We start from the raw sequence: 72,089 nt of genomic DNA on the forward strand, positions 1-72,089 counted from the left end.
GCCAAAATTGGGCTTTAATTCCTCCTTGTTGGACGGTTTCCTAGTCTAATAAATAATCAGATTTGTCCATCCTGTAGCACACTTTTACTGGGTCAACTTAACATCTTTATGACCCAATTTTACATGGTCTTACCGTCCAAATAGAGTGGGTATGTGCGTGTCCATGCAACTTTTATATTAATCTCATCTTCCATGGTCTTACTGCATAGTGAAAATTCACATATTAATAATTAACATGAAAATAATATAAATTATGCACAAAAATCATGTAATAAAGCATAATTTCACATACTTTATAAATTCATGTCCAATATTAATATTTAAGTAAAATTCACTTAATTAAATAACAATTACTTAATATTAACATATTTATTAAGTCAAAAGGTGGTAAAAATATATAGAAAAATCCTATATAATTTCAAGTTTACAATTTTCAAGTGCACATTGTCAAGGAGTTAATACTTGAAGAGCCGGTTGAATAAACTTTTAGCTTGTCGAGCTAACAACGTTAAACAAAAGCACTTTTTGGAAGGCAACCCATACTTATTTTAATTTATTTAATTTTGAATTTTAGCTTAATTTAGGTTGAAAATAAAATAAATAATAACAAGATTATTATTTAATCCACTTTAATGTGTAATTTTCCAGGAACGTTGGTGGAGGTTGTAATTTTTTCTTCTCGAAGAATGGATTTCAATAAAACCCAAAACCAACCCAAATAAACCCACACTTAGTGCTGCCATCTTTCTTCAAATAAATAAACCCAAAACCAACCCAAATAAAACCAAACCTAAAACCAACCCAAATAAAAAAAAACCCAAATCCAATTCAGCCCAAATTAACTTAAAAAAAGCACAAGCAATGTCCCAAATCAAAAAAAAAAAAACCCCAGCCCCACGAAACCCACCCTAACCTTTCCCTTTCTTTCTTTCTTTTTTTTTTCTTTTTCCCATTTTTATCTTTTTTCTTCTTCCCCAAATATCTTTAAACAAAACCATTCCCTTTCGACGTGCATCGCCACTGCCGATCGCCGCCATCGCCATCGCTAGAGGTGTTCATGGGCCGAGCCGAGTTTGATGCGAGTTCTGGCTAGGTGGCCGGGCCGGGCTGGGCCCAAATAAAAATTTCAGCCCAATAAAAATTTTAGCCCGCTTCCTAGGCCCGAGCCCGGCCCAGCCCAAAATATGGGCCTGAGATTTTTTCCAGGCCCAGCTCAGAGAAAAATACGAAGCCCAAGCCCGGCCCGGCCCCGCCCCTTTTTTTTCTTAAAACTAATTATGTTATCTATAAAAATTATGTTAGAATTGATGTAGTATTACACTCTAAGTTTTGATTCTTAATAAATAATGAACCTGTTGTCCACCATTTACTATTGTTTTTTTAACAACTTCATAGAAAATAAAAGCAAATCGCAAAGAGGAAGCAGCAAAAGAAAGAAAGAAATTAACCTAGAAGTACTTCAAGACAAATTAGAGCTTTTGAGCAGAAGAAGAAGCAAGCAAATTCATCCAAAATTGCATTAACTCAAATTGATTTAATAAAAGCCATAAAAGGGATGAAAACAATATTGCAAACAAGATTTGCAGAAATCAAGCATGGTCGCCAGCTCCAAAACTCAATATCAAATTCAAAAGGTGATCAAAAACGGTCATAAGGTGAACTAGTCCAAATCCTAGTACTTGCACATATCATGATGTCAAGAACTTTACTTGAATTATTTTGAAAAACTCAAACAGAAATAAACTTGCAAAAATTTCAGACTCAGTAAAAGGAATTCCAAAATCCCACAAAGATAGAAGCAATTAATACATCTGAAAGTAACCTACTAAACTCAACGGTAACGACGAAGGGAAAGGGTGTTGTTTCTCTTCCAAGTAGCCCTTCGAGACGGCCGATTCTTGTGGTGCAAGTGACCCTTTCCATGCAGACCCCTGTTTTTCTTACCTGCAGATGTGAGTCCTCAAAGTTCCCTGTGCTTGTGAACGGGATTGCAGATCCAGTTAATTCTCAAGTCGTTGCGGATTCCATTGTGTGCAACATCAACAAGGATAACCTCAAAGTACTTGTAAGTAGAATCCTACAAAGATCAGATCATGCACAAAGCAATGAGGGCAATGGAATCATCCAGTAAATGGAGAAATCAGAACATTTAGAAACTATTACAAACCTCGTTGATCCAGTATGAGTTAACAACTCTGAGACCTCCTAATTGTCGACCAGCTCGCTCCTCTGCAACAGACCGCTTGTTGCGCTGGAACTTCAATTGGGTAACACCCTGGTTTGTGGGCTTACCATAGACAATACCTTTGGGAACAGGCCTCTTTCGACCACCCCTTCTAACTCGAACATGATAAACTACATAACCCTATAAAAATACACATTTACTTTATTTGGGAAAATTTAAGTCAAATTATGTACAGAGAGCCTTACTATTCCCTTATACCATTTAGCTCAAAGCATTCATATCTAACACCCATGTCCGACACTAGACAAGCGCTTAGGGATACCATACTCTAAACATCTTCCAAATACATGAATAAGATTAGACAAACTAAAATACCCAAACCTTTGGCCCAAAATCAAGTATTAAGGTATAGCAAATGGCATTTGCAAACAATTAATTTTTTAATTTAAAGAACATAAGTTGATTAAATTTTGAGAGAAAGCCCTAAGCAAATCAAGATCCAGAGCTATGTTTTTTAGAATGAAACGGAATTTGACATTACCTGCTTAGCCTTGTAACCCAAGCGCCGAGCCTTATCAGGACGAGTAGGGTGGTTGACCCTAACAATGGCTGGATGCTGACGGTATTCCCAGCACCTTACCCTCTGTTAAAACCTCATCACATCCGATTGCTTCTTCCTCCATAGCTCCGACACGTACTTGTAAGCCCCTACATTCAATCATCCCACATAAATCACCAGAACAATTAAAATAATTAAGGCTTTTTTTTACGTAAAGAAATCACTATACACTTCAATGGTCCTGTTTTTAAGCCATAAAAGTCCATATATTTTATGAATCTGCAAAATACTTTCTTTAAAAATCTGAGGAAAAAAACCTATTAAAACGAGCTCAAACAAACATAATAACCAAAGAAAAAATAAAAAATCTCACATGATACTTAACTTATTTGAAACACGTTAAGAATAAAATTGGGATCAACCCCTTAATAGAAATGTGACAAAAAATTAAGAGAAACATAGAAGAAAATGATTCATAGAAAAGGAAAGAAACAATATGTAACTATAAACAGTAAACAGAGAAATAAATTGAGCTGTAGGAGGGGAAACGGGAAATGGGTGGAGCCGTGGAGGACCGGAGGTGGATCGATGGAGGACTGGAGGTGGATTGGTGCCGGAGGTGAAGGTTGAGAAAAAAATGGAGGAGGGCAGTCGGGCACTAGGGATTTGTGGAAGAGGGGAAACGGGGAAATGGGGGAAATGGCCTGGGGAAGAAAAAGAAATGTTTTAAAAAAATAAAAATATATATATTATATTCGGGCCGAGCCCAGCCAAAAAAAATTTGCCCGAGGCCCGGCCCATTTTCTAAACAGACCTCTTTTTTTGCCCAAGCCCATATTTTGGGCCTATATTTTTACCCGAACCCTCCCATATTTCGGGCGGGACGTCGGGCCGAGCCGAGCCCCTCGGCCCATGATCACCTCTAGCCATCGCCAAATGTCAATTAATCTTCTTTCTTCTTTTCTCGCACCACCGCACCAAGCCAACACCAAACGGTGCCGATTCATGAACACCATCGCTCGTTTCTTTTCTCTCCATCGTCGTTTACCTTTCATTTTCTCCATCATAAATACCGCACCTTTGTACCCCACTAAATCGCTACCTTCTTATCACCAAACACCCTCGATTCTTCAAACATAAACTCTGAAAATAGACACCGACCTTCCAAAAACCAAACCCCCACTCCTTTCCTCCATAAACGCCCACCAACATGACCCATATCGCCACTATCCAAAAGCTGTGAGCCACCACCGGCCGTCATTGCCCGCTGTCATGAGTAGACTATAAGGACATTGTCATTTGTTCCTCTAAACCAAATAGTAACCATGGTTCACACTAAGAACCAAGCGGCCAACGGATTCCTGGTTTCTCTTAATCACGATCGAAACTGATTTTTGGTGTCTCTAATCATCGATTTAGATAATAAAGACTCGGAACCATCTCCACCCCCTACAAGGCAAACTGCCACACCTATTAGGAATCGTCACTGATGAAGCCCAACTCTGATCAAGATCAAACGCTCTCACAATAGTCCTGCTACTTCCGAAAGGTTGATTCCTAACTTACAACATATTTTTCCTTTACTACCGTACTATACAGGTTCCTCAAACGTGGCCGGAACTTCTAACGACCATGGCGAATGTCCATCGAATAGAAACGAGCACATTACTGAGCGTCGAACACAATCATCCACCACTTGAACACATCAACCACCACTTGATGAACCAATAACACCTCCACATAGCAGTAGTAAAGCTACAGAATATTCGAGTAACCCACCTAGCTCGCCTGAAGAAAATGTTCGACCACCCTGGGACAGTCAACGTAATAGGCGAGGCCGTACCTACACTATACCGACAGAAGCACAACTTCAAGGGTCCCTAAACATTGCAACTAGAGAGCACTGTGCAAGATTCAACGACATTCGACAACGTCCACTCCAAGTCTATAAGAAAATTTCTCTTTACACCCTTGATATGCTTAATATACATGATGTTGTATTAAACTATTTCGATGTTATTGGGTGGAAATCATTTACAAATATTTCATGTGTGGCATATTATAACAAGTCTATGAGTTCTATGCAACGTTTAGCTTCAATATTAATGCATTTCGAACTGTTGAAACTCGAGATGTTGTCTGTTTTCAATTACTTGGTAATGATTTTAAGATTTCGATTTCAGATTTTAACATCGCCATGGGTTTCATTGACCCTGACAATGTTCAAACTAATTCATACTATATTGCATTATTGGATATATCAAGCAAATTCGATGCTAATGTTGCTTATTCTAGTTTAACTCAATCTAGGAATCATTTTTATAATCCCAAGACCTTTAAGGACTTGTTAGTGCATGAACCAGTTTTAAGATATATTCATCGGTGTTTAGCTTTTAGCTATTTAGGTCGAAATGATTTATCTATTTTAACCAAAACATAATTATTTTTCATGTAGTGTATGCATTCTGGATATAAGGTTAATTTAGGATATTGGTTTGCACGAAATTTTCATGATGTTTTACGCTCTAATCGACCACTCATACTTGGCCCATATATTACAAATTTAATCTCCCAAATTTTTCCCTTTGAAGTCGATTTTTCCTCCTTTACATGTGCATATAATATGGATCATCTAGATGAGTATTGTTTGGATTCTATGGGTTTGCTTGTCGACACCACTACTGTGTATTGTTTTGTTCCTCTAGGTATACGAACTGCTCACAGTAATAGGGTCTTTCTCCAATGTCACAATTTCGCTACTAGGAAGCTAAATGAGCAACCTCCTTCATTTGTAGAGGAACATTTAAGCCGCATCGAAGCTCGTCTTGAAACAATGGAAACCCAAGTCTTGCACAGTAGTTACTTCCCACACCGACAACCACGTTAGATATACATGGGGAGTATAGTTGGCCCTTCTCTCTACTGTACTTTAATTCTTATACAATATGCTTGAGGACAAGTATAGGTTAAGTAGGGGGTGTTGGATTAGTAAATATGCATGATTGTTTCTCTTTAGCTGTCTGATTGTTTGTTTCTCTTTAGCTGCCTGATTGTTTCTCTTTCACATGTGCTAATTCTTATGTTAGGATTATTCGTTAATTTGTTTGACATTGAGCCTCTAATTCCAATGCTTAATCAATTTAGATAGTTGGGTGGTTCTTGAATTAAAGTGTTAATTATCTAGTTTAATCGATGTGTGTGTTATAAAGTTGAAATATTGTAATTAGATTGTTTCATGAAAATTGATTGTTTATAAATTTTTTTGGTAAGTATATCATTCTTAGTTGTTTAATTTTAAATGTATTTGATAATGAAAAAAAATAATTAAAAATAATAATAATCAATTCTACTCCGTTGATGGCTTAAGTTATGAGTGAAGATTTTGAGAATGTGACCAAATTTAGTAACCTGGATGAGGTGTTTGGGTTGTCATCTCATTTCGCGTAAAAAGGTTCGAGTACGAACTGAAAACTTGCAAACACTCCGCTAATCGAGCTACCATGAGTAGGGAAAAATAGTCTATTTAGAGACATGTCAAATTGAGTAACCGGGGTAAGGCACTTAGGTTGTCATTTCACATCGCATAAAAAGGTTTGACTATGTCCCAAATTTACTACACAATTAATTGAGAATAAATACCTTGCAGATTTTGGTTCAATCTAAATTTAGTGAAATGATTGAATTTACATGTTTAAATTTTATGGACACTTGTTAATTAAACTGAGTATTTAAACACTTATTCATTTTTCACCTAAATTGTTTACATTGATCATGGTTGCGGAAGAGAGACTTGATTTCTAATAAATTATTGGATAATTTCTAATGTAGGAAAATATAAAATGCTTGAGGATAATCATAGGCTAAGTAGGGGGATTTGATAGCATATTTATTTTTCATGTTTTACGATTTCAAATCAATTAATTCTTGAATTAATTCCTGCTAATTTGGTGATTTTATGTTTAAATTTTGTCAGAAATGCAATTCAGATGTTTTAAATAAATAAAAAAAAGCAGAAAAGGACTAAATTAGAGCACAAGCAATAAAAGAGGGGTCAAATCGGAAATTTTGAGACATTTAAGGGCTGATTAGATTTTTGAATTTGTAAAAGCCATATTTAGAAAAAAAAAATCTTATATGAATTTGATTTCATGTAATTGGTTGTTAAGTGAGTTAGGCTAATTTTAGTATAAGATATGTATATAAATAAGGTGTGTGATGGCCTTTGAAAAACACACTTGAATACACTAGAAATTGAATGAAATTATTTTTATTCCTTTCTATTTCATGCTTCAGTAGCATACTACCATTTTATTTCATTTTCCCTATTTCTTTACAAATTTGTTCAATTGCTTCCTAAGTCCATTCCCTTTCCACCTTCTATCATTTCCACTAAATCCATCTACATACACCAATTAGCATGATTAATCACATGCTTCACTAAACTTCTACTTAGTTTTAGGTTGGTGTTCTTTCCGATCAAGAATCATGAGAAAATGAATCCTCACTAAAAATTTTCATAACGATATTCACCATCTCTCCTGAATATTGGATAGTACAAATTTGTCCCTTAACATTATTTCAATTTCAACACAAAGTGCACATTGGGTTGGAGTCGTTTTGGAGTACAGTTGGGAAGTTGAGTCGGTCATGCTGTATTCTACTTTCCGTGAACAAATTGACGTACCTTGATGGGGTCGTACTAGTGGGATTTTCATCAAGGGAGATAGTGATCAAATTTAAACAACCCACGCAGTTGAGGCCATTGATTCGAGTTGGATTCTTCAAAACATAAGGTTGCCGGGGTCTTGAATTGTTAATGCAAGTATCACGGTTAGACAATTGGTAAGGGTTGGTTTGCAAGTCGTTCCGGAATCAACTACGAAAGGAAGAATTGGCGGTTGGGACGTTCTTGGTCGCTATAACCAACTTATGGTTTGGAAGAGAAAACTCATTTTCAAGAATCGATTCAGTACTGGAATTCACCAATTCTAAGGCTAAGACTTTATATTATTGCTTACGAAATTCGATTCCATTTTCTTTTTTTTTTATTTTCGATTAATATAATTGTTTATTGCTGCTATTTCATTTTATTTAGTTTCTAAACATTTTCATCTCCCCTTATTTATTTTATTTTTTTTAGCAAGTTCGTCACGAGTCGTGGGCACGGCTATTGCCGCGACAATAATTATGTTCACAAGAAAGGTGAAATTAGATAATCAACCACTATTGATTCGACCATACTGCTCTATACTGCTATTTAGTATTATTTTGTCATAGAAATTTATATTTGGTGGTTTCGATGCCGATCAATTATATAAACCCAATAGACTTGATGGATAATCAATCTTGTTCTTATTTCTTGCTGTTAGTAGTTCAATAACATTGGAGAATCCAAAACTACACTTGAGGTCAAGATCGAGGAACAAGGAAAATGTAAATACTTTAAGAGTTTTCTTTTGACAAAATAAAAAAGAAAGGAATATTTAAGGATGTGAAAGACAAAACGAGATAGAAAGAAATAAGCATAGGAAAGTCTTAAAAAGTAGGCTCAACCTAACCAAAAGTGATGAGGTTCTATTTCAGATGGATTTAGCTAGTAGCAGTAGTGTGTCCCCAGAGGAGATTCTAGAGGGGTCAAAGACCTATATATTTCCATGTGTTCCTATGTTTTTCGCCAAGGGAGGGGTCCTAACCTTAGTTGAGCCTTGGAGAATGGGACAGTCTTAGACATTACTGTTGTTGCTGCAAAGTTTTTAAGCTCTCTTTTTTTGTCCTTTAGGATGGGAAAAATACTATCCTCCTTTGCCATTTCATGAAAATGCTATTTCATTCTTTGTTGTTGCGACCAAGAACATCCCAACAGTGATAACATTGGTTCAAAATGTTATTTCATTCTTGTTGTTGCGAAATGGTCAGCTCCTTTATTTGGTTGTTGCCATTGGAGATGCATCCTTTTTTCCCCATCTCCAAGCACTATTGAAGCGTTAGAAGACTTTAAGCTAGGATCAATAGTGCATTTGGCAAGAAGCGGGTGGTTACTACTCGTAGATCCTTCAGCTAGGAGTCGGTGTTTTGGTTCTTTGGGTCGATGGATCCGACTATGGTCTTCGGCCTATTTTTGTTTTTGAATGGCCCGTTCTGCCTTTTTGTTTTGTTTACCCACATGTAATGTTGTTGGTCTTTGACCCCTTGTTATGAAATGAATCTCTTTTGCATTTCATATGATAGATACGATTTCTAGAGACAAACAACATATTTTTAATTTGATTACTTTTCTTTTTAACTTGTGATTCCGAATGAGTTGATCACCGTCTTCAACGAAAAAGATATCTACAATTCTACGAAATATATTCAAATCCCTTGATAACAGTATCCATTTTTTCTCTTAGGCTTTGAAAATATATAATAACTTCCTTGAAATTTGATGAAAAATACACTAATCTCTTAAATTTTAATTATTAAATGAACTTTATTTATTAATTCATTATTATTTTATTTATTTATTTCTATCTTTAATATTGTTATGCAATGATTTTCAATTGAAATTAATAAAGATATAATTAGTTATCAAATTATTTAAATTAAATTATAAATTACCTTATATTCTAATACAAACATATGTTGAACAGATTCATCATAAATGATATTTACGTTTCTTTTTGTCCTCTCTTTCATTTTTTTTCTTTAATAAATTTTTTAACAGTTTATTTTGATTCAATAGTATATATTAATTTTGATATGAATTTATTTTTACTTGATTTCTTGACTTTTATATTTTGATCAACTTTTTCATTGAATCCTTCTAAATAATAATTAATAATTAATTTTAAATAAAATAGTTAACTCATCTCAAAGTTAATACATAAATATATATATATATATGTATAATTTTAAAATACTTTATTTTACTTGAAGTTGAAGCTTTCCATTAGTCTAATCAAGTCGAGATGTGACCTAACTCAACTCGATGGCTCATTTCACTATTAATTTTATATATTATTAAATTTAAATATATTTAAATTATTGAATTTGAATATGTCAAATCCATTTGAAATGTCCAAAACCATGTTAGGTGATGTGTATCACTCGAATTATGAAGTCTGCTTAAAATTATATATAATTTAAATATTCATTTACTTTTATAGCACTAAAGTAATTAAATTTTCGAATGTGAATAAAACAAACGGATAGAAGGGGAGAATTTGATTTTCTTCAAACATATCTAAGAGGATTTATTTGATTTTCTTGGTAAATAAATCAGTGGAGATTAGTTTGATTTTCTACAAACTTGAGGATTTATTTAATTTTATTCAAACCTCAGAAGAGCTGAGTATATTTGCCAATCTTTTACCCTTTATTTGTTTAATTTGAAAAGAATAACATTTTTTATGAGTATAAATAAATCAAGAATCCGAACTACAAAGTTAAACAATTGTATCAAGTGTAACCGATTTTCTCCAATCAAATATTCTGAGTCCATTTACATTATGTAACATAAAAATCTGTTGTGTTCCCTTATTATTGTATGAAAACTCAAAAATAGAATGTTTCTTCTATTACCTCCAGAGGCTTTCTCAATTCCTATTTTATACCAATAATTATACATTTTAGGGACCATAATTTACATGTTACAAAACTACAAGTAAGATCCCATTGTTAAGGGTACAGAGAATTAGTAAACCTGATGAACCTCGTATTTTAAGTAGATTGCAGCACCGTAAGATAATAGGGATATCCTTGGCACTCTCCCGAAGACTTGTTTGCTTCTCCTTGACTTTCTTCAATGGGTGCTAGATTCCAATTCAAAGCATAGTTTGATAAATCGTATATTCCAGGAGCGAAAACACAGATCTGAAGAGGAACTTCAGCTGTTGCCCTAGGTTGAAGTTTGAGTTTAGTAGAGCTTGAACCTGTCCAAATGAACTGGGGGGCACTTTCCAAGGAAACCGACTTCGTAATACGTTTTGCAAGAGCATCGGTTGTGATGACTTTCGTGTCATTCACTGCTGGAATGCTGAACCACCCTGCTTGATTTTCCAGAGGGAGACCTGACTGAGATGCAGTAGCATCGATTGATTGGCTGTTACTACTGGGGGGATCAAAGGTCTTGACATGGACAGATGAAGCAGCATCGGATGAATTGTTTATAGTCATCTTCAAATTTACTCCACATGGAGAAGCTGAGAAGTTATGTTGTATGGTCCGAGGCCCATCCACGGACCAAGATATTGGACTGAAGCTAGAAAGACTAACAAAATTATATGATACAAACCCATCAGAGAAATTGGTATCTAACAAATTCATCATTAAAAGGTTGCCCGAGTCTCACCTGGAATGACAAACATGATGGGAAAAAAGAAGTGGTCTATGAGGAGCACCAGAATCAATATTACCCCTCCACAGTTGAGTGATGAAAACGAAATCAACATTCCCCTGGTCCATGAAAACATAAAAACTTAATGCATCAGAAGACTAGTGAAATCAAAGAACATCTATCTAGTCTGAAAATGGAGCAACATTATCATCATCAACTATATATGATTTTGAGTCAAGAATGAAATGGTGATATAAATATCAGATAACCTGTGTCAGATTTTGACTGTAACAGTAATGTTTATGTATGGGATAGACAATTCTAGTTAGTTCTTACAGAAATGGCACGATAAGAATATGAAAGTTAACAACCTGACATGACATTCCCTGGTACAATCTCTCATAATCGTGGAAATCAGCCAAAGGTGAAGAACATACATCGAAGAGGGCTTCACTGTTTCCCGGAGGTCCGAGTCTTACATCACTCTGGAGGAAAAGAGGATTACTGTCTTCAGAAGTTGATGACTTCCTGTGATACTGAAATGAAATTAAAGTAGATTACAATTTAAAGTCAACCAGTTAAGCTGAAAAATAAATAAATAAATATTATTTGGCAATACAATAATTCACAACAAACAAATCCAACAAGCTAATATGCAGCCAATATAGCATGCTACCTAGCAATAAAAGATGATAAGATTAATAAATTATGCAGAATTGCAACTTATGCATAATGTACGAGGTTAGAGATCATGCTACTCCAATCTGGATCACAACCAAGACCCCAATCTAACACTTGCCAGATGTTTTTACTGTCTGTAAGGTTTTTACCAATGGCTCTTGCCGTCTTAGATTCAGAAGTACATCACGATTTAAACTACTATTTTGTCCCACAGAACCAATAGGAAGGTGTTTGATCAAACGCTCTCCAAACCCCTGGCCGAAGCCCAATATAAAAAGATAGAAGTTGCCCAATAGTATCTAGCACAAGGAATTATCCCACTAACAGTATAACTTTTATCGTAATTAACAGAAGACACAATAGTTTTGCTTCCAGTAGAAAATTACACAAAATATTTTACCAGATGAATAATCCAAGGTGCAAGTTCTTCTATGGTTGTACCAACCTTAAGCATGAAGAAGCATGACAATACTTGACCAGCAAATAAGGATTGAGACGGTAAAATGCTATCAACAGGTTGGAGCAATGAGACATCCCACTGCTGCCCAACAGAAGACAATTGATGAATCTGGAAACATTCAGAACTGGTCTTGTTGACAACATCCATACGCAAGAGGAACTCTTCCAATCTTGATGGACAAGGACTAAGTTCAAATGATACATCCAACGATGGTAAAACCTAACAAAGATGAACAGAATATATTAAAATTGGCGAGGTAGCAATTCATGCATAGAGGCAAAAACACATACGATCAACAAAGTATTGCCATAAGACCATTCGAAATAATAAAGGTTTCTTTAATAAAAAAGTTAAAATAGAAAAGAAAAAGGAAAAAGAACCAAATGTGATGCAAGTAAACAGATACTTAGAAAACACAAGAATGGAAGAATTGCTTCAAACATAATTGGTAAATATAAATAGTTTTCTAAGGAGATTTTTCCTGACTACCATCAGAGGACATATATTGGCATTTTAACATCCTACTTTCAACCCTAGTTAAAGTACTTAGAACTTATTTTGATAACAAGAAGTGGGAGATTTGAGCTCAGTATCAGCATTTTAACTAAACTTTAAAGGATATTTTCTATTAATTTACAGCAAAATATTGCTCCCCCAATCAATTTCATTTTCATCTTAGCTTTTATGTATAAACCATATTGTGTTCTAACATAAATACATTAAATTTTGATTGTACCTTTATCCATTTCTTACTTAACAAATAAAATTCACAGACAAAGCTAGATCTCATTTAGAAACAATTTATAGTTTAAGTTACTACATATATAGCAAATGTAAGGGCAAAATTCAAATTATAATGCATACGTAGAGTGCGGAATTTCATAATGCTTGATACATTTTCCATTTCATAATATACAGTAATGTACAAAGAAATATTGCCAGGAACAGCAGCATGAAACCAAAGAGGCCAAGATAATGATGTTTCCTCCTGCACTGATATGTCCTGAAGCATAGACAATATAGATTTTATGAATGAAAAAGGATGAGGTGCTAACAACTTGATGATATATGCACAGGGAAACATTCCAAACAGACCTCAGGAAAATGGAACACATTCTGCAACATTTTCTTAGCATTAGCATGCCCACCGCTTTGCTCAACATTCAACTTCTTTTCTAAGCAAGCAGAAAATTCTACATTTAAATAACTCTGATTCCCAGCATTTAGAAATCTCGGGTTGCTGATCTTCATCTTTAGATTCTATCAAAATATCGTCATAACCCGCATTATAGAACGAATAAATATTTATTAATCAATTATATAAAAGACACACAGCACAATCATGAAAGCATATATATAAGGGTACACCAATAGCAACTGATCCATGCCAAGCTTGGGCTTCACTTGAGGCTGTACCAATTAAAGTCCCAAGCCTATCTAAGAGATAGTTAACATTGCTTTCGAAAAGTTTGATTTAAGCGTTCAGTATTGCTGTCAAAAAGCGTTTTTGAGAAATAAAATGTCTATTTTAGACTTGATGTCTTAAAATAAAAAAATATGCACTAAAATAATATTTAAATTCATTAATATTATGATATTTCAATAAAAATATAATAAAATAATTTATAATAACTCATTATTAATATGGTGATATATGAAATATAATTTTAAATATTTTAAGCAATTAATATTAATTTTTGTAAATTTTGATTTGAATATATAAATTATATTTTCAAATATTAAAATATAATCATTAAAAATTCAAATGTATAAGTTATATATTTGAAATAAATTTCAATAGGAAATAATTGTATACCTTTTTTTTTTATCTAAGGGAAATAATTGCATACCCAATATAAAATATATTACATAAAATATATTAGATTATAAATGAGGTTTAAAACATCATACGACTCTAAAAGTACTTTTTTCAAACGCAAAAGCTAGAAATTATAGCTTTTGTATTTGGATTCAAAAGCTATTTGTTTAGCATTTACTTATGGCTCAAAAAAGCTTTTTCCCAAAACTGCTTTTGAAAAGCCTTGCTAAACAAAGCCTAAGACATGTTTTTTAACGAAACCTGGTAAAGACAATGACAAACAAATTTTTATCCATGCATAAAATTATTTGTAAAGTTTAAGCAACATAAATTACATGGATATACCAATCTTTAGAAAGTAAGAATGACAAATTATTACCAGAAAAAGCATTTGATAGCTAGTCTTAAAATATTTTGACGGTTCTATAAATGAATATAGTAGATAATCACATAATATCAGTCCGTGGTTCAGCCATTGACCATGGTCATACCTACCTTTATCAACATGATGTCTATGCTATCTTTAATTAATCTAGGAAAACCTAAACCAAATACAAGATCAAGATGCATATTGAATTTTAAAAAATGGAATGAAATTGGTTGATACTAACTCAGTCAGCAGCAATACGGTAAAGAATAAAGATTACAACACTAAAATGGGTAAAGAAAACCAGACCTTGACAGGAAACTTTGATTGGTTATTTAACTCCAACACAAGATGCCGCAAGTCTCCCGCATATGTTTTTTCTGGTAAAGAAGGAATAAAACCCTGAAGCCTGGGTAGACTCTAGACATTCATTGTAAACAGCACAAGTAAGATGCAGTTGCACAACAGAAAGATATTGATGAAGACTGCAAAAAGCAGGTTCATAGGGGACACATGCACCTTAATCACTATAAACTTCAAGTCAGCGCTGGGCGAATGCTTGGGTTTCCTTCTTCCCTTGGCAATTCTTTTGTTCACAGAGTTAGACTCAAAATTATGCAAGCCTACTACTGAACTTGACAATTTCCATTTAACACCAACAATTGTCAGAACGCCTTCTACTCTTGGTGTAACGGTTAGTTGCACCTGAAAAAAAAGATATAGCAAATAAAAGTTCAGAAAATTATTGCATATAATGAAAAGAAATACTTTAGTTATTTATACTCCGTCAATAAGAACATCAATCGTGAGAATAACTATTTTTCCACATGATTTCACTTGCATACATAAGAGCCGATAAGTCTAAAAAAACCATAAAACCAAATTGAGCTTTTAGAAATCTTCACAATTACAATTTAGTAGCAGATAACAATTCACACCAACGCTTATATATAAATAATTTATTAAAGTATTCCTGTAAAATACGTACCAAGATTGTTTCACCCCCTTCCAGTGAAAAGTCAACCTCCAATAAAACCAAAGATGAATTAATATCCCTGCAGTCGTTATACAAACACCATTAGAAGTTGTACACAGTACGACAATGATATAGGAACCTCCCAAAAGAAAGAATTATTGTAAATACATAAACACACATCAATACATACAAACAAATATATATATATGCATTGTACATATATGTAGATAGCAGCCACACATACCCAGTGGAAGTTGATGTTTTGTATTCATCATTCTGGGGCTCGACGTTTGAACTATTTGCCTCTGCATTATAATTAAAATGTTAATAAGTGAATTTTAGTCAAATTATAAATAAACTGAAGAAAGGAACAATAGCCAAAGTAAAATGTAATAGATTTTGACAACTTGCCAGAGTTCAATTCTTCAGGATTTGCAGAAAGCTCGCATATCAATGAAACATTTAAGATGGAAATAGGGATTTGCAGAGGGTTTTTAAATTCAATATCCACTATTATTGCTTCTGCAAGCAGATGAAGAAAATAATAAAAAAATCAATATAACAATAAAGTACACCTCCTTATCATATCATTAACTGATTATTTTACATTTCTAATGGTTAAAGTTTGAGATTCAATTCAGTTGAAGTTGAATCTCAATTCCTTCTCAGGAATGTGAAAGCTTTCTAGTTGGGCTAGCAGGACATCTAATTGAACAATGAATCCTCAAAAATGCTCAGTCACTACCAATTGCATCATTGCCAGAAAAATATCTACAAGCTGATTTGCCTAGAACAAATTAATTATTTTCAAGCATTCTACTTTTAAAATCAAGATGTCATTTCATACTCCAAAGATCAAAAGGAGGCCAGCCACCAATCTCATAAAAACATATCGTTTTCATGAGTAACTGAATATGTAGGCTTTGGCAGGTGAATATTCTATAGTAAACTGAGCAGGATAACATTGTAAACTTTATAAAGTAACCCCCAAAAAAAAGTCATCCTATATGTTTGTGTGACAGCAAGAAATTTAAAATTGGTAGTCATTCTCCCTTCCCAATCACAATAAACTACGCTACCTAGGCTGCATCCAGTTAATCCTGTGGCATAATTATTTCTATGAACTAATAGAACTGAAAGAACAAAAAATTAGTGCAACCAAGAGCAAAATAATTCCCCGTGTTAACAAACTTCACCCATCATGTCCCTCCAAGAATAATGCAAAGCATGCATTTTTGTCTCCTTTCATTTTAAGAATCTCTCTCATTTATGCCTAACAAGTCTAAGAGCTTTAGACTGCCAATTTGTGATCCCAGTTGTCCCAAGAAGCTCTTCGAAAGTTCAGCAAAATTGTGTTCTTCCAGTTGAAATTGATAAAAAGAAAATACACTCAAGCTTCATTCACCTTTAATATTACAGGAAACTTTTGACATGTATTTTCAAAAAAGTCACTTAAAGTGAAAAGGAAAAGTTTTAGCTATACACATTAAGACTAACATACATTTTAATGATTGAAATACAGTCAGCAAATCAGAGTCTTCCATGGGCAAACTTGTATTGCTAGAAAGAACTTCAGGTTTTGAGTTTAATTCTAGGCATTGAAGTATTAGGGATGGATTTGGGGTGGTTGCCTCATGTTCTAGAAAGTATCCAATTGGGAATAAAATAAAAAATAAAAGAATTAGATCCCCCAAAGGAACTCCATCTAGATGTCTGTCATAGCAAAAAGAACATGAAATTAGGGAAACAAGTAGGCTAAAACTCTGTCGACAATAGCAGCAAAGAGCGTGATGATATTTTGTTAATCGCCAGTAGACAGACATGACATAGTTGTAGAATAAAATTTCTCAAGGCAATAGGCAATATGGAACTTCGGGACAAATTATTGCAGCACTTGGTACTAGGCTTTATTTTGGTTCAAGCTTTGGTCCATTCAGGTAGTTCGGAAACAATAAAAGAGAAAGCTGGTCTCACTGACTAAAATCTATGTAATGCTTTGTTGCTCAAAAGTAAAAATTAGCTGAATGTGAACCAGTCACCAGCTAAAAAACCTTCTTAAGTCTGTCTTGACAAAACTCTAAGCTGGACAGAAAATCTTTTTGACCCAGAAAACAATTATTGGCATTATGTAATGTGGTAGCACCTTCATACCTCCTGCCACACAAATATTTGATTCTTTATATTTTCTCGGAATAAGCTTTGATTGCACATCCAGCCAGTTGGACTTGGCAGACAATGATGGGATCATATCCTCCTCCAGTGAACGCCATACACCTTCTTTGATGCTTGCCTAAGAAAGAAATAAAGAAACAACAATGGCATCATGCAGAAATCATCTAAACCATTTTCTGAAACATATTCATTAAGCATACAAGCAGATCACAGGAAAATAAATGTAGTTATGTTTATAAATAGAATTCAGTAATTCCATGCACAAAAATCACAATCATGAACAAAAACTAAACTAAAAATCATGTGCCTCCAACAAGCAATGCTTCAGCAATCCATCACCAGCATGATCCATATTCCAACATCAGCAAGATCACTACATTTAAAAATTATATGAGTGCTTTTGCATGCATGCACAATCCATCAATTAACAGTGACACAGAAACAAAGTGGGGAAATTGAGATCTAGAAGGAGGCATCTTCAAGAAAATTGAACAAAAAAAAAAATACAAATTTCCGGGTAACAACAAATAATAATTCAACTTACAGCCGCTGGAGATGCATAAGTTCGATGATCTTCAAAAATGACCTTAAGTGAGGAAATGTTGATAACAGGTAACTGAAGTTTCAACACCTCAAACGTTTTTCCAGTTTTCTATATCATCCGAGAAAAATGCAATTAGATAAACCCAGTTAAACTTACATGTGACAAAACTAATTAAACAATCCCACTTTTTAAAATAAAGGATAGATTCTCTACAACCCAAGAAACACCTATTTTATTTTTGCTTTCCCCAGTCTACCAAACACAAAGGAAATCAAGCTAGCATTACTGATCACCTGAACAATATGAAGAAAATCTCTCAGAAATAGCTCCTGTGATGTCTTTGATTGATGACTGCTGGCCAAGATCTCCAGCATATGAGTGACTGCAACATCATACATGCCAAGAGAAGCATACCACCTATATCAAGCAAGTTTTATTAGCAACATTCCACAATAAAAATACGAAACCATTAAATTTATATAGGACCCAGATGCACTGTCTATGTAGCTTACTGTCCAATGTGGAAATGAACACGATCTTTAATAAGGTTCCATGTGGTTCCTCTGTAAACAGAAACAGCATTCCTATATGTGCGTATCGCATGTTTAATCTGAAAAAGATATCATTGTAAAATATTAGAAGATGGAGAAGTTGATATATTATCCCAATACTTCCGGATTTGGATACCTGATCACATTTTTTATAATGATCACCAGAGAGAACAAGATGAAACCCATATTTATGCAGCATTGGTGGTTTTGACAACAAGTAGCAAAAAGAAGCTTGCTCGAGCATCACAGCTGAATGTAAAAGATCCTACGGGATGAAAATAAAAATAAAATTAAAAGTTGTGAGTTACAGATAATATGCACTCACCCAAAGCAATTCCCAGGAAATGGAACATTACCTCACCACAAATGCGGAAATAAACAGTGGCAGCTTCTTTAATCTGATTTCTTGTCTTCAGCATCTCTATCCACCAAAGACCACATCTTGTAGCATTTTGTTGAACAGCAGACCCAAGCTTCTGCATGATTTGAAAAAGAAAATGCAAAATCACAACCGGGGATGTTAACACTCATTGGAATTTGCTCTACATAAAAGTTTGTTTGATATCAACAACTCCCAGTGGTCACCACACTATTACTAATTACTTACACAAACCAGTATAAGACTTAGTTCATTGTAGCAAAAGAAAAATCCCCAAAACATCCCCAATACCATAAGTCATCTTCATGACATCAATAATCAAATCACTTCAGATTAAAAATGGGTTCCATAATATGGATAGTGATGAAGAAAATTAAGGTCGCTAAAAGAATTCCAACAAACCATATTCATAATAAAGCCTAAAAGTTACAAGGAAACAGGAAAGGAGCCAAGAACTATACATACTAAATAGGTATTAAATGCATTTTCCATGCAGTACTCTGCTTCTTTTCGTGATTGATCAAGCATGAAGTATGTAAGCCCGATCATCTCCTGAAGAAATGAACAAAACATATTAAGTTTGAAAATAGACACACAATAACCCAAGAAGTAAACCCAAACATACTGGTAGAAAGTTTTTGCGACACCTATGCCGATGAGAATGAAAAGGAATCCAAACTTTCTATTAGGAAGATAAAAATCATTTGCATGAAACACAAAAATCAACTTAAAGCGGAGCATGAACATAAAGAGCAAAAGAAAATGGTATATTTACAATATAAACAAATCAATAACATTTGAAGCAACCTGCACACCAGCATAGCGCTTCCAGGCTTTATCAAGCTTGTAATCAGTGGAAATTAGGCGATAGCTGGAGACGGCAAGCTCATAGTCTCGTAACATGAATGCATAGTCACCCAAAACTCTAATCTGAGATTCAATTGAGCTAAAGGTATACCTATGAACAGAAAAAATAAAACTAAATTACAGTAACTCAAGAAACAAGAAACAAACTTGAATTTCAATGAATGAGCAGCACACTCACACAGGACCATTTGTGGTGTCCAATGCATCTTCCTTCCCCTTCCTCCACCATAAGTTTTTAAATTGGTTCCTAAAACCTTTCCTTGTAGAAGAAACCTAATTTTAATATGAAACATGACAAGAGGAATAAGAACACAAAAAAGACAATAAGAAACAAACATTAAACCATAAAACAATAAGCAACAGATAAGAAGACATTTTGGGAATTAAAATACCTGTTGGTTCAACAAACGTATCTTTTGTTCCATGTAAGGAATGATGTGTTTAGATGATAATTCTTGCATGAGATTCTTAATCTGTTCCCAGATTATGCAACCATAAGTAGAAGTACAAACAGAGTTATCCAAGGATATCATATAAAGTTGCTGAAAATCTTACTTCATTAAGGTCATCTAGTTTGAGGAAGCGGCCAAGATGTTCAGTAGCTTAAGCATCAGATCTCTGACACAAAAGTACATAAACTAAAGCATTAGACTGACATTATCAAATGCTTTTGTTGGTACCTTGAACCAACATAAGATTCCCAAACATTTCCCTATGAACAAGTATGTAACTGAAAGATAATAATCCTTCAAAGTCAAGTAATTTACAAAAGTAGACCAAGGGGTATCTTTATGGCGAGTCTGCCCATCTTGAGAAGAATTAATGCAAAGTAATTGACAGTCATTTGGGCCAAATGTACTTCTCATCTCAGTCAAAATTTTAGTAGCCCTGCAAACAAAAAAGAGAAAAGAAGACGAATTAAAGAACTTTCAAGTTTCATCTGACTGCGTGCAGATCTCATCATCATTTGTTCTTTCCTCACAAGGCATCCATGTTAATTAACTGAAATACGCATGATGTTATTATGCAATCTATATCAGGTCTTCAACTTCCTTTTTAGTAATCATATTATCAAAACCATCACCACAAGCAAGTAGAACTAATTACAAATTCCTGATTGGCATAAGATGAAAGAAAATCAGTCTGAAACTGCACTTCCTATCCTCAAAAAAAGCTCAAGTTGCTCCCATTTTCACATTGACGTAGGAGCTTTAATTTATATTATAATATTTTATTGTTTTAGTTTCATCTTATAATATTTATTTTAAAGCATTAATATATTGTAGACGGCTAGGGTTATTAGTTATCTTTAGGGCTTAAAGCTAGGGCTAGAAATAAAACTTTATTTACAAGAAAGCCTAGTAACTTTACTTGCAAGAAGAAATGGTCTATATGGGCTTTACAGCCCTTATTATTAATTTGATTATTTTCTTTGAATTAATAGAAAAACTAGAGGTTTTCTATAACCCTAAGTTTTCTAGAGTTCCATCTTCTTTCCAATTCATTTGCTCAGCTCTAATTCTCTTATTTACTGTTGTTTTCTGATACGTGATACTTAGTGAATGAGAAATTTGACAGAGACAAGAGAAGAAAGAAGCAAAGAGTTGAAAGGAGAAAGAGAGAAAAAATCACAATCATTCCATAACTGTCCCTTTACACCCTTCCCACTAGAAATAGGAGTGCATAATGGCCAAGGGGTTGGTTGCCACTAGCTGTTATTGACAGCTGTAACCTTCCCTCAAACATCACCGTTTCAATTAACTAACTATGCTGCCCAAAACGCAGCGTTTCTAGCTACTCTATAACACAAGCAAACTGCACCGTTTCACTTAAAGTCCTACTAACCAAAACGGTGCGCAGCACCAATGGTCATGAAAGGCAAAAGAAAACAAAAAATAACAAAAGCATTTTCATGCCATAAAACTGCCTTCCTTGAAAGATCCTTGTCCTCAAGTATTGAAATGGGGCCATTTTTGTTGTAAGTCGTGGAGCACCTGCCAAGTTGAGTCCTCAGGGAAGGTATTAGCTCACTCATCTAAAACCTCAATGATTGCACGGTCTCCTCTACGAACCATCCTCTGTTGTAGTTCTTTCAATGGCTCTTTGGACAGAGCTCCATTAGTGTCAACTGGTGGCAGACTAATTTGGCTCGAAGCCTTCCCCACATGTTTTTTTAACTGAGATACATGGAAGGTCGAGTGGATTCTGAAGTCAGTTGGCAGCTTTAACCGATAGGCCACTTCCCCATTTCGTGCTTCCACTATGTAGGGACCAAAATACAATGGTGAGAGCTTCTGGTTCATGACTCGTCTCATGGAGTAGTGTTGTCGATAGGATTGCAATTTCAGATACACCAAGTCCCCTTCTTGAAATTCTCGGTCACTCCTTTTCGATCGACTATCTGTTTCATTCTACCTTGTGCTCTTTTAAGGTGGAACTTAAGCAATTGTCTGGCTTCCTCTCAATGTTTTAAACTTCTATCCACAGTTTCCACAGGTGAAGATCCGGCTAAGTAAGGCAACTGGTGAGGAGGTTCCTAACCATATAGTGCCTCATAAGGGCTGCATTGGATGGCAGTGTGATGGGTGTTGTACCACCACTTTGCCAATGGTAGCCATAACAACCAGTCACTTGGCCTCTCGTCGATCATGCACTGGAGGTATCCCTCGAGGCACCTGTTTAGAACCTCTGTCTGCCCATCAGTCTTTGGATGGTAGGCAGTTGACATGTGCAAGTTAGTGCCTAACCTTTTAAACAACTCCTGCCAAAATTTGCTTGTAAAAATTTGATTTCTATCAAACACTATCGAATCAAGAAAGCCATGAAGCCTATAGACCTGGTTAAGGTACTCCTGAGCAACAACCAATGCAGTGAAGGGGTGAGTTAAGGCAGGAAAATGTGCATACTTGGTCAAACGGTCCACAACCACAAGAATGGTGTTCTTGCCCCTTGAAGCTGGCAATCCTTCTATAAAGTCCATGTTGACTGATGACCAAGCTCGAGCAAGGACTGGTAAAGCCTGTAAAAGGCCTGGATTAGGGAATTATCAGCCTTGCACTGTTGACATATCACACATTCACGCACCCACTGTCCAACATCCTTGGAAAGTCCCTTCTAATAAAAAAGTCCAACCATTCTGCATCTAATGGTCTCTACCCATGAGTGGCCAGCAATAGCTCTCCCACGAAAATACTGAAACAAGTCTCTTCTTAGAGTGTCACTGTCTCCCACAACAGTCTTCCTTTTTCTTCTTAAACCCCTATCAACCCAAAAGTATTTAGGATGCAAATAGGGATGCCAAGACATTGAAGGAACTAACCCTCTTCCTCTTGTGGCCTCCTGGAAAAGGCATCTGCAACCAGGTTATGAGTGCCTTTTCTATAAGCCACAACATAATCATACCCGAGCATTTTTGAAACCCATTTCTGCTAATAACAAGTAATGGTCTGCTTGTCAGATAGGAACCTCGGGCTTTGATGGTCAGTTCTAATTTGGAATCTTTTACCAACCAAATAGGAGTGTCATTTCTTTACTGCCAAAAGGACAGCAAGCATCTCCTTGTCATAAATGGAGAGTGCCTGGTGCTTTACTCTTAAAGCCTTGCTAAAGAAGGCAATTGGCTTCCCATGTTGTCGCAGCCCAGCTCTAATGCCATGACCACTGGCATCAGTGTCTAGGTTGAATTCTGAATTGAAACTAGGCAGTGTAAGAACAAAGTGTTGTGCACATGGCTTTCTTGAGTTGTAAGAAAGCATCATTGGTTGTGTTGGTCCATTCCCATTTGACTTCCTTCTTCAATAGTGTAGTCAATGGCTTAGCCATTGCCCTATAGTGTCAAATGAACTGTATAGCCAAACAAACCCAAAAAAACCTCTCAATTCATTCATTGAAGTTGGTGTTGGCCAGTTCAACACACTATCGACCTTAGTAGCATCCATAGAGACTGAGCCTTTGGAAATGATGTGACCCAGGTATTCTATCTCAGTGGCACCAAAAAGTACATTTGCTCTTTTTGGCAAATAACCGATGCTCTCGAAGTAACTGAAGGACCTCCCTTAAATGGACCAAATAAGCATATCAGTCCACTGAATACACTAGGATGTCATCAAACAAAACAAGTACTGATTTTCTGATAAGTGTTTTGAAGACTGCATTCATCAAAGACTGAAAACTGGAGGGTGCATTGATGAGGCCAAAAGGCATGACTGAAAACTCGTAATGGCCCTTATGTGTCCTAAATGCAATTTTGTGTATGTCCTGCTCCATTTTGATATGATGATAGCCAGATCTCAAGTCCAGCTTGGAGAAGAAGGTTGCTTGACCAAGCTCATCGAGTAGCTCTTCAATCACAAGGATAAGAAACTTATCCCTTATCCTTGATTATAAGTTGATTTAATTGCATGTAGTCTACACATAAATGCCAGCTCCCACCCTTCTTTTTCACTATGACAATTGGTGAGGCAAAGGAACTACAGTTGTTTCTAATTATTCTAGCCTGAAGCGTCTCTTGAATCATTCTTTCCATTTCATTCATTTAGAGTATGCAGTACCAGTAGGGCCTAACCTTGACCACAATAGTTTCATCCTTAAGAGGAATGTAGTGGTTCTGCATCCTAGGAGGGCACAGCCCTTGAAGGACTTGAAAAACATCATCAAAGCCAACCAACAATGTGTAAGACTATATCCAAGGTATTGGTAACAGTAAACAAGGAAGCTTGAGCACCAGTAGTTAAGAGCAAGGTATAGGGACCATGGCTAATGAAGGAGAATAACTTGCTCGATTGAGATCCAAACATAATTTGGATAGATCCTGGTGATATACCTTGCAGCAGGGATTTAAATAACGGTCCTCTACCGAAATAGCGGCCGTTACATAGCGGTAGCGGCACTGTCCGGAACCGCTACCGCGAAAACCGCTATTATATTTTACAATAAGTTGTGTGAGTTTTTTTTAAAGTTCACGATCGCGATACCCGCAATGACCGCAATAGCATCCGTTATGTCCGCAACCGCGATAAACGCAATGCGGCCGAAAACACGGCCGCGACCGCAATTTAAATCCCTGCCTTGCAGTGTACAATGTTGGCCTTGGTGAGTAAACTGCATGGTGAGAGTGGAGAAGCTCCAAACAATATCTCCTAGAGACGAGCCATTGGACCCCTAGAAAGAGATCACACCCTTTTAGAGGTAAGAGCTTGAAGTTGGTGCTAAAATGACTGCCTCTAGATGTCCAGTTACTGCCCTACAGTGTCCTAGGGTGTGTAAAATACCACCATTAGCAACAATAACCTTCAACCTGGTTGTATGCTCGACTGGAAGACCAAGTTTCCTTAACAATTTGGTATCCAAAAAATTGTGGATACTTCCTGAATCAATTAGAATGATGACAGTAGCATTACCAATAGTAGCAACAACCCTCATTGTGTTGTTTCCTTGGGAGCCATGTAATGCATGCAAAGAAAGAACGGGAGCTGGAGGCTACTCTCCTTTAGGCTCAATATTTTCCAAATGCTCCTGACAATCCAAAAGTTCCTCAGGTTGTCGCCTTGTGGCTAAGGGTCTTCAAACTTCGATTGAAATCAAATTAATCAACCGAATTGGTCTAATTCAATTAATCGGTCGATTAACCGATCTAGTTTGGCCGGAGGTCAATAAAAGATTTTTTGGTCGAAAACTAGAAGCCCCTCCAAGCACTCCCTTCCCTTTGTCCTGGAAGGAGCCATTGCCCATCACTAGCTATGGTTGACCCAGATACTGTTCAAAAAGAGCTTGCAACTCAATTTTGATCTCTCCCTTGACTTCATCCTTGAGTTCCCTGAAATGACCATCCAACCTAGTGTCCAACTATGCAAGTTCCACCTGAAGCAAACTGACTTCTTGCTGCGTATGGCTCATTTCCTTCTGCATTTGCATGGTTACCCCTTCCCCAACCATGGAGACCGCGAGGCTCTGATACCTTTGATACGTGATACTTAATGATACAGAATCAACATTCCAATGGAAATTATTTTGATGTGTCTAAAGGATTTTCGAATGTAAAAATATTGAGCGAACCTAATGATCCTACTGAAAGCAGTGGATCATATTTGGAGAAATCAAGTGTAACTAATGTTAAAAGCAACTCATATAGACACGGAAGGTCTAAGAGATCAAGTGTGACTATGTTGAAAGCAAGGCATCTAGACAATGAAGGTCTAATTCAAATGTTGTCAGAAAACAACAGGGCAATAACACCTTGAAACATCAGATTACACATGCTTCTTTTTTCTCTCGTCATTGCATTCATATTAAGTGCTCTTAGTGCATTATCTAATAAATCATCCATCCTATCTCACGTTGCCTCGTTTACAAAAGAATCCCAAGAAATCATGATTGGCAGTACCTATGGTAAATTGTTTGTACTTTTTCAACAATTCTTGCACAATATGTCTAAGTCTCCATTTCCTTGCAATAAAAGAAAAAGAGCAACTAATATTTCTGCTTGGATTCTAAAGGAAAAAGTCTTGTGGAAGGGGGAACTAATGTGACTGCAGATTTGCAATGTGGTGATATTTTCCATTTATATTTTCTAAGGTTTTTCTACTGCACTTCTTGTTTCCATGCTTTCCAGATAAAGGTGTGGGAGAATTCTCTACAAAGTTGAGAAGATTAAAATGTAGAGCTAAGGATACTGAATTCGATGATGTGGATATGGCTAAGAAATTAAAATCCATCATGCAAGGTGAATTTGTTTCACAACAAGAAAAGGGCTTTCTTAGTATCATGGTATCCATATGTACAACAAGATTTCCCATATCCAATGCTCTAGAATTGCTTAAGGATGAGGAGACATGCAGCCCTGAGCTTTTGAATGATGAAAATTTAACTAATTTGAACCAGATAAAGGAAATGCTTGAGTTTAGAAAGAATGTCAGCATAGCATCAAAGTTTGGTGAGTCACCTTAGGAAGCTATGGCTAGTTACATTGAGCATCTGTTGTCAAAACCTTCTGATGAAGGACAAGGCAACCACTTTCACCTTGAGTTGGTCAAGGTTGTTTCCATTGAAATTCAAAAGGCTGGTGATCAAGGTTTGAGCACAGAAGATGTTTATAGTCTTGTCAGATGCCAAGAGAAAGGAGACCCGAAATTAGCATTGTTGCACTTCAAAAATTTGTAAGAGATCAAAAGGTTTACTATTCTATAATGGTTAAAGCTGCTGATCACCTTGACCAGGAAATCTATGGAATAAAGTTGCATAGGCATACAAAGTTAGGAGAAGGAAAACATAAAAACCAGAATCATGCTTTAACTTTTACACGTGGAGAAGCTTTTCAAACTGTTGATACGATCCAAGACAATTACATGAAGAAGAGACTGAAAAGAGCTAATTGAGAAAATTATGCTGAAGAGGTGAAAGTTTTCTCACCAAAGTCAAGTTTTCCAAGCCGGGGAGAATGACACAAGAGCTTTTATTTATATTATAATATTTTATTATTTTAGTTTTATCTTATAATATTTATTTTAAAGCATTAGATATATTATAGACAGCTTAGTTATCTTTAGGGTCTAAAGCTAGGGCTAGGAATAACATTTTATTTGCAAGAAAGCCTAGTAACTTTACTTGCAAGAAAAGATAGTCTATAAACAAGTTGTAGTCTTTACAGCCATTATTATTGTTCTGATTATTTTATTTGACTTAATAGAAAAACTAGAGGTTTTCTATAACCCTAAGTTTTCTAGAGTTCCACCTTTCCAATTCGTTTGTTTAGCCCTAATTCTCTTATTTGCTGCTGTTCTCTTCCCTAATCCATATCACACATGATGAGCTTCCATTTCCTACAGCTTCTTTGAGGATGTTTTCAATCAAACCATTTTATTCTGTGTCATGTAGGATTCTTTTATAAACTAGGTTTCTTCATACATGGCAGGAATCTCTTTCCAGGTTTTAGCTATTCAAACTGAGGTTCTTGCATTTTCCACTTGGTTTCATGTCTCCATGCATGCATATGGTTGGTAATCTAATATATTCAATTAGCTGCAGCTGAAATATTCTTGCCAGCCTAATCAGCAGCTCTTAAAATGTCGTAATAACAAGAGTAAGAAAAATAAAATAAATATATAACGATTAATAAAAAAAAAGAAAGAAATGTATACTATATATGCACATTGCTCCACAGAAAAATAAAAAGTTAAACCTATATAGGCATGCATGTCCTTATGAAATTAGAGAGCAGAATTAACAGCATTTTATCATGCTTATCGAACTTAATAATTTCAACCATAGACAGATATGAAGGTGTGGCATACTTCTCTGAAGCACCATCTTGATTATCGTGCACAAGTAAGTAATGCTTCAAAACCTTTGGGTCCATTGCACCATCACTGAGAAAGGAGGGCAATTTGTTGGTGTTAAAGAGGTCTATAAATCTATTTATGGATTCCTCATCCCTTGAAGAAACAACCAAAAGGCCTACATATCATTTTTGGAGAAGAAACAATCAACAAGAGAATATAATATCGTGTCTAGAATGAATAGTTTAAAGAAATCCATAAAGTGGAAAGGACATGATTAGCAGAGCTTAAATGCAACAGGGGGAAAAGGATGGTATTGAATAAACTTCCAAAGCTTACATGCCACAGGATGATCAAAAGCTTCATGATCAGAAAAAGACAAGGTACGTACAAGCTCTTTATTGAAAAACTGAAACCATGTCGGTAAAATTTCAGACTCATGCCCTGCATAAAACATTCACCATATATAAATCAAAGCAACTAGTTAAGTTTTATTAATAACTACAAAAAATAAGGTCATGCTACAAAATCAGACAATCTCAATAGAATATTAAAAATGAAAAACTAGCCACAGGAAACAAAATGCTAATAAAAATGACAACAACAAACCATGCAAAATGATACCCATTAAAAGATTTCAAACTTGAAAGTAACTTACTTGAGAGAAGATCATTCACTTGAGGTAGATCTGAATATATTTCAGGGAAATCATCCTCTCCCGCCTTAGTAATAACTTGCTTTAGTCTCTCCTTTGCTACCTAGTCAATTGACATCTATTTCAGAAGCAAACCTCCAGAAAATGAAGCTAAAAATTCTCACATGATTGAAATTGCAGACCCACTATTAAGTGTAAAACATACAACTTTTAGACTTATCAGGGTATAATAAATCTCCCTCGATCCAATCAGTTAAAGTTTCCAGATTCTTACACTAATATACTCTATAAAAGCTCAAAAATCAATGTCAGATATATTCCAACTAAAATAGCTCAGTCTTCTAACTCGACTAATAGCTTACCGGTGCTGGCGATTACATTCCTATTACCAAATTCTCGTTATCACGTAAATCAAAATCATAGAAATTTGAATTCAGTGATCTTCACCTACGTATATATTATTAAGCTACAAAACCAGGAATCTCAAGAGAAATTACCTCGAGATTGGGTTGCCGAATATCCGAGGCGTAAAACAACCTAATTTTGAACTTGTGCAACCTGTAGGGTTGATCACTCGCCGTCCGTACAGGCACTGTCACCATAATTCAGATAAGTAAAAAAGAAAAGTACGTCACCTCAAAGTCAACGTACACATACACAAACACGTACAACTGTGGACATAAAAATAGAGAAAGTTTCGGATTACTCACCATCGATGTTGGTGAAGTCGCAGAAAGGGGAGAGCATTTGGACAAAGGAGAGGCCGTTCTTAAGGCAAGATTCTTCCACGAGTGGAGTGCAAAGCACCATAACCACCGGAGTGATCTCCTCCAACAGCATCTTTCCAAGCGGAGTATTCGCCGGATCCACCATGACTCTCCCTCTCCTGCGGTTGGTCGGATGCCCTAATACAGGCCGAGAGCGGCTTCTCTGAAGCTCGGGGTTGATTGAACCGGAGATATGACAAGTGAACCGCTCTTTGAAGAGGCAAAGAAATAAGGCAGAGTAGCTGCCTCTAGAGCGGCTTCTTCGATCGGATCTTTCTGTTGGATGTGAGTAGGAGAGGTTCAAGGTTTGGGTGGCCGGTGGTGAGGTGACGTCGAAGGAAGAAGTTGTGGGCTTTCTTGGTCGTGACAATGACCATGGGCCGTAAAACCACCGGCTCAAATATCAATAAGCATTCGATGGGCTGAATGGGATGACTTCTTCTTTCTTTTTATGGACTATATCCATGGGCTGCAAAACCACCTGCTCAAATATTTAAAAAGAGGATAAACTCTAAAATGGTTATCTAACTATGTATTTTTTTCTATCTTAGTTACTCAATTATTTTTTTATTTAGTCAGTAATTTTTTAAAATTAAATATTTTAGTTCCTCTAGCTTTTTAATGTTTATACATTTTATCAATTTGATTCTAAATATAAAAATTTAATAAAATTAGTTTCCAATGTTTACAAAATTTGTCATTTTAATTCAAGTTATAAAAATTTAATAAATTTAATCCTCAATATTTACAAAATATTTTAATTTTAAAATTCTAAAAAAATAATACATCGTAATTATATTTGCAATTCTCATCACATGCTGACCATAAATATAAATGTCAAAACAAGTATAGGACACAAAATATAACACACCATTCTAGCATCTTCACTCTCCTCCTGTATCTCTTGTACATCATTTCTTTCTCTTAGATAAGTGTAAAATATCGACTAGAAATATCACAATGCACTAAAACTATAATTTTACTTTTTGATTGTATTCTACCTTTTCCACTGCCCTGTGATCAACATGGAGATTGAATTCTTACAATAGAAAGCTATAAAAGACAACAAACAGGTAGAGAGTACTGCTACTTTGCTTTCATAGTCAGATTAGTAGTAGGATAATGACTAGGTAAATTTGATAGAACCTTGTCAAATAAATCAACAACGGCCGCTGCTGAAAGTATCCTATCATTTGTTGCAAGATAGAATTCTTGAGGCATTGTCACTTGTTTATTTTGCATTATAGAAGATTCTCAGTTCTCCTTTGCTCTCAAATATCTACAGAAGCAATTAATTGCATTTTCAATTATCAAGTAAACAGGGTTATCACATTCCAAAGCATAATTTAAATGATAGAGTACATTTTGTTCAACAGCCTTGCCCTAATTTTAAATTTTAAAATTTTATAATTGAACTAATTTAACAAATTTTATAAATGTTGAAGGATAATTTTTTTTAGAATTCAAATAAAAATAACAAATTTTGTAAAATTTCAGAGCTGATTTTTAAAAAATTTTATATTTAGGATCAAATTGTTATAATGTGTAAATATTAAAAGGCTAATTTTGTTATTATATCAATAAAATAAACCCACATTAGCTCAGATTAGCATTTAATTTGAAAAATTAAGTGACTACATCAAAAATTAACACTTAGATAACTAAAATAGAGCGAATAACATAGTTAGGTAATCATTTTGTAATTAAGCCTTAAATATTGGATTGGATAAAAAAGTTTTAATTCTATTTTTAAAAATGAATATAATGAAATTAGTGTGGTTAAAATATAGTCCAATTCCGTGGGGCAAAATACCAAAAAAAGCCAATTTTTTTTAAATTTACCGAAATGGGCCCGGTATTTTATTATTTACTAGAATGGGCCCTTTTCCCCTAAATCGCGTCCAAGTCAGCGCAATGTCAGGGGACATGCCAGGAAATCGCGTCCACGTCAGCGCGCTTTGCTGACATGGCAACAAATCACGTCCTCTAAAGCGCGATTTGTGTCCACGCCGACAAAAAGCGACGTGACGCGATTTCTGCACGTAGCGCCACAGGGACGCGATTTCACTGTGTTTCCTACCTTAGGGTTTTTAGGGTTTTTGGAGAAAAAAGTAAACAAATAAGGGATTAAGGTTTAGGGTTTCGTAATTAAATTAATTAAAATTTATTCAAAATTAGATTATGTTTCGTGTTTATGGGTTTTTAAGATAAAATCAAAGCAGGATGATTTATCAGAAGGATTTTTGAAGTCGCGCCCACGTGTACACGCTTTTGCTACAGTAGGTTCTGGAAAAATAGTTTCGAGTTGACGTTTCTTAGCAAATAGTTTAAAATTTAAATTTAACGCTTACCATTTTCATTTGTTCCACCGATATGTGATGCTTATCAAGACGAGTCAATTCACCGACCATTGCTAAAATCGTACAAATTTTTACGGTTTAAATTTTTTTTAAATAATTTTTTTTAAATTATTTAAAAATAAGGATTTAAGAGAAATTTAAGAGGAACTTGAGAGCAAATTGAAAAATAAATATGGATTTGAGAGAAATTTTGAAGGAATTTGAGAGCAAATTGAGAGGAAATTTAGAAGAAATTGAGAGGAAATTTGAGAGAGGATTAGTTTGTGAAAAAAAAAGGGGTGGGGGTATTTATTTATTTTTTTTGGACCGTTGCACTGTTTACGCGCGGGGAAATCGCGTCCACGTCAGCGCGCTTTGCTGACGTGGACACAAATCGCGCTTCAGAGGACGCGATTTGTTACCATGTCAGTAAAGCGCGCTTACGTAGCCGTGATTTCCTGGCACGTCCCCTGACATCGCGCTAACGTAGACGCGATTTAGGGAAAAGGGTCCATTCCGGTAAATAATAAAATATCGTGCCCATTTCGGTAAATTTTAAAAAAATTTAGGCTTTTAATGGTAAATTGCCTCAATTCCGTGTACTCTTTATATATTTAGAATTTAATTCTTCTATTTTTATTTTCAAATATTTAGTATTTTTATTTGTTAAATTTCATAATTTAAGTCTGGTTGTTAATACCATTAAATTATTTCATTAAATTTGTTAATGCAACATCTTAAAATAAAATAAAATAAATACTCACTTAATAGTTACGTAATAATTTATAATGATTAGGATCTTGTTCTAATCCTTACCTTTCAATTTAAACTAAAAATCAGAAAATTTTTAATTGTGTCACAATTTTAACTTGTATTTTTTAATCTAACAATAAGAGGAACTAAAATCTTTGACATAAAAGTTAGAAAATTAAATTCCAAATGTACAAAAAAATAGCTTATTTTAATCGATTCATATTTAAAAAATTATCCCACACTAAGTAAAAATTAGCGTTAATATAATTTTTGCCCTAAATTTGGCAACTAAGCTCAATTTGATACTCTTTTTTTGTCCATTTTGCCACCTAAACTAGACAATATCTATTTTGGTTCATAAACTTGATATGATGTGATACAATCTTAAAGTGTTACATCATTACATTTTTACTTTTTAAGAAATAAATATTAAAATTATACATAAACTTTGATTTGACGTGTAATTTGATACACGAGTTTTGATTTGATGCAATTATACAGATGAAACTTTGATTATAGTTCAAATGTATATATAAAACATTAATTTTATTTAATTGTACGCATTTAAAAATTAAATATAACAATTTATTTTTATATTAGATATATAAAATTATTTGTATTGCAATATGTAAACTTAAAAATGATATTATATCGATAATTGTATTAATAATTTATGAAAATTGAATTAAATTAATATTTAATAAAATTATACAATCAATATTAATATATAATATTACATATTAAATTATAATTCATGTATAATTTTGATATTTATAAGTGGAATAAAATTGCATTAACCCAAAAGTTTACTAGCAAGATTAATCGAGAAATGATAACCTAAAACATGATATTGTTCCAATCGCTTTACGAACCAATAAACCAACTCAACGGGTTTTTTACTAAATTATTATAAAAAAATAAAAAAATAACCAAAATATTATAACTTTTTTTATTTACCAAAATATACAAAAAAAACAAAAAACAGAAAGAAAAAAAAACCCTGACCGATTTGACAACACCCTGGTCGTGCCAAAGTGATTGGCGGCACCAAAGGTGCCAAAGTCATTGGCGGCACCAATGTTATAATAGGGCTGGTCGGTGGGGGGGGAGAAGGAGAGGGAAGGAAAGAAAGAAAGAAAGAAAGAAAGAAAGAAAGAAAGAAAGAAAGAAAGGAGAGGAAAGAAAGAAAAAGAAGGAAAGAAAAGGAAAGGAGAAGAGAAAAAAAAGAAAGAAGAAGAAGAGGAAAGGAGAAGAAAAAAGAAAGAAAAAGAAGGAAAGAAAAGGAAAGGAGAAGAGAAGAGAAAAAAAGAAGAAGAAGAAGAGGGAAGGAAGGAAAAAAAAAGAAAAAAAAAGGTAATTTTATTATAAATTTAATTTTTTGTAATATTTGTGTGTTAAAAATTTATGTTATGTACATTATCGTATTTTATTATTTTATTTAGCATATATATTTTATGAAATATATTTAGAATGAAAAATTCATGGTATGTACCTTGCATGTTGATTAGAGATTTTTTTTATGAAATTTACTTAGGATGTTGAAATTAGTTGTTTTAGGAAAATAGCATTAAAAGTAAAATGATAAAGAAATATGTTTAAGAAAACATAAAATACGAAAAGAAAAAACGGAAATTGTAACAGCCCAAAATAGGGCCTAGTCGGAACAGTAGTTTCAAGACCAAAAAAGAAAAAACTCGAAGTAGAAATATTTAATTTATAATTATTTTAGAGTCTATGATATGTTTGGGTGATGGTGTGCAAATTTTGTTAAGAAATTTTATCGATAAAGTGGCCAATTTTATTATTGGGATTCAATTGTATTAATTGCAAAATATGAGTTCTAGAACATAAGTACTTGTTTTAAATGGGGGTTTAAATTAGAGGTCTTTAAATGACAAATAGACCATCATATTTTGTTATGGAATCATGGAAGGGTAAAAATTGAAGGTATAGTAAAAATGGCATTTTTGTCATTTGAGTGTTTTAAGGCATAAAAGACAAAATTGAAACCCAAAAATCTGCTCATTCTCTTCTCCATACTGCCGAAACTTTCAGAAAGCCATGGCTAGGGTTTCAAGCTTTTTCAAAGTTCAATTGTAAGTGCATTTGAGCCCCGTTTTTAATGTTCTTCATATTTTTGAGATCCTAGAAGCTTAACCTTTCTATTTTTACTATTTATTTGCATGAAAAATGAAGTTTAAAAATTGACTCATGCTAGATATTTATGCATTTTGATGTTTAATGATAGAATAAGGGTGCACGAGGTTAGGAGAACGATTTTTGCTAAGTGATTTTCGTTGAAAATGGTTAAAACGGGTTAATTAGTAAAAGTTGTAAATGCTCCTAAAAGTTGTAAATAATAAGAATTTGAGGTTGCTTTAGAAGAGAAAAAGGTTTGGCTGACCTTGAATGTTATGGAAATTGGATAAAAATCATATTACGAGCCTAGGGGCAAAATTGTAATTATGAGAAAGTTTAGGGGCAAAATTGTAAATTTTCCGTAGTATGATTTTTGTATTAAAATGAGTGATGTGAGTGATAATTAAGTGAAATGTGACATTTTAGATCGAAGAAATCGAGATTTGGACTAAGTACGGGGAAATATAAATCAAAATGATTGATTCGCGTTGAGGTAAGTTCATATGGTTAGTCTAAGTGATCGATTATTAAATTTGAATTGAGATGATGTTTTATTTTATATATATTTGTTATTTAATCATGACTTTATGCAAGTACAAGATTAGATTGAAGGATCAATCGTGAGAAATGCAGGGTCAAGTACATTCGTACTACAACTCATGATGAATTGATGGAAAAGACCATGGTTGGACCATGGCAGTGAGTGTGCCAATGTAAGACCATGTCTGGGACATGGCATCAGCACAGACCGAGGAGTGCTAGTGTAAGACCATGTCTGGGATATGGCATCGGCACGGACATAGGAGAGCCAATGTAAGACCATGTCTGGGACATGGCATCGGCTCGAGATGAGGGCCAGAGTAAGACCATGTCTGGGACATGGCATCGGTATCGATATGTGATCCCATGTAAGACCATATCTGGGATATGGCATTGGCGTCCTACTAGGTGTACGAAATATCCCGAACATCCCTAATATTACAAGTAGTTCAACGGGAAATTTAAGGAGTATGCTCAAGATAAGTAAGAGTAGGATATGTGAGTATTATGACTAGGCACAGGTATGTATATGAGACTCATAAATAATGTGCTCAGATTATGATGCATTATTAATAAGGATGCAAACGAGTAAGTTTGTATGTGATTAATTCCTTGTTTTTACTTACGTTTTAACATTTTTTATGAGATATGATTGAATATGGAATAATTACTTGAGGTGAATAATGAATTACGGTTGAATATGGAAGAGTTGGAAAAAGGTTTAATATATATATATATATATATATGAGAATTTGTGGTTGAACCTTCGGAATGGATCGGATATCATTGGAAATATAGGTGAATGCTATTCGCTGATTCCACCGGATATTAATGAAAATAAAGGTGATTGCTATGTGCTGATTTCACTGGATACCAATGGTTATATAAGTGATTGCTATGTGTTGAATTCACCCTGTACCATTGAGTATAAAGGTAGTTGCTATGTGCTGATTTCACTGAGTACTATTGATTATAAGGGTGGTGTTGTGTGCTGATCCACCGTGTAACTGAGATTATTTCAAAGTGTTTATTGGGAAACTAATTAAGTGAAAACATATGTTACGAACAATGTGTTCGATCTTTAATCAACCCTTTGGCATGATGAAATGAGGCATTGAAATTAAGAATGAGTAAATTTAACAACAAAACAGTTTAGGACAGAAACAATTGTGTGACTTTGAAAAATCACCAAAAATGGTGGAATTTGAATTAGAGGTTGTATGAGATATGAAATTAAAGCTGAATGAGTCTATTTTCATATAAAGGAAATAAAGTAAGCAAAAGAGATATATATTTTGAGATATTTGAATTCTAGCGAGACAGGGATAGAATGAATTTGAAATCCCCTGTTCCAACTTTGGAAAATTACTAAAAATTGTACAAAAATAATTATAGTTTGTAATTTACATGCTTAAATTTATAAATGAGTCTACTTTCAAGAGAAACAAGCGGGGGCATCATTTGAATTTTGTGCAATGAGATAATTAATTTTTAGTGAAGAGGGGTCAGAGTTGTCGAACAGTGAAATAGGGGAATATTTAATGAATAAACTGTATTAATTGGCTAGACCAAAAATTCTGAAATTTCTATGGTAAGAAATTATGTGAGTCTAGTTTCAGGGAAAATTTACAGTTTTTCATTTGGAGTTCTGTAGCTCGAGAAATAAATAATTTAGTGACAGTGACTCAAGTAGACAGATTAATGTGAATATTAGTAATAAAGTGTAAGCATGTGATATAATGACTATATCATCATAAGAAATTATTGCGAGGATTTGTCCACACAAGTTTAATAATTTCTCATTATTTTCATATGAACTTACTAAGCATTTATGCTTACTTCCTCTCTCTTTTCCTTTACCTTATAGTATCGCCAAGTTAGCTCGGGGATCGGTGGACGTCGGAGATTCGCTCACACTATCAATTAGAACACTTGGTATATCTAGATACATAAATTTTTGGGTTATGGCATGTATAGTAGGTTTGGTCGTTTTGTCATATATGTCATATTTCTTATGGCCAATATTAAAGGTTGTTATACGCCTATGATATGGTTATTCATGTATGTGGTAATTGCATAATTGAATGTTGTGGAGGTGGTTTACAAATGATTTCATGAATGACGATGTGTATGGGAATGTGAATGTAAAATTGGATATTCGGATGTCCAATTATAGTGTGATACATGTTGACGAAATTTTATGACCCAGTTTTATATGTTTAAGAAATTTTAAGTCCGGTAACACCTCGTACCTTGTTCCGGCATTGGATACGGGTAAGGGGTGTTACAGAAATTGTATATTCACCGAAAATAATAAAATGCGAAAAAAATTGTATATGTAATAAATTTCAAACATAATGCATTGAAATAATGTAAAATTATAAAATTAAAAATTACGATATTTTTTAAAATAATAAAATACGGATAAAAAATACGAACAAATGGTCAAGTAAGAGTGTATTAGTAAGTTTTTAAAATTTAGAAATAATTAATACAAATAATTGAAACAAAATGTACTGAAATAATATAAAATAATAAAATCGAAAATAATATATTTTTATTGAAAGTAATAAAATCGGAAAAAATACGAGCAAAGGGCAGGGAAAAGGGTTTTTTCGGGTTTTTTACCAAAATATTACAAAAAAATAAAAAAATACCAAAATATTAGAAACTTTTTTTATTTACCAAAATAATAGAGGAAAAAAAAAGATGGTGATGGAGAGGAATAAATAGGCAGCACCAATATGTGGCTAATTGCCTTTTAAGCCCTCATTATTTATTATTTTCTTTTATTCCGATTCAACACACTAAATTAATAAATTTTAAACATTACGCACTGAAATAATGTAAAATTATAAAAGACTAAGTTTATGATAGTTTATGATATTTTTAAAATAATAAAATGCGGAGAAAAATTACGAACAAATGGCGGAAGTAAGAGTGTATTACTAACTTTTTAAAAATTTAGAAATATTAATACAAAATATTTCAAATAAAATGTCTTGAAATAATATAAAAGAATAAAATACGAAAATAATATATTTTTATTGAAAGTAATAAAAATCGAGAAAATAATATGAGCAAAGGCGAGGATAAGAGTTATTTTCTTACACCAAATTAATTTAAATAACACACTAAATTAATAAATTTCAAAAATTATGCAATGAACTAATGTAAAATTATAAAATTAGAAATTATGATATTTTTTAAAGGAATAAAATGCGGAGAAAAAAATACGAATAAATGGCCGAAGTAAGATTTTTTACTAACTTTTTTTTCAACTTGCAGGCATCGCAATGGCTCGATTGATTCGAACCGATAGACACATATCTGATGCGGTTAATAATGTGGTATGGTTTATTATTTGTTAATCACGAGTTCTACTTATTTAAAAAGGATATACGCAGTATATACAAATAAATCATGTTATCATAATATTTTTTTCTGTAATTTAACACTATCAAGACTCGTTTCGAGTATTAAGGGACCGTGTGAGTGTTTTAAAGAAAGCTCCGGATGCACGATTGATGTCGTACTTGGAGCTAGCCGGATTTGGGTCAGTAGCATTGATCCGGTCCTCCGACTTGCGCTTTGATTTATTATCTGCGCTAGTAGAGCGGTGGTGCCCGGAGACCCACACTTTTCATTTTCCGTGTGGGGAGTGCACGGTGACCTTGGAGGACGTTGCATTGCAGCTTGGGCTCCCAATTGACGGGAGTCCCGTAACGGGAGTATCTTCATTTACCGATCCGGCTGCACTTTGTTATCAGCTCCTAGGAGACTCGCCAGGGGAAGGTGAGTCATATTTTTCTGGCATAAAATTTACATGGCTGAAAGCCAAAATTGGACAATTATCAGCGACTGCCACTGAAGGTGAGTTGATGTGCGCTGCTCGAGCGAACATCATGCATATCGTAGGGGGAGTACTCATGCCTGATGCAAACGGCGACAATGTGCATTTGATGTACTTGCCCCTGTTAGCTGATTTGTCCACTGTTAGCTCGTATAGTTGGGGCTCCGCTGTTTTGATGCATATATTTCCACGTTCATTGACCTCGCCAATCGACGGTTTGCGACCATTGCATCCCTAACATGTTCGACAAACACGTGTCCCGCTTGAATCTGGTCGACTTGCTACTGACCCATTCTTGGCATCAAAGTAGCCAGCCTGTAGAAAGTAGCAGAAAATACTGATGCAATCGGAAGATGACGTGTTTTCAACAAGACAGCGTTGATCCCCTCGACTAAGTTTGTGGTCATTTGGCCATAACGAAAGCCCTCGTCAAAACTTTGAGCCCAATGCCATGGCTCCATTGTGCCCAACCATTGTCAGAAAGATGTGTTTGTCTGCCCCTCCATGTCACTCTCAAGTCGGATCATTCTTGTAACATCCCGATTTTGACCCTAATCAGGCAAAGTTATTCCGGGACCACAAATTCGAGTCAAAAAATATTTTTAAATTATTTTTGGTATTTGCAGTATGTGAATTGATATGTGTAAAAATTTTGTATAAAAATTTGATCATTTGAGTGCTCAATTTGATAAAATAACTTAATCGCGTAAAATGAAAATTTAAAATGTCAAACTTAAAAGCACCCAATTGTTGTTGTCTTTCAAAAATGAGGGTTTTAAATGGCAATTAGGCCATTTAGTAGATAGTGGGTAGCAATGGTCAATATTGCCCTTAAGTTATATGTTTTATAATTTATTTAATTAAGGTTAACTTAGTCATTAAGTAAATTATAATATTATAACTAAAAATAAGTAATGAAAAGATGAATATTTCATCTTTCTTAGCCGAATAGTGAAAATGAAGAAACCTTCCATGGCTTTTTAAAGTTTTGGCACTTCCATAGCAAAATTAAGGTATGTTTTGGTTTCGGTTTTTGATAATTTTTATGTTTTTGAGATCGTTGCTTTGTGTACTACAAGACCCTTACTTTAATTTTAGAATTTGATGGTGATTTTGAGATATGCCATTAATGAATGCTTGAGCTTTGTGATAGTTGATGATGAAATATGAAAGATATCTAAAGGATTAACATGTTTTGTCTTTGAATGTTTAGTGAAATTGAGTAATTAGGGTTAAAATTGTGAAAATAAATTTTTAAGGGACTAAAATGTGAAATAAACAAAATGTATGGACTTGTATGAAGCCTATGAATATTCGGCCCTAGCATAGTGTGGGCAAATTTTTTGTATTTCGTGTTTTGTGCAAAAAGGACTAAATTGTAAAAAGTGTAAAATGTCAGGGGCGAAATGATAATTTGCCCATTTATGTATTTTTGGATTTAATTGAATGTTTTGATGAATAAAAAGGTTAAATTTGAATATGTTTAAATCAAGAACGAAGAAAACGGAATTGGATCGGGGGAAAACGAAAGTAGTCGAGTAATCGATCATGTCCGCCGATATCCGAGGTAAGTCAATTAGCAAGTAAATCTTATCTAAATTGAATATATATATATATATATACATTTTTTTACCACACATATGATAAGTTAGAACTTAAAATGTGTAAATTAAATAAAACCTTGTAATTTACCTATATATTATAGCCGAATATAATAATTAATATTAATAAGTTGATGTTAATGATTTACGTTTCATGTATGTTAGCTAAATATGCTATAAATTCAATGATTCAAACAAATGGTGGAATAAATATACATATATGTGTAAATTGAATGTAAGGCTTAATTCTTTGGTTTTGGTTTGACATTATAGGAAAATTGTAAGGTAAATAAATGTTGTGTGTGTGGTTTATTCGAACTAGGTATGAGCTTAATATATATATAACATGGTTATAAGTGAAAGTATACATTATTTTAGAGAGGAATTTGGTCTTGAATGCTAATGAAAAGTTAAACTTGAGAAGTTGGATTCTATATGCAAGTATATATGTTAAAATGGGGTATGAAATGCATTTTATAAGGTGATGAAATAAAAACTTTGGTAAATGATATTTGTATAGATAATTACGTGTGTGCATATGTGGTTTTAGTATTTATATACATATATATACTTGATAATTAAAGTTGGCCTTGAAGTTTATAATATTTTGGAATAAGGCGATGGTTGAATATGCATGTTTGGCTTGGTCATAGCAAATATTAAGTAAAATGTTTCACATTTTAACTTAGCATCCGCATGATATATATATATATATGTATAATGGTGATTTATCAAAATGTTTGACATTAATGATGGGGTGGTTGTTGTTAAATAATGAACTTTGCTTAAAAGTATATTTGACTTGTTAAATATATAATATGAGAATAATAAAGTTGAAAGTATATACGCAGTTAGTGAGTAGAGAATATTAAATTATTGAGTTATAAATTTATGCAAAGGTTGAATAAAAAAATGCTATGTCTTGGACTGTATTAGTAAATATTATATATATTTGTATATATATATTCATATAGAATGTCTTGAAATTTGTTTGATTCAAGTATATAGGTGATAAGAAATATAATTATGTATATAAGATTTGGTAAATTGACACGGATATATATATGTATGAATTGCTAAATGAAGCTTAAGTTTTCATTAAATGAGTATATATATATTATTTATATTCGAGTATACCTTTGATTAAATTTGGTTGCGTTGATAAGGAATGCAACTATATAATAATTTGAATTGTCCAGTAAGTATATTTAGCATTGTTCTTGCGTGTTTAAGATTGTTTAATAATTGTATATAATCATGTTAAGTTCAGTAATGCCTTGTAACCCTAATCTGGCGACGGACACGGGTTAGGGTTATTACAATTCTTTGCCAGAAAATATGTGGCTCTAACTCGTACGCTGCATACGTATTAAGGAAAAATAAGTTCTAGTAAGTTGATAACATCAAACATTACAAGTTATATTGAAAATATAAGGTTATCATTTACCCATTGCCACGACTTGTCTCTTCCAGTCTGCATTCTTATAATCTTTGTGGAAGTTAGCCGTAATGTGACGGATACAGTAAACATATCTCCACAGTACACCGGAACGCCTAATAGCTGCAATTAAGCCCTTCCCTCTATCGGAGATGATGCAAATGTTATCGTTCCTAATAACATACCTCCACAGATTTGTAAGGAAGAATTCCCAAGACTCCATGTTCTCTTTATCTACGATAGCAAATGCTATCGGGAGCACGTTTCTGTTACCGTCTTGAGCAACCGTAAGAAGTAGGATCTGTGTATATTTTCCATACAGCCAGGTTCCATCCACCTGCACAAGTGGCTTGCAGTGGGGAAATGCCCGCACACATGGATCGAACGTCCAGAACATCCGATGGAAAATCCTTTTGTCGGTCATGAATCGGTCATCCGCCGTAATATGGCCTTGTCTGCAACTCAATCACAGTCCTCGGTACGTACTCTCGCATAGCAGCTATCCAACAATGAAGCTTGTTATACGACGAATCGTAATCCCCATACAGTTGCTCCATCGCCATCTGTTTAGCTATCCATACCTTTCGATATGAGGCTCGATACTGGAATCGTGCTTGCATTTCGGCAATCAGTACCGAAACTTTAATGGTCGGCATGTCCTTCACCATTGGCATGATACACGTACAGATAGTTTTCAAATCAAGTTTTTCATGATCTTCTGTTATACGTGTTGATGTGCATGTATGATGACCAACAAATTTTCGTATCTCCCACATCTGAGAACTTCTAATGAATGCAGCTCATACCCGCCAATTGCAGCCTTCCGCTGCCTTCCAACACTCCCCAACATATATTGTCGGAGTAGACATGGAGACTTTATAATCCACCAATATGTTCATGCTGTACCGTTTAATGGCATATACACACTCTTCTTTACACCTGAATCTCTGGCCTATGAATAATTCCTCATCATCAGATGTTACGGCCAGCCTGTGAGAATGAACTATTTCAGGGTACTCCAGAAACTCAGCTACATACGTTGCGTCAGGGTCTATGAGCGACATGTGTGGCCCAAGATTATTGTGTATCAAAATACGCCGCATCTGCTCCCCGACCGAAGAAGCGTTAATGCCTTCATCGTTGTTGACATCTTCATCGTCAATATCATCAAGTACATCGTCCACATCGGGATCACCGTCACTATCGACCTCTTCATCCCAATGATCGCCACCACCTTCCTCTTCGCCAGCACCTTCTTCTTCACTACCAACCATATCAACATCGGGTGTAATATTTAGGTCGATACCGATCCCACCCATAGTCAATTCACTATCAACGTATGATATTGGAGCCACCATCCACGGTTCTTCAGCTCCGTCTTCTTCATTAGATGCATTGACATCTTCATTTTGCTCCATACCGACTAACTCAACAAATAAGTGAATCAGTGCATTCTTCTCACTCCCATTCCCACAGTAGAGATCGACCATTGTCTCCACGTCTTCGTCGTCTACAAGTTCCATTTCAACGAATTTGACCGGATTTGTCGAAACTGGAAACTTGTAAAAATTTTTTGATATCCTTCTCCCACAACGTCTAAGAATTTTTGCATTAATCCTTGCCTTCATTTCATCGAACGAGACATTTCTATTAAATCTCATTGCTATTTGTTGCCGACATTCAAATACACATCCAACATTTGTTGTCAAGATGACTCCATCGAAATAAACGCATACAAGAAACTTAGCATCCATCTTCAATATTTAATCTGTCAAAAAATAAACAAAATCTCATAAAAAACTCGAACGGTAAATAAATTACTTAAAAAAATTTAATGTTTCAATGTGCAATTTTGTACATGAAAACCGTTTAACCACTAATCCTAATAACTAACACAATAATAATATTAATAATTTTATACTCTAAATAATACACACTAAAATTATTAATTAGGGTTTTACTAAAATAATAACTAACTAACTATAATAATAATACTAGTTTTTACTAACTAGTTTATTTTGGTAAATAAAAATAATAACTAACCATAATAATAATACTAGTTTTTACTAACTAGTTTATTTTGGTAAATAAAATAATAACTAACCATAATAATAATACTAGTTTTTTACTAACAATAATACTACTAAGTAACATTTTGATACCTTAATAACATCTTAATACTAATAATAATAATAATAATAATAATAATAATAATAATAATAATAATAATAATAATAATAATAATAATAATAATACTAACTAAAACTATCAATTTGAGTTTTATTAATCTTAATAACTAAACTAAAACAAAAAATAATACAAAATATACAAAACAATAACAACAAGATAATCAATTATTTTTAAAAAATACCTTCTTTTTCTCTTCTCTTTCTTTTTTTTCTCTTTTTTTTTCGTAGCACCTCTTCTTCTTCTTTCTTCTTATTTTTCTCCCTTCAGCTGGACAGAGCTCGTGTTTATAACACGAGTAGTGCCGCCAATCAGTATGGCACCATTGGTGCCGCCAATCTCCTTGGCACATTTGGTGCCGCCAATCATCTTGGCACGACCAGAGTGTTGTCAAATCGGTGCAGATTTTTTTTCTCTATTTTTTATTTTTTGGTATATTTTGATAAATAAAAAAAAAATTTATAATATTTTGGTTATTTTTTATTTTTTTTATAATAATTTAGTAAACCCCCCCCCCCAACTCAACTGACCGCCCCACTTCCCACAGTGCGATCCATCCATTACCATGTGCATAAAGTAAGAGCTCCAATTTTCTTCGGTCCACCGTGTATAAATGTCTCTGCGCTTGTTTAGCATTAATAATAAGCTCACTTCGGTTCTTTTCAATCGCCCCTTCCCCGCCCCTACGCTGATCTTTCCTTTTTCTCTACTCCAGATTTCATCTTTCGCTATGTCTTATCGCCCTAACTACCAAGGTGGCCGTCGAGGCGGGGGTCCCAACTCCGGCCGCGGAGGTGGACGCCGAGGAGGCGGCGGCGGCGGAGGACGCGGAGGACGAGGCGGTGAACAGCGCTGGTGGGACCCGGTTTGGCGCGCTGAGCGCCTCCGTCAAAAGGCCGCTGAGGTATCTAAAAACTGCAAAATTTTGTTTTTGGCTTGTTTGAAATTACGTAACTAAGGTTTAAGCCGCTGATTAAGTTTATGCCTCATTATGCAATTAGCTTCTGTTTTAGGATGTTTCTGATTGACGTTTGAAATACAAAGGTAAGTACTGGCAATTTTGAATGATTTTAATAAATAAAATTTTCTAAATACCAAACTTCATGAGTTTTCTTTGTCCGAGTACTAGTCTGTCAATTATAAATTTTTTGCTAATTTTTATAGTACCATGTTAACTTTTCATCATTTGCTGTACAATAAGTACATCTTTGTAAGCAGTAAAAAATTGGTTAATAAAAGTAACAAAAATGGAAGTTTGTTAGTATTTTTATGTACTTGTGCTTGTGTTTAGATGGAAGTTCTGGATGAGGCTGAGTGGTGGTATAAGATGAATCAAATGAAAAAAGGACAGGAGCAAGAGATGATCATTAAACGAAATTTCAGCCGTTCCGACCAGCAAGTTCTCTCTGATATGGCTTACGAATTAGGTCTTTACTTGTATGTTTCTGTAATTACTTCTCAATTACACTATATTTAGTTTAAGTGCTGTTTTTCCCAATAATTTTGTTGAATTAATCGTTGCTTTCCGTTTTTAATATGTTATTAATTTTAAACTTAATTTTTACCTTGATTTTTCACTTGTGGGAAGAAAGTCATGCGTATAATAAAGGGAAGGCTCTTGTGGTTAGTAAAGTTCCATTGCCAAATTATCGTGCAGATCTTGATGAACATCATGGATCAACACAGAAACAGGTTAGATCCGAGTACCATCTATGTTCTTAATGTTATTGTATACTTACTGAGTATGTTCATATAAGTTCTCATTTTCCAACTTTTGTACAGATTCAAATGTCTACAGAAACTGAGAGGCGAGTGGGAAATCTCTTGGATGTCTCAAGGGACACAAAGTCGGGTGATGATTCAGGAGTGGCATCTAGTAGGGGAGCCACAAAACCATTGCCTGATGTAAAAAGAATTGATTCAGTTTCTACAATTGAAACAGATTCTTCCAAGGAAAAATTCAGTGCTGAACTCAAGAAAAAGCAGGAAAACTTGAACGTATGCATGCAAATCAAGACATTGTTAATATTATACTATCTTTGTTAACATCCATTTCTTCCTATGGTTCAGGTTGCTCTGCTTAAATATTTCTCATGTTATTTAATCAATTGCAGGCAAGTAACAGTGTGAAGGCGATGCTGTCTTTCAGAGAAAAACTACCAGCATTCAAAGGGAAAGCTGAGTTTCTGAAAGCTGTTGCTCAAAATCAGGTCTAATACTTGTTAAACAGTTTCTCCTGATTTCAGATAGCATCATTCTTTTCTTATATGTCACTAGCTTGCTGATGATGCATTTTATTCTGCAAAACAAGAGAAAAGAGGTTGTTAACTAGACTAGTTGCTTGTATAAAAGTGTAATCAATTTTACATAAATCTGGAACCTTTAATTAAAATATTCATCGTGCATACTATGCTCAAGCCTTTTTGCCATAATTGTGCATTTCTTTTTTAATGGAAAGAAAAGAAGAGTCTTCCTCATGCTTGATGCTCCAAATTGATTGGTGCATATATTATTTTTTTAGCCTTTTCTCTTTAAGGTTTAGTACAAGGTATCATGAAGTCATCTATCAGTTGTTTTGGTATGTTACATTTGTATGCTAAAATCATAGCTCTTTATACACATGTTTGTGTATTTGAAGGGTAAGCTGAAAAATTTGCATTTAAATTTCAAATAGAGCTAAATGCTTGAACTTATCATTATAAGAGTAGAGAACAGAATTCTGTAACCAAGATGGGCTAGTAAAAAGCCCTAGCTCTAGCTCAAGCTCAGTTGAAATCTTGATGATTGAACTCAAATCGAGCTATGCTCAAGTATTACTCAAAAAATACCTAAACCACTTAGTGTGAGTATTTTTTTTTAATCCAACCACTTAATGTGACTTGATTAAGCTTTGTTGTTGTACAATGAACATTAAAATTGCAATTATAAGATGAACTATTGTGCTCTATCGTTATCTGCATATTAAATATACCATTTATTACAAAAAAAATTAACTAGGCTTGCAATTTTTTTATCTCAACTACACAAGTATTAGAATGCTCTAACTCAACTTGATTCACTACTTGAACTATTCAAGCTTGAGTTTGATTCAATGATGAACTAGCTGAGTTCAATTACTCAATAAGTCAGCTTCATGTGCTCACGAGTATCTTTACCTGCATACACCCAAAGGAACTATAAGAAGATAACATGAAAAGCTTAGTCAATGATGAATTTGATCAGGCCAAAAAAAATATGATGGATTTGAGAACTCCACAGTCTGGATTTTGGATTCTTTCATAGTCAATATTGTTTTCTTTGTGTCTCCTCTGTCCTTTGTCTATTTTTATTTTCCAAGCTTGGTTTGCATCATTCAATAGAAGTTTATTTACTCCTTTGGGTTTCGGAGACTGACCTACATACATATGATCAATAAGAAAGTTCTATTTATTTCTTTCCTTGTAGTTTGCAGTGCTTAAAAAGTATTCTGAGTTATGTTATTTTCTCAATGATACAGGTTCTAGTGGTTTCAGGAGAAACAGGTTGTGGTAAAACAACACAGCTTCCTCAATTTATTTTAGAAGAGGAGATATCATCTCTGAGGGGTGCTAATTGTAACATAATATGTACTCAGCCACGTCGCATATCTGCGATATCTGTTGCAGCCAGAATATCCTCAGAAAGGGGAGAGAATGTTGGTGAAACTGTTGGTTATCAGATTCGCCTAGAGTCAAAGCGATCTGCTCAGACACGGCTGTTGTTTTGCACAACTGGAGTGTTACTCAGACAGTTGGTACTGTTCAATCCTCTTTTGTTGTCAAGTTTGTATCTCTTTGTGTTAGTTTTTTTGTATGTTATTCTCTTCTGAAGCTTTAGAGATACCTTGCATTTTAAAGTTTTTGGGCTAGAGTTCTGATTGTTATAGTTTGGTTGTGTTTTTAGCTATCTCGTCATTCCCGGGAATTTTTATGGTGTATGGCTATCCTGTCACTGGCGTTACTAAAAGTTTTATTGGTTACTTCAGTGAAATGCATCTTGCTTTTGTTTGCTTAATGATGTTTCTTGATGTGATTAAACCGCATTATGAAAAATTTTCTCAGTAGCTTCAGTAAATTTTCATAGGGTGCTTAAAAGGCCCTAGAGCATTTGTTTGCTTCATGTGAAGGCCCTAGAGCATTTGTTTACTTCATGTGATTTTTTTCTCCAGTCAGCTAACTTTTTTCCCATGATATGACATCTTTTTTCTTTTATCCCTATATTCTTCTGAAACTGCAGGTTCAGGACCCATATTTAAATGGTGTGAGTCATTTGCTAGTGGATGAAATTCATGAAAGAGGCATGAATGAGGACTTCCTGTTAATAATTTTACGTGACCTTCTTCCTCGGCGTCCAGACTTGCGTCTTATTTTGATGAGTGCAACCATCAATGCTGATTTGTTCTCTAAATATTTTGGAAATGCTCCAACTATTCACATACCGGTATAGTCAGTGGTGAAGTTCCACTGTTAGAAATGAGTTCTTTCTGTTTTGTTCATTGCATGTTATTTTATACATCATTACTTTTGTTTATGCAGGGGTTGACCTTTCCAGTGGCTGAGTTATTTCTCGAGGATGTGCTGCAGAAAACTCGTTATAATATCAAATCAGAATTTGACAATTATCAAGGCAATTCACGAAGGAGGAGGAAAGAGCTTGATTTCAAGAAAGATAATTTAACTGCACTATTTGAGGCATGTATTCAACGATGGGTCATTCCTAGTTATGCTGCCACTAAAGTGGGCCATAGGCATTTATAAGTGTCATCATTCTGCCATTTTTTTCCTTGACATTTTTAGTTAATATTAGAAACAATTGAACTAACCTACTAATAGTCATAAGCTTACCATTTTGAGTCATTATTAAGGGTCCAACCAAACCAGGTTACTAAGGGTCTGAAACCACTTTACCCCTTGGGTCTTGGCAGATTTACTGATTGTATATCTATTATTTGCATTCCTCTTTATGCTTACTAGACTTCTGTGGTAAATGTGCTTCCTGTAAGTGAACATTTTAGCTTCATTTCAGATTGGTTGCTCTTTCTCTTTCCATTTTCTCATTGTTATTAATTCATTTCCTGTTATTAGCACTTTAGCATTTATTAATTAGGGATTTAGTGCTTTCATCTGGATAATCTAAATAGGTATCTTCTATCTATAAATAGAACCTACTTGAAGATTAGGAAGTTTGTTCTTCAATTCTGTTAGGTACTCCTGACATTTTGGCATTTTCTTATGTAGGATGTTGACATTGATTCTGAATATAAGAATTACAGTGCATCTACAAGACATTCACTTGAAGCATGGTCAGGTTCACAGATTGATTTGGGTCTGGTATGTAATTTACAGCGTTTTCTAAGTACAGGACTTGCCGCCTTTTTCCAGCTTGGAAGGAAATTCTATTTAATGCAATGGATGTTTGTTTTCTTATTGTTTTTCTTTTGCGCCTGCCACTTTCATGTTTATAGTGAAATAGATTATCTTTTTGTTCTCTCAACATTTTAAACTATATTAATTTCTCTCTGTATCTAATCATATTTACAATTGTTGGAAATTTCTAGGTGGAGGCCACAATTGAGCATATTTGCCGCCATGAAGCTGATGGAGCTATTCTTGTATTCCTCACAGGCTGGGATGACATTTCTAAGGTCCTTGACAAGATTAAAGTGAACAGCTTTCTTGGGGATCTTAGCAAGTTTCTGGTTCTTCCCTTACATGGTTCTATGCCTACCATTAATCAACGAGAAATATTTGACCGTCCTCCACCTAACAAGCGGTAAGCATTTCTATGTTATTATTATTATTATTTTTAATTTCTTGATGGTGTATGGTACCCTTTTCTATTAGCGGCTAGCATAATTGTTTATTATTATTATTATTATTATTATTATTATTATTATTATTATTATTATTATTATTATTTTAAGGTGTATGTTTTAATTGACAAGTAAGATGAGAAATAAATTTTGTGCCATTATGATATCACCTGTTGCTAATGTTCTTATCATAGAAGTATGGCTATAATGACCAAAATCATCCTGTAAATAATGACCAAAATCACCCTGTAAAGAACTAAGCATGAATATGCTTATTCTGGACATTACCTATAACAAGGATTCTTCTCATCTGGTGAATATTGACACTTTTTGTTTGTGGTCCTTTTGACTTTAAACACTTTTATTTTCCCTGTGCTCACTTTAGTGTCAGGTTACATCATTGCTTGAATAGGTTAAACCTCTCATGGTTAGATGGATTGAAGAGCAAAGATGATGCATTATATTTCTAGTTTGGGTTCTTACGAATTCATGTAACTTCTTTGTAAGATAATATTTTATGAAACTGTGTATATCTTATCATGTTTTTTACTGTCAGAATAGAAATTCTGGAATTTCATCTGGCATTGAAGATGGATTTTGTTTGTCAAGTGCAAAGTAGTTATTTCTTGGCCTAAGTGCTGTTTTTGCTATGCTACTTGTCTTCCTGTTCCTTTTTTGCAACATATGGGACCATAGATTTTTCTTTGCTGTATATTTCCAACTGGGTGCTATGCTCACTGCTTTTGCATATATATATTTATCATTTGTTTTGGTTCTATTTTATATCCTCTTGAATTCTAAATCTGCTTTTCATATTTCAGAAAAATTGTTTTGGCGACAAATATTGCTGAAAGTAGCATCACCATAGATGATGTTGTGTATGTTATAGACTGTGGAAAGGCAAAGGAAACAAGTTATGATGCTCTTAACAAGCTGGCATGTCTTTTACCTTCATGGATTTCAAAGGCTTCAGCACATCAGGTATTTGTTTATTTTCAAGGTGGTGTGGGTTGGGTGAGTCCCTATATCTGTTAATGTTTTGGCTAGTTTCACGCGTTACCAGGAGTTATTTTTCCTTTGACATGGTATGATCATCTCAGAGACGAGGCCGTGCTGGTCGTGTGCAACCTGGAGTTTGCTATAGGCTGTACCCAAAATTGATCCATGATGCAATGCTTGAGTATCAATTACCTGAAATTCTCCGAACACCATTGCAAGAGCTATGTCTACATATCAAAAGCTTGCAGCTTGGATCTGTGGGATCATTTTTGGCAAAGGCACTTCAGCCTCCAGATCCTCTTTCTGTTGAAAATGCAATTGAGCTTCTTAAAACAATTGGAGCTTTGGGTGATGCAGAGGAGCTTACTCCTCTTGGTATCTTTTTGCTCTTTCTTCATTGTTGTTCTCTACACATTTTAGTAAGATATTATTTGTTACCTGAACTGGTATTTTGCAGGTCGTCATCTTTGCACTCTACCTTTGGACCCAAATATAGGAAAGATGCTTCTAATGGGGGCTATTTTTCAATGCCTGAATCCTGCTTTGACAATTGCAGCTGCTCTTGCTCATCGTGATCCATTTGTCCTTCCAATAAATAGGAAAGAGGAAGCTGATGCAGCAAAAAGATCCTTTGCTGGTGTTTCTTGCAGGTTAGGCTGCTATGCTAAGTTATCCTTTCTCTGTGACTTGCAAATTGAGATTAATTATGATTTTGTTACCAACGGAAAATATTAACTTTTTCATATGCAGTGACCATATAGCACTTGTTAAAGCTTTTGAAGGATATAAAGATGCAAAGCGTAATGGAAGAGAGAGAGCATTTTGTTGGGAAAATTTTCTATCCCCAGTGACCTTGCAGATGATGGAGGATATGAGAAATCAGTTTATAGATCTGTTATCAGACATAGGCTTTGTAGACAAATCACCGGGTGCTAGCGTAAGCTCTGTCTTATCTAATTTTCTTGCCATGCATGAACATTTTCTTCAACACCCCTCCCCCAGGGGGCACATCATTTTTTAAGTTTAGCTATTGCTATACATCCCATTTTTAAGAACTCATGGCCATCCTTGATTTATGAGGTTTTCATTCACTGTACATATGCTGCTGGTTTTATCATAGTCTTCGCCATTATTTTTTATCATCAGAATGGTCACTGTCTGATTGTACTTATAATTAATTCCCATGTGTATTTTTAAACAGGCTTACAACCAATACAGCCATGATTTGGAGATGGTATGTGCAGTCCTTTGTGCTGGGCTTTACCCAAATGTTGTGCAATGCAAAAAAAGAGGAAAACGTACAGCATTCTACACTAAAGAAGTCGGAAAAGTTGACATTCATCCTGCATCTGTTAACGCGGGGGTTCATCTCTTTCCATTGCCTTATATGGTTTACAGTGAAAAGGTCAAAACAACCAGCATTTTTGTCCGAGACTCAACAAATATTTCTGATTACGCTTTACTTCTGTTTGGTGGTAATCTTATTCCTAGCAAAACGGGAGAGGGTATTGAGATGCTTGGGGGGTACCTTCATTTTTCTGCGTCGAAGAGTGTACTGGACTTGATACGGGTAATTCCTCTTATGCTTTTCTTTCGCATAAAAAATGGATTTTTATCCTTTGGATAGTTTAAGCGACAGATGAAGAGCAAAAACACTTAAAACATTATATATTTTTCTTTGTTTATGTTATTTATTTTTATTATTAACATTTTTATGCAGAAACTGCGTGGGGAACTTGACAAGCTTTTGAACAGAAAGGTTGAAGAACCTGGATTTGATATATCTGTTGAAGGAAAGGGAGTAGTGTCTGCTGTGGTTGAGTTATTGCACAGCCAAAATGTACGGTACTGAATTCGTATTCTTTTAAGTTCTTTATAGTAGGATGGATTGCTCTTCATTTTGTGAGATAATATAAGCAAAATGCAACTTTTTAGGGGTGATTTAATCTATTCGACATTCCTGTTAGGATGTTGAAAGCTTTTTTCGTAGCAAATTAAGGTAAAAATGGGAAGGCATGATCCTAAGTTTGTTTGACTTATCCCATTGTTCACCATTTGGAGACTTAATGATACCTTAGGCAGCAATTATTTTAATTATTTCATTTATGTCAAAAGGGTTCCAGTCTTTACCATCATTTATGTTCCAATTGTAGTTCTAATCGTTCAAAATGATTGACACTGTAGTTCACTCCTCACCTTGTGGATTTACATTTACGCTTAGCTCCTTTAGCTTTGAAGCTAAGAAAATCTTCAATCAACAATGCGATGTCCACTTATCGCATATAGCTTTGTGGTTTACATTTCAAGCTTGCTGTTCAAATATTTGTCTGGAAGGGAACCTAGTGTTGATATGTTTTCTTCTCCATTTCCGCTTACCATGGCCTGCTTTCTTGCCTTTTGGCATCCAAATGTCGCCTGGGCCTGCTGAAACTTTGGGAGAGCTTGTCAAATCAATCTGAGAAGAAAGGGAGAATTAGCCCTAAAAAAGCAGGATTTTCGTCACACGTCCAAATCGGACTCAGTTTTTGGGTGAAGGCATTGCGAGTTCTCCAAAGCTGGTGATAATGCTGTTGATGATCCATCCCCTCAGTACTATAATTGAGTTTGTGGTATTGGATGGACGATGGGAACAAGGAAAAGACAATCCCAATTTTCTTGCAAGCTTTCACTTTGAGTAATAAATGACTCAGAATTGTACAGTGCAGTCTGCAAGTGGCATTATAGAATAGTCCCAGCATGATCAGCTTAGATAAGTTCAATGGCTCCATACGAAACTGCGGCCTTACCTTCATAAACAATGTTAATAATATCCAGATAGAAACTGGTTTATGTTAAGAGAATGAGTAATGCGAAGCAAATACAACAAAAGCAGCTCTGGCCTTACGTGAATGTCCATAGATGATATCTACACCAAAAGGCAGCTTTTCCGCACTGCATAAACAGAATGAGGAATTGAACTCAACATAATCTTGAAAATTTTCTATGATCTACTTCTAGAATTAATTAAGCACGACTGCAGTTTTCGCAACATTTTTTCCTTTTTTGGCGAGTCATCCACTTTTATGTGCATGATGTTTTTTATCGCCAATTGCTCGTCCGTTATGAACATGAACAAACCGACTAACCGACTGAACTTATTGTTTTCTGCTCAGATGTCTGAATTACACATTAAACTTATAATCATTGGATCTTTCATCTATCCTGTTATTGATATGTCATCAGTACAGGCTTCATCACTATCATCCCCACCTAGTTGCAATCCTGAAGGTCGATGAGCATGTGGAAAATATGGCTCATCTATTTTGGTTAAACGCGAAGAATAAGCAAGTGATATTTGTCGGTTATGATATTGGTCAATGACTTAACTAGGTTACTCTAATAGGATTGGAAACCTAGAGACAAAGAGATTTGGATGCTCATGAGATAATTGGAACAAGAATTGTTCACCAAATAAAAAGTTACATAGGATGCAATTAGCAATTGTTGCTTACCTAAATAACCACAATCTTCGGAGAAAAGTCAGAGTTGATTTAAGAGGAAGTGAAATATAGACCTTTACCCACTAGAAAATTTTAGAGAAATGATTTTTTGAAATTAATATTCGAGGGTTATAAATTTTGAATGAAATAGTAGGAGTGCCTTTTAATAAAGTCCTTTTTAAATGTTCATAATAAACATGGTAAATTCACTCATAAACATATTTTATTATTGTAGATTTATTATGGCAGACAACACAAACTCTTTATCATTGCGATCTATCCCTGAGAAGGACAAGTTGAACGACTTGAACTTTATTGACTAGTTTCGTAACTTGAGGATTGCCCTCAAACAAGAGCGGAAATTATATATCATTGAAGAACCCGTCCCTAATGAACTAGCAAGCAATGCCTCTAGAGCTAACAATGATGCTTATAAGAAGCATCTTGATGATATGTTAGACATTGGATGTCTAATGCTTGCCACCATGACTTCTGAGCTTCAAAAGCAACATGAGGATATGGTTGCTTATGATATGATCTAGCACCTCAAGGAATTATATGAGGGGCAAACACGTTAAGAGAGGTACGAAACCTCTAAAGCTCTATTTCTATACAAGATGGTGGAGAGGACTTTTGTGGGAACTCATGTTCTTAAAATGATAGGCTAAATTGAAAGCCTTGAAAAACTTAAATTCCCTCTAGGTGCGGAATTGGCCACCGCTGTTATCCTGTAATCGTTGATGAATAGTTTTTGTCAATTTGTCCTAAATTTTAAAATGAATGAAATTAACAAAATTTTTCCACGATTATTTACAATGTTATGAGCTGCTGAGAGTAACATGAAAAAGGCTGGACCTAAGCCTATTCTGATGATTCGCAAGGACAAGGGCAAAGGAAAATTTAATGCAAATGCAAAGCCTAAGGACAATGGTAAGGTCAAACCTAACAAAGAAAAGACTACATTGAAACCTAAATGAGGAATTGCTAAGGAAGGAAAATGTTTCCATTGTGGTAAGACTGAACATTGGAAAATGAACTGCCCTACCTATCTTGAAGAGGTCAAGAAGGCAAAGGAAAGTGGAACGTCCATTTCAGGTATTTATGTTATTGATATTAATTTATCAACGTCTACTTTTTGGGTATTAAATACCAATTGTGGTTCTCATATTTGTACCTATGTACAGCGACTACAAAGGAGTAGGAATCTAGCTAAAGGAGATGTGGACTTGCAAGTTGGAAATGGAACAAGAGTTGTTGCATTAGCTATAGGAACACATATTTTATCATTGCTTAGTAGACTTGATTTAAATTTGGAGGATTGCTATTTTGTGCCCAGTTTGACTAGAAACATTATTTCAATTTCTTATTTAGACAAAATTGGTTTTGAGATAATTATTAAGAATAATTATTGTTCATTTTATCCCAATAATGTTTTCTATGGTTCGACACAATTAGTAAATGACCTCTATATTGTAGATCAAGATATGCTCATTTATAACATAAATACTAAAAGATCAAGAATAAATGACTCTAATCAAACTTATCTTTGGCATTTTCGTTAGGGCCACATAAGTGAGAAGAGCATATCAAAACTCTAAAGATGGATTTTCGGATTCTTTTATTTTCGAACAAATTGATATATGTGAGTCTTGCTTGATGGGTAAAATGACTAAAACCCCTTTTAATAGTAAAAGTAAGCGAGCTAGTAATTTATTAGGCTTAATACATAGTGATGTATATGGACTAATCAATACACAAGCCATGGGAGGTTTTCAATGCTCTATTACTTTCACTGATGACTTCAGTAGATATGTGTATATATATCTTATGCGTCATAAATCTAAAGCCCTTAAAAAGTTTAAGAAATTTAAAAATGAAGTACAAAACCAACTAGGCATGTAACACCCCAAAATTGAGCTTAAAAGTTTTGAGGGTATCTTAGGAATTTTAGCTTATATGTGCTTGGAGTTTCGCAAGGTTGGTAATCGATAATGTTTTCGACAATGGCTATTAGGAAATTAAGTCAATTTTTGAAAATGAGTTTTAAATACCTCTAATTTTTAAAATAGGACTGATCTATAAAAGAGTTAAACTGAGAGTTTTTATGAAACGATTTACCCAGAATTTTAAAATCAACCAAAAAACCCCCTTTCTTCAAATTGTTCATGATAGAACTCCCCACAAAAGCTTTTGTCGTCCCTTTTGTTTTCTCTTGCTATTTCATTCTATTTTGATTTCCAAATCCTAATTACTCTTGATTTCCAACATTCTTTGAACCATAAATCTCCATTGAAACCAAGGAAAACACTCAAAAACCTTACTAATTTCATTATCTTCTTCAAGAGTGGGTTTTCTCGAATTTGCGTCAAAGCTCGTATTTCTTCCATTGAAGGTAATCATTCGTCCTTCTAATAGTTTTAAATGATATCTAGTCTCTTAAACTGAATTGTTAGCCCTTAAAACGTATGTTTTAAATAAAAGTCGAAAAGTTGGTTGTTAATGGTGAATTTTAGGATTTTGGATTAAAATATGTTTTTGTAACACCCCTAACCCGTATCCATTGCTAGGATAGGGTTACAGAGCATTACCGTAAAACTATAACAGCAAACATTTCATGAATCATATCATATTCCAATCAAACACATGCATATTGTCCCTTATTCGAGCCTTTGAGGCCTTAGAAACACTTTAGAAACGGGACTAAATAGGAAACATTTAAAACTTCATGGAAAAAGATATTTAAAAATTCATACTGTCACACGGCTGAGACACATGCCCGTGTCTTAGGCCGCGTGGGCATTCGAAGTAGGGACACACGACCGTGTCCCAGCCCGTGTCAGTACCCGTGTAACTATCTAACTTGGGTCACACAGCCAAGCCACATGCTTGTGTGATAGGCCGTGTAACTTTTGAAATGTAACCATTAAAATTTACAGGGACATGTCCGTGTCGCATGGCCGTATGTCGCACATGACTGAGACACACACTCATGTATTAGGCTGTGTGGACAAGAAATAGGCCAATTTCAAGCCATTCATTTCACCCATTTCAAGCTCATACCTATAAGACATTTGCACATATAATCAAGCTTTCAAACATACCAAAGCATGCATATTAAGACCAATTCATAGCCTCCATTTCAACCTATTTTTGTAACAATTTAAAATCAAATCCTTGTACTTTTATTATTTCAACAATTTAGCCCCTAGTCGGTAAATTCATCAATAATAACTTAACAAAATACTTTTAAATACCAACTAACAATTCAAATTCATCATTTAACATCTAAAATCATAAGGTTCATCAATGGCAACATTCAATATCTTTAACAGTTTCAAAATCGATGGTACGGGCTAGCTGGACCTAGTTCCAACGATCTCAAAAACATAAAAATTATTAAAAACATGTGAAAATGGCTTACCATGCATGAAATGAAACATGGCCGAACCTAGCTTCTCCATAGCCATGACTTTCGGTTGAAACAAAAATAAGAAAGGAAGATGACAACCATTATCTTTTCCTTATGTTTTATTTAATTTAATTAATTATCAAATTACCATTTTAACCTTGGTTAATAAATAAATAAAACACCAATTTCATGCCCACAATTTTCCACTAACTCCTTGCATAATTTAATTATCATTTAAGTTCATTTTCCTTTATTCAATAAAGCACTTAATCACTCAAATCAAATAGTGATCAAATTTTACATCTTTTACGATTTAGTTCTTTTTAATTAATTAACTATCGAAACGTTCAAATTTCTTAACAAAAATTTAATACCACTTTAATTACACTTTTTAAATATTTATAAAATATTTATGACTCGGTTTATAGAAACGAGGTCCCAATGCTTCATTTTCTAAAACCACTTGACCTTAGGGTCTTACCACTTGAGCTTAATTAAGAATTTGAATAGCATAAATTATCAAATCAAAAACCTTTTTAAAACCATATTTGACTCATAAATATTAAATAATAATATTTACAAACTTACTAGTCAGATTTGTGATCTTGAAACCACTATTTTTGACACCATTGAAAAATGGGCTGTTACAATTTTAAAGTGTTTTTAACTTGTTTTAACATTATTAGAAGGTTTCTAAAGTTACTTTAAAGTTTCGTTAAAAATTTCTTGAGTTTTAATGAATTTCCGTCATAATGGCCAAAACTTATCGAAAAATGTCGATACCTTGAAATGTGTAGTTTTGTGTAGTTTAAAGGTTGAGAACTAGTCATAGATGAATATGTAGATGAACAGAATTATTTTCGCGTGAAAATATTAAATGTAGGCTAAGATATTCAAATTTAAAGTTTTCTAGGTCGAAGGTTTTGGTTAAAAGAGAACATAGTTTAAACTATTGTTTTTTATTGTTTAAGGTGAGTTAATGATTGATTGTTGATTGTATGTTTGTGTGGTTTGTCTTGTTGAAGTGTTGAAGTCAATAGGACCTTCAACGAGTAGAAACAAAGGCAAAGAAAAGCTTGTCTGAGCTTTCGGCTTTTTGGCAAAAGCATATTTCTGGTGAGTGTTTTGGAATCGTTGCTCGTAGATGGCTCATTGTATAATTGGGAATTTAGAGGTAGCTTAATCCCATGCTCTAAATTTCGAGAGTAAGTGTTCTCACACCTATGATTAAATATGATATATGTGTGCTTGTGCAATCGTAAAAATATGAACATATATGAGATGCTATGTTATGTGCCACAAGCTTGTGATGACTGTTGTGCAAAAGAATATGTGGATATGTTATTCATGCCGTCTGGCAGTAAATATGTGGGTATGTTTTCATACTATATGATAGTGATTATAATGTGCTAACAATGTGAATATACAATGAATATGTACGAAAAATTGGTAAGTAATAATGTGATAATAATGTGGATATTTTGGCCTTGTGATGTTATGAGACCGTTGGATATAGTATGCATGTCATAGGATTGTGAGTACTCACCTTTGTAATGTGATTTTGGGGCATTGAGGCCCAGTGACAATTTTCAGAGAGATAAGGGAGCGTGAGCTAAGCTCCATTCACTCGGATATGTGTGTTTTGTAACGCCCCAAAATTCAAGTCTTAAATTTTTGCATGTTTTGACACAAATTGCTTGTTTGGTTCAGTGATTAAGTAATTTGGGTGTGTTTGGGAGTGTTTGAGAAGCCTGGGTTAAAGTCTTGGCTTTTATAGAATTTTTAGTTTTGCTCTTAAATGAATCTGGACATAGGCAGGTAGGCCTTATAAATAGTAGTGTTGGATCTATGTCACAAAATGAGCCTGTGATATAGTGGCAAGGAGGCGTGTGAAGTTCTCTTGAGGTCTAAGGTTCGAGTCTTGTGCTGCACTAAAGAGTGTTTATTTTTATTACCTGTGCAGTGAGGTGGTAGAGTTTGACTAAAATGTTGTGGAATTTGAATGGAGGAGTGTATCACGAAAAGAACAGTGGGATTGTGATTGGGTGGAGAAAATCAAGGAGGGATATGGGGAGAGATTTTAAGAGAAAATAAAAGAGTTGTTTAGTGATGAGAGTTGTGCCGTTTGGGGTAATTGAGGCATTGAGAATTAGGCTGGGGGAGGGTGTTCTGCCGAATTTAGTCTCTTAACACTAAAGGTATTCGGTTTTGGTTCTTTTGTGAAGTTTCTCTCTCAGTTTGTTTTTATTTCGGTGAGTTTCGGGTTCATGTTTTAGTTTGGGTGCCAAATTTTACCAAGTTCTGGAAGTTTCTTCTCAGGTTTGTTCACTTTTCGATTTTGTTTTCTCTTTCCTTTTTCTTTCTGTTCGTCAAATATTCCTCCCTTCTCCTCTCTCACTTTGCTACTGAATCCTCCTTTCTCCTTTTCATTTCTCTTTTGGCCGAATCCTTTTCCTCTCCTCCTCTTTTTCTTTATCAGGTTATCCCTCTCTTTCTTTCTGTTCTAATTTTATTTTACCTTTTATTATTTTCTTCTCTTTTTGACTGAGAGCGATCTCTCTATTTTGAGTGTGGTTCAGCCGATTATCACCTTTTGCTCTATTCCTCTGTGCCGATCTTCTCTTTGTTGTCTTTACTGTCTTGGTGCTGCAAGTATTCCTAGTTATCGGTAAAGTTTGAATGCTGTTCATTTTTTGTTTAAAACCAGTTCTCTTTCTTTCTTTTTCATTAAAATCGAATACTCCTCTTGGCCACTATTTTGGCCTAGTTAGTTGATAAAGATCTGTGTTGTGGTACAGGTAATCGTTAAATGGGTGACCATTTTCGGTTGAGAGTCTTGTAGGAGTTAAATCACCCCCTATTAAGCAAGGTAAGGATGGTGTGTGGTTTAAGTGTTGTTACGAGGGTGTCTTGCTTTAAGAGTTGACTTGTGATTTGATTAAATCTAGGTTGGTGCGCGTGGAGGCTTACACGTTTCTCGTAATCAAATGAGTAATCACACCCTCTCTCAATTGTAAATCGGCAAAAGCTGAAAAGCCAGAATAAACTGCGCTGAGACCATATGGGTGTGCGAACACTCGTGTGGTGAACCGAGCCCACGATACACGGTGTTAGATTATAGAGGCCTCCATGAGCGTTTTCACGGGCTTAGGCTGTAATGGGCCTAAAATGATCGAAATACCCTTGAAAGGTAAAATGTCTGAAATACCCTCAAAGGGTAAAATGACTGAAATACCCTCGAAGGATAAAATGACTGAAACACCCTCGAAGGGTAAAATAATTGAAATACCCTCGAAGGGTAAAATGATCGAAATACCCTCGATGGGTAAAATGATCGAAATACCCTCGAAGGGTAAAATGATCAAAATACCCTCGAAGGGTAAAACGATCGAAATACCCTCGAAGGGTAAAATGATCGAAATACCCTCAAAGGGTAAAATGACCAAAATACCCTTGAAGGGTAAAATGATCGAAATACCCTCGAAAGGTAAATTGATCAAAATGCCCCTGAAGGGTAAAATATCTGTTATACCCTTAGGAGTTGAAATATGTGTATGATCGGTTTACTCTATGATATATATATGACATACTGCATACACGTATGATTTATGACATGACATACTGCATGGGGATGGGATTCTGATATAGAAGAAGTATACTGTATTGGTGGCTTTGCCACATATACTGTTACTGGCCGCTTCGCTGCATCACTATTACTGGCAGCTTTGCTGCGATTTTGGTGTGTTGGCTGGGTGGGTCGATTTTATCCTCACATGGTGTGTTGGTGGTACGGAGTGGTGTGTTGGCTGAATTGGGATGGGTTGCATTACTGTATTGTACTGTTACTGTATTGGGCTAAGGCCCACACTGCATCACATCCGAATAGGTCCGTGCCTGCATCGCATCAGTATGTTGTTTACTGTTTGATTGATAGAGGATTACACACTGAGTTTCGTAAACTCACCCTCTCCTCATAACTGTATAGGTAACCCTTAGCCATAGACGATTTGGTGCTGCGAGGGACTCGGAGGTGGCCATACTACTGCTGCTGTTAGATTTGCCTTTATTTTAATTTTTTTAATTTGCTGGGTTTTGTTTTTGTAATAAGGCCTTTAAGTTGGTTTTAAATTTTTAATTGGTCTTTGCTTATTTATTTTAAACTGCTAGTTTAGGAGAAGATGAAATTTTAAATTAACTTATGCTTTGAAAAAACACAGGTTTTAACAATAGAATTTAAAGAGCTTCTGCGATTTTTAGATCAACCTATTAAAACAATTTCAAACAACAAGATAAACATTTTGACTGGATGAATCGTTAACTAATAGCAAGAAGTTAATAATGAACTTAAAAATAAATTTTTACCAATGAGACCTAGTTTTTCAAAAAACACTTTGATGTGGCATGCCAGATTCAACCATTATGTCTAGGCGGAGTTTGGGGTGTTACATGTTTGGTGTGTTGGAGAATGTTAGCTATATGCTTCACTTATGGGACATGATCAACTCTATGAGTCATTTTGGTGTGTTAGAGATCCGTGTATCCGATGTGTGGTGATAGAATCCACATTATATTTCATAACCTCAAGAGCCAAACTATCTTATAATGTGACCGAATATGATTAAATATGGTTTATATGTACTATGCTATGTGCTTAAATAATCATGTGGTTAATATGATAAATGCATAATAGTATAAATGGAAGATGAATAAACATGTGAAATATGATATTAGAGTTAAATATGAATGAATATGTGACATGTATGCTTAGTCAATGCATAATGACTTGTTTGCGTAGTGGTTGCTCATTTTTAACCATTGCAAATAAGTAGTGCTGGTGTGAGTGGTGTGGTCTCGAGGGGTTATCCAAGCCAAGTACTTTAGTTGCTACTAGTAGGTGTAGTTTGATTATTTTTGTTTTGGGAATTAAAGGCAATGTGGTAGATGTTATGTTGGTTTTGCTATGATTTTTGGTTGTTTGCATGCTTATTGTGCTTAGAAACTTTGTAGACTTTAAATACGGTGTTTGGGACTGTTATTTGAGACATTTCGGTGTTTATTTATTGAGACAATTGATATATGATATTTAGAACCTATTTGGAATGATCTAAGTGATGATATATGCTATGTTTTTAAGGTCTAGAATAGAGGTATCAATATTCGAGTTTTAAAACCAATACCTCTGTAATTTTCAAAGTGCAAGAAGTTAGTTTCACTAGTTGGTATCGATATTTTGCCACGAGTATCGATACCTAGGGTAAAATTATCGATACTTTTTTAGTGGTACCGATATTTTCTGAAAGTTGGGATTTTAAGACGAGAAACAGTAAGCTAGTTTGGTATTGATTTGCTAAGCGGTATTGATACCAGTTGAGAGAATTATCGATACCACTCTACCAGTATCAATACCTACATAGTAGTTTTGGGATATTTTGCTAAATGGTCCAAACGTGTATCTTTGTGGAATATCCTAAGGAAACTAAAGGATATTATTTCTTCAATCCTACCGAGAACAAAGTGTTTGTTGCTCGAATAAGAGTCTTCCTTGAGAGAGAATATGTCTCCAGAAAAAGGAAGTGGTAGACAAAATGAACTCAGAGAAATTTGAGAACAATAGCAAATTACTGAACCAAAGATTGAACAACCGCAGGTTCCATAAGTTTTTAGAAACAATCAACTATTTTGGAAACATAAATACAATAAAGATCTTTAAGAGAATGCCATGTACCCAAAATATATGGATTTCTCATTATAGCACATGGTGATATTCTACTTATGGATCAAGATGAGCCTAGAACTTATCAAGAAGTGGTGGCGAGCCTAGATTTTGAGAAATGGCTTGAGACCATGAGGCCTGAGATGGATTCCTTGTTAGAAAACCAAGTATGGATCTTGGTTGACCCACCTGAAAGGGTTAAACCAATAGGGTGCAAGTGGGTTTTTAAAAAGAAAATCAACTTGGATGGTAATATACAAACATACAAAGGGTGATTAGTCGTTAAAGGTTTTCGACAAGTTCATTTTATAGATTATGACGGAACCTTTTCTCCTGTTGCTATGTTAAAATCCATCTGAATCTTACTTACAATAGTTGAATTTCATGATTATGAAATCTAACAAATGGATGTCAAAACAACTTTACTTAATGGGAAACTGGAAGAGAATGTATACATGACACAACCTAAAGGTTTTATCAATCCGAAAGATGTTGAAAAGATATGCAAGCTACAGAGATCCATTTATGGATTGAAGCAAACTTCTCAAAGTTGGAATCTTCATTTTAGTGATACGATCAAAGAGTTTGGTTTTATCAAAAATGAAAATGAGCCTTGTGTTTACAAGAAAGTTAGTGGGAGCACTGTAGCATTCTTGGTATTGTATGTAAATGACATACTTATCATAATAAGTGACATACCTACCTACAGTCTTTTTAGACTTGGCTAAGAAGTTGCTTTTCTATGAAGGACTTGGGTGAGGCTATATACGTATTAGGAGTTAAAATCTATAGAGATAGATCGAGATGACTCTTAGGATTGAGCAAAAGTACATACATAGATAAAGTACTGAAAAGATTCAGCATGGAAGAATCTAAGAGAGGATTCTTACCTATGAGACATGGTATTTCACTCTCGAAGGAAATGTGTCCTTCAACTACATAAGAGTGAGAATGTATGAGTAAGATTCCATATGCTTCAGTTATTGGGTCTATCATGTATGTCATGCTATGTTCTCGTTCAGATGTATCGTATGCTTTAAGCATAACGAGTCAATACCAAATAAATCCCCGTGAAGGTCATTGGGTTGTAATTAAAAATGTCCTTAAGTACTTGAGAAGGACTAAGGATGCATTCCTTATGTATGGAGGTGAGGAAAATTTAAGTATAAAAGGTTACACTGATGTTAGCTATCAAACTGAAACTTCTTCTTCTAATCTAGGGATTCGGTCACCTTCACCTTTGCTAAATTGGCATGATTTTTGTCCTGTTTTTAAATATTTCTATGTTTTTGGGATCGTTGTAGCATAATCTAGCTAGCTCGGGGACTAATTTGTGAAACTATTAAACTGTTAAGGTTTTTCCATTATTGAATATACATGATTTTTGATGTCTGATGTTAGAAAATGGATGGTTGTTGTTAGATAAACAACTTTTGTAAAGAGATTTTTGATGAAATTGTCAAATATGGATTAAATTGAAAAATAACAACTTTTACATGGTGAAATTGTGAAATAAATGAATTATAGGGCTTGCTTAATATTCGACAATAGTGGGCTGTAGTGGAATTTCATGAATTTTCATTTTTATGAGCTAATGACTAAATTGTGAAAAAAAATTAAAAGTATAGGGGAAAAATGGTAATTTTTCCAAAATATGATTTTGGCTAAATTGAATGAATTATATATTAAATTAAGTTAAATTTATCCGTATAGATCAAGACAGACCTCGCATGGCTTTAGATCGGGGCAAAGAGAAAGTATTAGATTAATCGGCTGCGTATTTATATATACTCGTCGAGATAAGTTCATGTAATTAAATTGTGCATATATGTTTTTAATTAAATTATACATGTGTTATGAAATGTCATATATATATATACGGAGCCCTGTTTGAACCTTAAGAATACGTAGGATACAAATAACATGTCATTAGGGTTTACATGATTTGGGTGTTGGTCTTGAACATTCTACCGATGGTTGAGGTCCGGCATGTGTTGTGGATACTCCATAGCTCGTGTAAGCAACATCGTGTAGCTACGTTTCGACCCACAGCTCGTGATAGCATACCGATTACAGCTCGTGAAAGCATGTAGATTACAGCCTGTGAGAGTATACCGATTATAACTTGTGAGAGCATACCAATTACAGCTCGTGTGAGTATATTGATTTACAGTTTGTGTGAGCATACATGTACAGGATTTGACGGATTACAGTTATATGATTTAGCACACTATGTTTGAGCTATCCCGAGTATCTAACAGTATTCTAAATGGTTCAACGGGCAATTGATACGAACTCACCCAAGAGCTCCATCAAATCTGTTGGCGAGCCAATCGAGTTACCACCTGGTCCCATTGCTCAAGCTCGAGCCAAGAAGTTTATAGAAGCAATTTCGGCCTTAGTTGAACAAGTTTGGGAAGAAACTTCAACTGGACTCATTGATCAAGCTTGGGAGTGCTCGTCAAGTGCCCCATGCCATCTACTTCAATCCGAATTCCAATTTAGCTAGCTAATTTAGCTGCTGAATAAGACTTAAACATTCTTAGTTATTTCATTCATATTAATTATGTTTTAATTCCATACAACATTATTACATGTCCGATTATTTTTGTTTCAAGTCATATTAATTATGTTTTAATCCATACATTATTATTACATGTTTGATTGTTTTTATTATTTTAAGTCTATTAATTGTGTCCTAGTTTGTATAGCGTTAATACATGTCTCAGTCAGACATCTTAATTATGTCTTAGATTCTTGCAAATTAAATTGGGTTTTTAGATTGTCTTAATGATGTACTTGACCGAGTTTAATTTATCTTAACAGGTTATTCAATCATTTGACTGGACATTCATGCACTATTCCAGATTCATTGACGCTCATTTATAGAGAAGTATGCACTCGATTGTACAGGAATCTCAAAGCTGCTTGGTACACTCTTTTAAGTGTCCTTTCGGGAAACGCTGAGACACTCATAGATTTTTGTTGAGCTGATCAGCCAGCACATTAATGGACCATTCGATACTTGGTGTTCACACCCAAAGAACCGTTCAAATTCGAGTGTTCACAACAAAGGCCATTCGGTTGCCACAAGATACATTCGTCAGTTGATTATCTATTCGGTGAACCATGAAGCATTAACTCTAGTTTATAACAACATTGACCGACCAAATTAATGTTTCTTTCAGTTCAACTATTAAGTCTTCTTCAATGGTTGTTCCGGAATACCAATTGACAAAGCTTCCAAGATTGTTCGGGAACTCCAATTGTCAAGTTTACCGTTGAAGCCATTCAAAGATTCATTCAGTTGAATTAATTCAACTCCAGTTTCATTTAAGTTGTAATTATTTTGTGACTAGTCGGTTGGTATTAGCAGCCTATAAATAGCTTGCTTGTAACCTGTTTTAAGAACTTTTTTGATCCTTGAATGAGTTATAGCATATTTGTGAGTTGTTCAACTCTCGTTGTTCTTAGTTATTCAAATTGGCTTATCTAGAAACTCGCTAGTGGTGTCAATCTGTTTCTTTTGTCAAACTTATCACTCTTTAAGTGTGGCGTTCACCCCTTTATACCGACTGGTTCCAATCTTCCTAGATAGAGGGTCACTGTCCTATCCATCTATCCATTGATCACTTTAATAGCCTTATAAGATTCGGGTCTCTATTCTTTAGTAGAGGTTCTTTATTCCGCTATTAAGTTCAATTTCCATATTTCTATTATTTTATCTTCTGTTATTATCCTTGTTTTAAACTACCAACCCTTTTGAAAATAGCCAATTTGTTTATCAAGACTTTGTTACTTAATTTTACGATCGGGCAAGAAACAACTCGATTTCGTCAACGAAAACGAGTTCATATCAGCAATATTCTGATATGAATAGTTATGTGTTCAATACAGATTATTACTGGCATGCATATGAATTGCATGAAAATGTTGTTACATGTTATATGGAAAATGGAAAATGAAATTAATCATTTGATGTGCTCATCCATTATTATTGGTTGATATATGTATTTACATGGCTAACATGGTTGTTGTGTATACGAACTTACTAAGCTTAAATGCTTACTCTGTGTTATTTTTCGTGTCTTATAGAGAATCAGAAGCTTGTTCGGGTTGGAAGCTTGTCAGTGCTATATCACACTATCCATCGGCTCTTTTGGTACATTCGGTTGTTTTAATTTTAGTTATAATGGCATGTATAGGTATTTTGGTTAGTGTTGGCCATGTGTTTTGGTTGTTGAAATGGTCATTTTTTTTGGCTTGTGATTTGGCACTTTGAAGATGAGATGAACTTAGTATATGGCATGTGAATATTAGCTTTCTAATTGTTGATGTTTGGAGTTGATGTGTAATGGCACTTTGTTTGAATGGCTTATATGGTTTTAGATGCTAGTAGTTGAATGGCATAATTGGTACTACTTGATAGTTTGTGGTAAGTTAATTCAATAGCTTGAGTTAATGTAATCTTGATTGCAATTTAGTTGATTATTTTGGCCAAATGGATTACATGATTGTACATGTTCATATTTTGTCATTTGAGGTGCCTAAGGGCATATTGGTTGTATGACATTATACCATATGAATATGACTTGATTAGGCATGATTTTGGTGCTTTGCTATGGCTTGTTCATATATGCATTTTTGGTTGTCGGTACATGACAAGTTGGGTGAGAAAAATGGCATGTAAAATGGCCTATTTTTGTCCACACGGGTAGAGAGATAAGCGTGTGTCTCAATCGTGTGTGACACACGGCCAGGCGACACGGCCGTGTGTCCCCTATAGCTTGCAAAGGGTTACAAGTCAGGCTGTTTCACAGCCTAGCACACGGCCAGGCACACGGACATGTGAGGTTATTTCGAAGGGTACACGGCCTAGCACACGGGTGTGTGCCTTGGCCGTGTGAGCAAGCCAGTGAGTTACACGGGTACAGAAACTTTTCATTATTTTTTGAAAGTTCTCTGAGTTTTTGATTTAGTCCGGACTTGTTTCTAACGAATATTGAGGGCCTTAAGGGACAATATGTATGTTTTGACTTGGGTTTAATATGTCTATTATTGTATGAAATTTTTGAAATTTTTGTCCGTTTGTATTGTATACTCCTGTAGTACTCCACAACCCTATTCCGGTGACAGATATGGATTAGGGTTGATCCATTTGTTGGTATCAGCACTACGGTTTAGTCGATTCTTGGGCTTAACGTAGTGTGTACGAGCCTAGCTATACTCCACAATCCTTCATTCACGAAGTAGCAGTACAAGGCACGTATCTGACAGTCGAGGAGGAGAGGCTAAGGAAGCATTCTTCTAGATGATGAACTAATGGTTTTCTGAGTTCGTACGTACGAACCTAGCTGCTCAACAACCTCCACCCCTCTTGCTCCCCATTCAGTTCCTGTTATTCCTCAAGGTTTGGAACCTATACGAGTTAGTAAGCCACCTATTGATAAGATTTGTAAATAATGAGATGAAGAAGTCTGAGCTACTGCTGAAGATGATCTTGAGATAGCAGAATTTTGGTTAGAGAATACAATTAGAGTTTTCGATGAATTGTCTTGTTCACCAACTGAATGTGTTAAGTGTGGAGTATCTTTGTTGAAAGATTCGGCTTATCAGTGGTGGAATAAATTGATTTCTGTTGTGCCAAGAGAGTGGATCACCTGGGAATTCTTTCAAAGCAAGTTTTGAAAGAAATACATTAGTCAAATATTTCTGGATAAAAACCGTAAATAATTTCTTGAGCTCAAATAGGGCCGTGTGACTGTGTCAGAGCACGAGCGAGAATTTGTTAGATTTAGTAAATATGCTCGTGAATGTATCCCGACTGAGACTACTATGTGTAAAAGATTCGAAGAAGGGTTAAATGATGATATAAAGCTTCTAGTTGGAATTCGTGAGCTAAAAGAATTTTTTGTCTTAGTTGATCGAGAGCTGAAAGTCGAAAAGTTGGGTAAAGAGAAAAGACATGCTGATTTTGAAGCTAGAGACTCGAGAAAGAGATCGACTGGAAAGTCATATCAGTCAGCATCTAAGAGATCAAAAAAACATCATAACTGTTCTACAGCTTCAGTGGGGTACTCCAGTAGAGACAGAGGCAACCGATGTTTGAGTTCTAAACCCCAGGCTACATCCATAACAAGTGTGGGTAGTGTCAGAGATGTTTGGCCCGAGTGCAAGTAATGTAAAAGACCACATTATGGTGAGTGCCAACTGAAGAATGTAGTGTGTTTCAGGTATGGTTCCATAGACCACTGTTTTAGAGATTGCCCAGAGAAATTTGAGAAAGAGAAAGTTCAGACTACGAGGTCGAGCAGTACTGTTGCGAGAGGTAGACCACCTCGTAATCCTAGGAATATGAGTGGTAGTCGTGGTGTAACAAAAGACTTTGCTGTGAGATCCAAGGTACGGACACTAACTAGGGCTTTTACTATACGCACACGAGAGGACGCTTCTGCGCTAGATGTTATTATCAGTACTTTCTCTATTTTTGATACTGATGTTACTGCTTTGATTGATCCGGGATCAACCCATTCGTATGTTTGCACGAATTTAGTATCTAGTAGGAATTTACTTGATGTATCCACTGAATTTATGGTTAAAGTATCGAACCCCCTAGGTTAGTATGTGCTAGTTGATAAAGTTTGCAAAAATTGTCCTTTGATGACTTGGAGTTACAGTTTTCTGACTAATTTGATGCTATTACCGTTTGATGCATTTGATGTGATTTTGGGCATAGATTGGCTAACTTTACATGATGCGGTTGTAAATTGTAGACGAAAGCTTGTTATACTGAAATGTCAGAATGGTGAGATGCTTCATATTGAATCAGATATCCGAGTGGGTTGCCTATTGTGATATCAGCTATGTCAACGCAGAAATATGTGAGAAAAGGTTGCAATGCTTACCTTGCTTATGTGTTGGATACTAAAGTGTCTGAATCAAAGCTCGAATCAATGCCAGTGGTTTGTGAGTATCTTGATGTGTTTCAAGAAGAGTTAGTTGGATTACCACCGGTCAGAAAGGTTGAGTTTGCTATTGAACTAAGACCGGGGACATCACCGATATCTATAGGACCTTACAGAGTGACTCCTACCGAGTTAGAAGAGTTGAAAGCACAATTGTAAGAGTTGATAGATAGGGGTTTTGCTCGACCTAGTTTTTCACCTTGGGGTGCACCGGTTCTGTTCGTTAAGAAAAAGGACAGATTAATGAGATTGTTTACTGATTACCATTTGTTCAACAAAGTTACAATAAAGAATAAGTATCCATTGCCTTAAATTGACGATATGTTTGATCAGTTGAAAGGTGCCATAGCATTATCTAAGATTGATCTTTGTTCTGGCTACTATTAGTTACGAGTTAAAGATTTTGACGTGCCAAAAACTGCGTTCAGAACCAGGTACGGACATGATGAATTTCTTGTGATGCCGTTTGGTTTAACTAATGCTCCTGCAGTATTTATGGATTTGATGAATAGAATCTTCAGACTGTATTTAGACAGATTTCTTGTGGTACTTATTGACGACATTCTGATATATTCGCAAGACGAGTCCAAGCATGCTGAACATTTGAGGATTGTGTTGCAAACCCTGCGAGATAAACAACTTTTTGCTAAATTTAGAAAATGTGAGTTTTGGTTTCGAGAAGTTGATTTTTTGGGACATATAGTATCAGCTGAATGCACTAGAGTTGATCCGAGTAAAATTTCAGCAGTTGTTGACTAGAAACCACCGAGAAACGTATCCGAAGTTAGAAGTTTTTTAGGATTAGCTGGTTATTACCAAAGATTCGTCAAAGGGTTCTCAATGATAGCTACACCAATGACACGACTATTACAAAAAGATGTGAAATTTAAATGGTCTGAGAAATGTGAACAAAGTTTTAATCAGTTGAAAGCGCTATTGACCGATGTGCCAGTTTTGTTTCAGCGTGAATCGGGTAAAGAATTTGTGATTTACAATGATGCATCTTTAAATGGTTTAGGCTATGTTTTGATGCAAGAAGGCAAAGTAATAGTTTATGCTTCCAAGTAGTTAAAGCCTCATGGAAAGAATTATTCGACATATGACCTAGAGTTGGTAGCTATTATGGATGTGTTAAAAATTTGGTGACACCATTTGTTCGATGAAAACTGCCATATATTTACTAATCACAAAAGTTTGAAGTATCTAATGTCGCAGAAACATTTGAATTTGAGACAGCACAGATGTCTCGAGCTGTTAAAAGATTATGAGTTGATC

At 34.8% G+C, this 72,089-nt stretch overlaps 3 protein-coding genes, 1 long non-coding RNA gene and 1 pseudogene across 6 annotated transcripts; 3 read left to right on the plus strand and 2 right to left on the minus strand.

The window, feature by feature from the left end:
• Positions 1 to 1,691: 1,691 nt before the first annotated feature.
• On the minus strand, positions 1,692 to 4,005 carry LOC105767219 (60S ribosomal protein L15-1-like; annotated as a pseudogene).
• Positions 4,006 to 10,176: 6,171 nt separating this feature from the next.
• On the minus strand, positions 10,177 to 29,914 carry LOC105766573 (uncharacterized). Its single transcript, XM_052629485.1, is given in 28 exon segments — positions 10,177 to 10,992; positions 11,074 to 11,177; positions 11,430 to 11,594; positions 12,185 to 12,418; positions 13,041 to 13,202; positions 13,295 to 13,459; positions 14,695 to 14,805; positions 14,905 to 15,090; positions 15,374 to 15,440; positions 15,606 to 15,666; positions 15,773 to 15,883; positions 17,513 to 17,651; positions 18,078 to 18,185; positions 18,371 to 18,494; positions 18,590 to 18,687; positions 18,765 to 18,893; positions 18,985 to 19,104; positions 19,473 to 19,559; positions 19,815 to 19,965; positions 20,053 to 20,147; positions 20,267 to 20,347; positions 20,430 to 20,492; positions 20,642 to 20,762; positions 28,163 to 28,325; positions 28,487 to 28,591; positions 28,806 to 28,905; positions 29,300 to 29,394; positions 29,513 to 29,914. Coding segments are annotated over 28 exon segments (3,858 nt in total). The 5' UTR covers positions 29,676 to 29,914; the 3' UTR covers positions 10,177 to 10,442.
• A 4,720-nt stretch (positions 29,915 to 34,634) lies between these two features.
• Positions 34,635 to 35,948, plus strand: LOC105766575 (uncharacterized). Its single transcript, XR_001125298.2, has 2 exons — positions 34,635 to 34,757; positions 35,227 to 35,948. It is a non-coding gene; the product is annotated as an uncharacterized LOC105766575 (long non-coding RNA).
• Positions 35,949 to 38,867: 2,919 nt separating this feature from the next.
• Positions 38,868 to 39,431, plus strand: LOC105767218 (protein MAINTENANCE OF MERISTEMS-like). Its single transcript, XM_012586728.2, has one exon. The coding sequence runs from the start codon at positions 38,868 to 38,870 to the stop codon at positions 39,429 to 39,431; it is 564 nt and encodes a 187-aa protein (XP_012442182.2).
• A 5,499-nt stretch (positions 39,432 to 44,930) lies between these two features.
• Positions 44,931 to 53,383, plus strand: LOC105766574 (DExH-box ATP-dependent RNA helicase DExH1). 3 transcript variants are annotated; one of them, XM_052629486.1, is made up of 17 exons: positions 44,931 to 44,995; positions 45,135 to 45,323; positions 45,711 to 45,856; positions 46,012 to 46,111; positions 46,202 to 46,417; positions 46,534 to 46,629; positions 47,916 to 48,191; positions 48,674 to 48,877; positions 48,973 to 49,128; positions 49,675 to 49,767; positions 49,995 to 50,209; positions 51,071 to 51,230; positions 51,350 to 51,623; positions 51,706 to 51,898; positions 51,999 to 52,185; positions 52,450 to 52,818; positions 52,969 to 53,383. In XM_052629486.1, the coding sequence occupies exons 2-17, from the start codon at positions 45,150 to 45,152 to the stop codon at positions 53,098 to 53,100; spliced, it is 2,991 nt and encodes a 996-aa protein (XP_052485446.1). In that variant the 5' UTR covers positions 44,931 to 44,995; positions 45,135 to 45,149; the 3' UTR covers positions 53,101 to 53,383. The 3 variants fall into 3 exon arrangements, with proteins under 3 accessions (XP_052485446.1, XP_012441525.1, XP_012441526.1); XM_012586071.2 differs by lacking the exon at positions 44,931 to 44,995 and having other exon boundaries at positions 45,015 to 45,323; XM_012586072.2 differs by lacking the exons at positions 44,931 to 44,995; positions 45,135 to 45,323 and having other exon boundaries at positions 45,712 to 45,856; positions 46,008 to 46,111.
• The last annotated feature ends 18,706 nt before the right edge of the window (positions 53,384 to 72,089 follow it).

The sequence above is a fragment of the Gossypium raimondii genome, chromosome 4, assembly GCF_025698545.1.
Source record: "Gossypium raimondii isolate GPD5lz chromosome 4, ASM2569854v1, whole genome shotgun sequence".
NCBI lineage: Eukaryota > Viridiplantae > Streptophyta > Magnoliopsida > Malvales > Malvaceae > Gossypium > Gossypium raimondii.

Bases quoted from the DNA above. Each gene is read 5' to 3' on its own strand.
- LOC105766574 (XM_012586071.2), top strand. From the start codon at position 45,033: ATGTCTCTGCGCTTGTTTAGCATTAATAATAAGCTCACTTCGGTTCTT. The intron at 45,324-45,710 runs GTATCTAAAAAC...GCTTGTGTTTAG, and splicing joins TCCGTCAAAAGGCCGCTGAG to ATGGAAGTTCTGGATGAGGC. The intron at 48,878-48,972 runs GTATAGTCAGTG...TTGTTTATGCAG, and splicing joins CTCCAACTATTCACATACCG to GGGTTGACCTTTCCAGTGGC.
- LOC105767218 (XM_012586728.2), top strand. From the start codon at position 38,868: ATGTCGTACTTGGAGCTAGCCGGATTTGGGTCAGTAGCATTGATCCGG.